Source organism: Nerophis ophidion, linkage group LG15 (assembly GCF_033978795.1).
Source record: "Nerophis ophidion isolate RoL-2023_Sa linkage group LG15, RoL_Noph_v1.0, whole genome shotgun sequence".
Classification (NCBI taxonomy): domain Eukaryota; kingdom Metazoa; phylum Chordata; class Actinopteri; order Syngnathiformes; family Syngnathidae; genus Nerophis; species Nerophis ophidion.
The window spans coordinates 55,167,114-55,239,202 of NC_084625.1; the positions used below are offsets into that span (position 1 = coordinate 55,167,114).

At 37.7% G+C, this 72,089-nt stretch overlaps 3 long non-coding RNA genes across 4 annotated transcripts; all 3 read left to right on the plus strand.

Annotated features, from left to right (window-relative positions):
* The first annotated feature begins 12,226 nt into the window (after positions 1-12,226).
* Positions 12,227-16,890, plus strand: LOC133569882 (uncharacterized). The gene is made up of 4 exons (XR_009809964.1): positions 12,227-12,546; positions 13,510-13,627; positions 13,715-13,804; positions 15,877-16,890. It is a non-coding gene; the product is annotated as an uncharacterized LOC133569882 (long non-coding RNA).
* Positions 16,891-27,135: 10,245 nt separating this feature from the next.
* Positions 27,136-37,304, plus strand: LOC133569884 (uncharacterized). The gene is made up of 3 exons (XR_009809967.1): positions 27,136-27,273; positions 36,742-36,980; positions 37,066-37,304. It is a non-coding gene; the product is annotated as an uncharacterized LOC133569884 (long non-coding RNA).
* A 15,182-nt stretch (positions 37,305-52,486) lies between these two features.
* On the plus strand, positions 52,487-57,959 carry LOC133569883 (uncharacterized). Of its 2 annotated transcripts, none has more exons than XR_009809966.1 (2): positions 52,487-52,523; positions 57,274-57,959. It is a non-coding gene; the product is annotated as an uncharacterized LOC133569883 (long non-coding RNA). The 2 variants fall into 2 exon arrangements; XR_009809965.1 differs by having other exon boundaries at positions 52,491-52,523; positions 57,104-57,959.
* Positions 57,960-72,089: the final 14,130 nt, after the last annotated feature.

A 72,089-nucleotide genomic window follows, 5' to 3' on the forward strand; every position in this document is an offset into this window, starting at 1 on the left:
CAACATAGTAGTACATCTAAGGTGAGCAACAACTAATAATATGGACTTCAGTGCAACATAGTAGTACATCTAAGGTGAACAACAACTAATAATATGGACTTCAGTGCAACATAGTAGTACATCTAAGGTGAGCAACAACTAATAATATGGACTTCAGTGCAACATAGTAGTACATCTAAGGTGAGCAACAACTAATAATATGGACTTCAGTGCAACATAGTAGTACATCTAAGGTGAGCAACAACTAATAATATGGACTTCAGTGCAACATAGTAGTACATCTAAGGTGAGCAACAACTAATAATATGGACTTCAGTGCAACATAGTAGTACATCTAAGGTGAGCAACAACTAATAATATGGACTTCAGTGCAACATAGTAGTACATCTAAGGTGAGCAACAACTAATAATATGGACTTCAGTGCAACATAGTAGTACATCTAAGGTGAGCAACAACTAATAATATGGACTTCAGTGCAACATAGTAGTACATCTAAGGTGAGCAACAACTAATAATATGGACTTCAGTGCAACATAGTAGTACATCTAAGGTGAGCAACAACTAATAATATTGACTTCAGTGCAACATAGTAGTACATCTAACGTGAGCAACAACCAATTAAAAATGAAAATTCCACAACATGGCATTTCAATTGCTGTTAAATAACTGTGTGTCTTACAATGAATATCACGTTAGCTTTAGTGTCATTTACAATATTTTAAGGAGCAATATCGGAATGGACTGAAAAGACAAGATACTTAAAATTCAAACTGGAACATTTTTATTTTTTGCAAATATTAGCTCATTTTGAGTGTGGTGCCTGCAACGTGTTTCAAAAAATCTGGCACAAGTGGCGAAAAAGACTGAGAAAGTCGAGGAATGCTCATCAAATACAGTACTTATTAGAAACATCCCACAGGTGAACAGGCTAATTGGGAACAGGTGGGTGCCATGATTGGGAATAAAAGCAACTTCCATGAAATGCTCACTCATCCACAAACAAGAATGGGGCGAAGGTCACCACTTTGTCAACAAATGCGTGAGCATATTGTTGAACAGTTTGAGAACAACATTTCTCAACGAGCTACTGCAAGGAATTTAAGGATTTCACCATGTACGGTCTGTAATATCAAAAGGTTCAGAGAATCTGGAGAAATCACTGCAGGTAACATTGAATGCCCGTGACCACAGGCAGCACAGCATCAAAAACCAACACTGTGTACAGGATATCGATATATCACCACATGGACTCAGGAAGACTTTAGAAAACCACTGTCAGTAACTAGAGTTTTTTGCTACATCTGTAAGTACAAGTTAAAACTCTACAATGTAAAAGCCAAATCCATTTATCAACAACACCCAGAAACGCCACCCGCTTCGCTGAGCCTGAGCTCATCTAAGATGGACTGATGCAAAGTGTAAAAGTATTCTGTGGTCTGACGAGTCTACATTTAAAATAGTTTTTGGAAACTGTGGACGTGTCTTCCGGAACAAAGAGGAAAATAATTTGCGTTATCAGTCCGTCCTGAAGTCTGGAAGTCAAACACTGTTTTGGACCACATTGATGGAATTGTAATATTGTAGTAATTGTGAGTGTGTTTTTGACCTTACCCCTTCAAAATAGTTGTGAAATAGTGGTCAACTCACGTCATTGCGTCTAGTCTACCGTGACGGGCAGCTTCAGTGAGCAGTAAGCAAGTAGTCGTGTGTGGGCACCCTGGGTCCTTGGTCGCCACCTTAAATAACTGTGGGAGGACAGAAACTTCTCGTAGAGCAGAAGGGCAAAAGCTCGTCTGATCTTGATTTTCGAATAATACGATAAATTTTGCGTTTGGAGGCCATTTGTAAAAAGTACAATAAAGATTCCTGGGTTGTGAGATCCTTGTGGCAGTAAAGTGTGCACTAAAATCAAGACACAATGGATGGGGGGGTTGGACAGGGAAAATGTGATGTAATGGTTACCATTTATTGATCAATTAAATGTGGTGTTGGCGATGATGCAATCCGCTTGTAGAGTCAAAAGGAAAAATAGAAAGTGATGAAAGAAAGAAATTTGTGCGCAAGGCGAGGAGCTTAATGGGTTAAAAAGGGGGCTTGCAGCACTTATGTGCTCGAGATTTACAGCTTTGATGAGACACAAAAGAAAGAATGAAAATAAGTGGAACAAAATGCAACGAAAGAACGTAGAAAAATAGGGAAGCGTCTAAAAAGGTGAACCGAATGGTCTTTTGCCGGCCAGGCATGCGCTAGTTTTTTCGGACGACCCGCCCAGACTTTGACTAAGCCACCGCCCAATGACATGAAACCGAAACCATCTTTGTACACACTTTGGATTGTTAGAGGAGGAGCTTGGGCGGTCGAAACAGAGAGAAAGCGCTCTGGCCCGCCCTCTCCTCCAGGGACAAGCGTGGGCGTTACCGCCACACCCCCTCCGAAACTGACACCGCTTCCTGTGATCACGTCCCAACTTTGCAGCCGCCCACTGGAAAACCCCCTGGGCATGCCGAATCCGACCAGACCACTGACTGTGCCTGTTGCGGCACTAATTCTTAACCTCTCACTTTACACGCTTGACCGTTTTATTGACGGAACTCAGTCTGCTCCTCCTGCAGCTTGCGACCTCCTGCATGCACATCAGACTTTCTTGAACCAAGTTCAACAAGGCCCAACTTCGTGGTCTCCAATAGCCGCCATCGGCTCACTGGAAGGCTACATTGACCAAAGCTCACATGATCTACACACGCTCTAGAACGCAAGAAGGCCACGCCTACCCACCATTTCCTGACAATAGGGGCTGACTTCAATATAGGCCTTTTGGCGTCGCAGGCATGCAAGCCATTGTTGACAAAGTCCCACCAATACCTTAAGGAGTGAGCCTTTGACTTAACACTTTAGACAAATTGACTGCAGCATACAATCTCTCCATACAGTAGCTGACTAGAGGGGCATTTTGTAGCATTGCGTTTCCACACAGGACGGCCGAAATATGGAACAGCAATCCAGCTTAATGGCTGTACCTCCAGCCTCACCTGTGACACCGAACATTTACAACATAGCAATACTTTCCTTTTTTTTACATCAAAATGCCACGCCCACCTTTTAGTGGAAAGACGGTGAGTCACCTTATGAATTCTTATCCAAAACTCAGGAACAGTGGCAACGGGCTATTGGTGTTCAGCCCAGTAAATCAGGGGAACAATTTTTCAGGCTGGCCACAACGAGGCCATGCCAATAGCAGTAAAACATAGGAAGAAAGCTAACCCTGATGTACTCTGTGAGACCGCAGTAAATGGGAGAGACATCTCATTCATCATACGAGGGTGACAAGGCAGGTGAGGGCTGCAAGGAAACAACTACTCCATTTGCAATTGGCTGAAGCAAAAAAACTGATGACAGAACTAAAAGCTTAAAAATCAGGCAAGGAGCACTCGGCAGCGGGCACACTCACTCTTGAGCTCCAGGATATGGAGGAGAGAATCCTCAATATATTCAACCTACGGAAGTGGGGCTCATGCGGTAGATGTGGTGCTCCATGATCAGTTCAGAGTGGAAACTGTTTTGCCTGTGACCAGCCGGGTCACTGAGCTTGCAACTGTCCTAACATATTTGGGCAGGAGAGGCTTCGCCATGCCCACGATCACCACGTGGATGTGGCAGAGAACGCCCACAGCAGGGCTCCTCCCAACAGCAGTTGCTTCAGTGCAGAATATTACAAGACTTTCTCCAGTGTTCTTGCTCCGGCTCTAAGAGGCATGTATAACGAAGCATTCCTGCACCATCGCCTCCCAGAAACCTTATTGAGGTCCACCATTTCTCTCATCCTTAAAGAGTGAAAGACCCCCTGCTTGGCAGCAGCTATAGACCAATTTCGTTCTTAAATTTAGATCTAAAAATTCTATCCAAGGTTCTCGCTCTCCGGCTCCAAAGGATGATGCCTTCCATCATCTCGTTGGATCAAACAGTTTTTATGCTAGGCCGGCAATACTCACACAACACTCAGCGCCTCCTAAACATTATCTATTCGCCAAATCCCTCGACCGTGGAGGTGGTGGTGTCCCTCGATGCGGAGAAAGCCTTTGACAGGGTTGAATGGGAATATCTATTTGAAGTGATGGGTTGGTTTGGTTTTAATGACTTTCATCCTCTGGGTTAAACTTTTATACTCGTCCCCAGTAGTTTCGGTACGTACAAATAATACACTATCCTCCTCAATATTTCTTAAAGGAGACACTAGGCAAGGTTGCCCATTGTCTTCATTACTGTTTGCTATTACGGTAGAACCACCTTGCTCTTTGGCTGCGCGCAGAAGGGGGCTTTAAAGTTATCACTCGGTCGGACACGTTGCACAAAGTGTCGCTTGATGTGGACGACTTGCTCTTTTACATCTCGGATCCTGCTAGCTCACTCCCAGTAATCTTTGACATTCTGGAGCGGTTTGGCACACACTCTGGTTACAAACTCAATTACCAAAAAAGTGAGATGTTTTCGATAAATTCCTTAGCTTAACAGTTACCATGATCTTTAGCAACATTCAGATGAGAACATGACGGCATTCATTACTTGGGAATCCTTATTACTCCAGCTATGTCTGATATGCTCCGGGCAAATTTTTACCTCTAATTGAAAAGATGGAGAAGGACTTTGCCTGCTGGTCTGTTTTACCATTATTTCTCTACGGCCGGATCATTCTGATCAAGATGATCTCTCTGCCTAAATTCCTTTACCTTTTTCAACATGTCCCCATATTTATTAGTAAATAATTTTTCGATAAATTAGACAAATCAATATCCTAATTTTTATGGTCGCCCTACAATCTCCCAAATCTGAAGGAGGGCTTGCACTCCCCAATTTTAGACAGTATTATTGGCCGTCTAATGTACAGAAACTCCTATACTGGATGGATGGAGGCTCTCAGACCCTCCTGGCCTGGGTATCCCTTGTAACGGCAATCCCACCCTTATTACGTTCTTGACTATGCTCCTCACTCCGTTTTTTATTTAAACTTGAAGGTGCAAACACCATTGCTTCGATGTCCATGAAAATATGGAAGCAGCTAAGGAAACACTTGGGTTTTCAGAGCCCATCTATATTGACCCCTTTACTAAAAAAAACAATTATTTAAACCTTCCCGTACTGTCCCCGCATTAATGACTTGGCACAATCATGGAAGACCTCTATGCAGACGGAGTGTTCTCATTATTTGCTGAACTCTCTTCCAAGTACAATTTGCCAACTCCCACCTTTTTTGTTTTTTTCAGGCGAGGGACTTCGTAAAGAAGCAGTTCCCACACTTTCCAAATTGTCCTCCATTGTTATCTTTATTATTAGTTTATTAAGGATCCCCATTAGTCTACACTGTAGCGGAGACTATTCTTCTTAGCATCTCCGTGCTATATACCTCCTTGAGTTCAATTACTCCAAATTCTCTATCAGTGATAAGAGCCTCGTGGGAGAGCGATCTTAATACCAACATATCCAATCAACACTGGAACACTGTCCTGAACCTGGTCGACTCCTCCTTGATATGTGCCCGTCATAGTCTCATCCAATGCAAAGTAATCCATAAAATTCACTACACTAATTCAACACAATCCAAAATCTACCCCACTGTTAGCAATACCTGCAATAGATGCAAACAATCTGAGGCTGAGCGTGTCCATATGTTCTGGTCCTGCCCTAAACTATGTTCCTTTTGGGAGGACATTTTTGACACAATCGTAAAGGCATACGGTCAAAACTTGTCCCCCAACCAATTATCAGCCATTTTTGGCATATGCCCTGATAACATGTGCCCGGTACCGCTAATATGCGCTGTTGCTTTTACGACCTTGCTGGGCAGGTGATTGATCTTGTTTAATTGGAAGTTTCCTCGCCCCCCATCACACGGCCGTTGGATTAGAGAGGTTCTCTACAATCTATAACTTGAAAGGCTCTACTCAAGTGTTTCAAAGCTCATGGAGTCCCCTTCTTGCCGTTTGTCAACTCTCTTGATTTATGCCCAGATGCAGATGAGGAATGATCTCCCATTTTATTTATAGATGTATTTATTTTTTTCTCCCTTTCTGTCTCCTTTCAGCCTGTGTCTGTCTCTGGCATTGTTTGGGTGTCTGCCATTGTTTGTGTGTGTGTGTGAATGTGTCTGTTTTTATCGTCTTACTTTATGTTTGTGCCCTATGTCCCTTGTTGGTTTGACCTGAGTAGGGTGGGTTGGTGGGTGGTTTGGGTTTTAAGGGAAAGGGTGGGAAGAATTTAGTGACTTCAAAATTGTGCTGTTTTCACTTGTACTTTTTCCTGTCTTTGAAAATATTAATGAAAAGTGTTGGATTAAAAGGCTTGTGAATGACCTCATACCTCGACATGGTTTCCTCAAAAAGATTTAATGTTAGCCATTTTAAGAATAGTCAATTAGCCTGTGTCGAACAAGCTCTCTGACTTGAACACAAATTCGGTTCGGTGTGCCATCCCCAATTGAGGGCAAAGTTGAAAGGTTGAACCAGAACATCAAAACGAAATTGGCAAAAATCTGTGCACAGATCAAAATGAATTGGATTTTCACCCTATGAATTGCATACATGTCAGCCATTCCCGGGACCAGCAGCTCCCCTGGAGGGAGGAATCAACATAAAACCAAAATGTTAATCTGACCAAATTCAAGAATTTGTCTGCCGTCCCAGTCCCCTCCCAGCTCAAATTGTCGTGCGAATCCTGTGCAGGTGCTGAGAACCTCACACTTTTAGATGCGATTTCCCTGTCACTCCACTAAGAATGTTGAGCATATTACTTACGTGTTCTAAGGACTGATAACAAAGGACTTTTGGTAATTATGGACCAACTTGATCAAATCCACCCTGATTTCTATTGGAGTATTCCTTACTATTATGTGGATGTTTTGCTGCCCTTTGTTGCTCAATCTCTCTGCACCCGCATCATTGTTAGGGTTGTCGAAGACCAACCCACCCAGTTTCTGGGCTTGCTATGTCACTGAAGGAGGCAAGGACAGAGTGACATTCAATGTATGTTAGTTTCCTTCCCTAAGAGAGATCTTCTGGGGAAGATCTGAAAGAGGAATGTGGAGAATGCATAGATTTTTAAGTGATATTTCTTAATCCATAGTCATGTTTGAAGCAGCTAATATTTTCACAAGTGAACTCTTTGGGTTTTTAACTATGTCCGCTATTAAACTCTTTGTCAACCTTGAAGGTGCCGAATGTGGCTAGGAGTATAACATACTCCCTTTCTGTGGAGAAGGCCTTATCTGTTTAGAACAACAGCTATATTTCCTCCTGGGCAGGAAGGCTGTTTTCGCTCTACATAAGCTGACTCTTTTTTTTTTTATTTAGACCTCTCTCTTGACGATGCTATGGTTGCATTGTAAGGGCTGGTCTCCTAAAGCTTTAGTAAAACTAGCCAAGTACTGTTCTGTCTCCGTGGTCCTTTTTACTCAACACATATGTCATCCAAAAAAACCTCGGAGTGACCAGTGTGTTTTATTCCCTCAAGACTGGTCGTGCGCAACAAGTATTAGATGGATACTGGTGGTGATATTAGTAATATTGATAGAGTATCAGATGATATTGATGATATCAGTAATATTAATATCTTATATGGCTGTGGTCAAATGTTACACATGTAAAAGAACATGATTTCATGACTATCTTGAGTTTCCAATCATTTCTACAACTCTTACTTGTTTGTGATGGCGTGATTGGAGCACATACTATTTTGTTACAAAAAACATTCATGAAGTTTGGTTCTTTAACGAATTTAATTATGGGTCTACTGAAAATGGGTCAAAAGGATACATACATCAATGTTAATATTGGTTACATGTCCCTTGGCAAGTTTCACTGCTATAAGGGGCTTTGGTAGCCATCCACAAGTTTAGGGTTAGAGGTTTAGGATTAGAAGTTAGAGATGGGGTTAGGGTGGAGGGGGTGCACGGTCCATCTGCAGCCTGTCAAGGTAACGTCAAGCCAGACGCAGTACCCTGAAGATCAGATCAGAAAATCTGCAGCTTATCCCAAAATGATTGTGTGTCTGTCTCCTATGTAATTGCACTCTGGAATAGTGCTGTGAATGACATCTGCTGGGTCAAAACATGCTCCTTCCTAACAGCTATTTACTTACCAACAAAGTCAAAGAGATATACTTTAAATCATTCATGGTTATTACCCTGTAAAGACTGTGATGGTTAGATACAAGAAGGACTTTGATGTTACCTGCACCTTATGTACCATGCATGTTGCACCTTATGTTACCTGCACCTTATGTACCACGCATCCAGAGACTGTTCACCACCTGTTTTGGACTTGTGAAAGCCCTCCATCACTATGGCAGGGCATCTGTCGCTTCATCCTGGACAATATTCATGACAAATTTGTGCTCTCATTTAAAGATGTGCTATTTGGATTTTCACTGTATGAAAAAAAAAGAATTGAATTTTACCGTTACAACCTCATTATACTATTGGTTCAGTTTTATATTCATAAATGTAAGTTTCTCAATACCCGACCTGTTTGTTGTGCCTTTTAAAATAGAATTGGAACTCTATGTTAAAACATTCTCTAACAAGCAAAAAAGCTGTGAAAACGATGATGCGGTGTTTCAAATTTAAATTGTTAACTGAAATTGTGAGCCTATGGCTTTGCACTTTGTTTACATATATCTTGTATTCTATTTTAGTTACTTTGAATTGACAACACCGTTGGCGCTGTTTTGTTCTGTTTTTGTACTTATATTATTATTTCTTCAACTGTTTGTAAATTTTGCAATTTATAAACAGGTTTAAATCATTTAAAAATAAATAAATACAAAGGTCAACTTAGACGCATAATTTAAACAGACAGTTGTCTTGCTATGCGATGATGGGGCGACAGCACCACCCTCAGGCCAAACACAAATACTACAAGGTGTACACATTTTCTCCATTGTCGAAGTTATGTAGAAAATATAAATCAAAATTGATTAAAGAAAACATTTTTTTTTTAGAATAAATAATATGAAATAACTTGAAAAATAACAAAAAACACCCTTAAATACACTGTTACATTTTGGAATCTAAAAGACGTATAACCAGGTAAAAAGACAACTGTGTCCCAAAAAGTGTTTTTGGTCAGTCAGTTTTTAAGACTAAAATTCAGTCTCTGCAACCCAAATAAGTAGAACAGTAGTAATAGTCAGCATTGCTGCTCTGCATCTCCAAATAGGTAGCATAGTAGTAACAGTATTCCTAATTGATGCTTAAGTAGCATAGTAGTTATAGTAATAGTCAGTATTGAAGCTCTGCATCTCCAAATAGGTAGCATAGTAGTAATAGTGGCAATCAACCTGATTTAAACATGTATGTTGGTTTAAAGAAATGGTCTCCCAGAGAACAGCGTTGGTCTCTGGCTAGTTAGGTTTAGAATAGAGAATGGGGGAGGGGTTAGGCTACTATCTTAACTAATGCAAGACAGGAGCCAGGAGAATATGAAGGAGTATTGAGGGGCCCAAAACAGGGAGGACGCCAATTGATGGGCAGAAGGCAGGTGCAGCTAATGCAAGACAGGAGAAAGCTGGACATGAAGGAGTGATGAGGGGCCTAACACAGGTGAGGACACAAGGCAGGTGCAGCTAATGCAAGACAGGAGCCAGCAGGATATGAAGGAGTGATGAGGGGCCCAACACAGGTGAGGACCCTAATTGATGGACAGAAGGCAGGTGCAGCTAATGCAAGACAGGAGCCAGCAGGATATGAAGGAGTGATGAGGGGCCCAACACAGGTGAGGACCCTAATTGATGGACAGAAGGCAGGTGCAGCTAATGCAAGACAGGAGAAAGCTGGACATGAAGGAGTGATGAGGGGCCTAACACAGGTGAGGACACAAGGCAGGTGCAGCTAATGCAAGACAGGGAGCCAGCAGGATATGAAGGAGTGATGAGGGGCCCAACACAGGTGAGGACCCTAATTGATGGACAGAAGGCAGGTGCGGCTAATGCAGTGTTTGCTGTTGAGTAAGCTAAGAAATTTTTTTCAATCACGTTTTTTCAAAGAATTTTTAGCTCATGTGTCCACAAGACAAAAGATACCTGTTGTTGAAATGGCTCTGAGAGTCCAAGGAAGCCTTTTCAAAATGTTTGAACACAACTAGGTGGGGATAGCTATTTGAAAACATGCTATTACAACTAATACCGAAACATTGGCACATGAATATTATTAAGTATTTTGATAGGTACAACATAGCTTTTTAATTGACAAAGTAGAACAACATAATTTGCTTTTATTTCTGCTGGGCCTTTATGCGAAAAGAAGGCTATCAATTTCCTAGGTGAACATGTTGTAATGTAACAGATTGACACTACATCATCTTTGCATGGAAAGTATAGGTTGACTTCATCAATATTCTCCTTTTTAACCATGTGACACTTTTTGTACAACACTGCAATCATCGGCTGCGATGAGGTGGCGACTTGTCCAGGGTGTACCCCGCCTTCCGCCCGATTGTAGCTGAGATAGGCGCCAGCGCCCCCCGCGACCCCAAAAGGGAATAAGCGGTAGAAATGGATGGATGGATGCAATCATCGGATGAGAAACGCTACATGAGCATATTGCATAATGTCACTATGAGGCAGAGTTTACGCTTGTGTTCAAATGTATTTTTCAGTTTGTCTCCTGAAAAAGGAAAATCTGAGTTTTCTGTCACGAAAGCTGCGATGAACAGACAGAGGCTGTGACTCTTCTCCAGGAAACGGCCCGGAGATATTTGGCTATTTCATAGACTCCAATAAGATCCAGTAGAACTGTTAGTCCTAGTAAATACTATCAAGCTAAACTTGTCTTCATTTGCAATCCATGACCTGACGGACAGATGTCACTTTTGTGGTCAGCATGACTCGTACAGTATGGGAATTGGCTAACTCAAGCAACTCAGTGTTTTTTCCCAGCTAAAATGGAACCCTGACATGAAGTGAAATATTACAACAAGCACAATGTAGGGTGTATGGAAACTCACATTCTTTGTCTTTCACAATCAGTGTGATGTTTGATGGCGCTGGCTGCACCAAGAATGCCTTCAAGGCCCACTATTAGCAGAGGAAAGTTTGATTTACATGTCAATGTTTTTAGTAGAGCTGTCAAATGATTACAAAAAAAAACATCTGATTAATCACAAGTGATTACTCTCTTGCAAAATGGAAGTTAGCTTACACAGATACAATTTTATTCTGAGAATGTCATCCAGGAATGTTTTTAAACATTTCTCTTAAATCCATGTCATTGACAGTATTTGCACAAAACTTACATAACAGTGTGATCTACAATTCTTCAAGGGTGTAATGTGTAAGTGGATTTGCCAGTGATCATTTTTGTTCTGACTAAGCATTCCTCTGATCACTGAGCGTATACCAGATGAGCTTAAAGAGCGTGTACGGCCAAAATAAATCATGCAAGTTAGGGTTAGGTTAGGGTTAGGGTTAGGTAAGGTTAAAAAATAAAAATATTCCTCTGAAACACAGAGGGTGTGCACGGGCTCAGGTGGTCTCCTCCTCCCAGATAAAAGAAAAGGGGATAAAAGAAGGGGGGGGGGGGGTGTTTGAAAAGTAGGGTTAGGGTTAAGGTTCGGGGGGGGGGGGTGTTTGTGAGGTATCTGTAGTTATTGTTTGAATGAAAAAGGAGTTGTGGTTATGTTTAGGCACATAGGGAGGTATAGTTGATTTGAGAGAAAAAGTTATGGTTATGATTGTAATAATGTAATATGGTGCAAAAATGAGAATATGGTAGTGTGGAGGAAGGGGGAAAAGGGGGGAGCAGGGGGTGAAGGGAGGGAAAAGATAAGTAAAATATGTATATGTACCCTTCCCTGGGATGTAAAATATCTCAAATCCGTAGATCATTAAAATAGGCGTTTCCAACTGGAGTGGTAGTTAAAATTCACTAAAAGACCTTGGAATTGATGAGTCTATGGATGAAGAAAAGGGAAAGTTAAAACAAGCATATATTACATCACACCATGAAATAGAAATACATATAAAGTGCTGTTTGTTGTCCACAGGAATTTGTACGTGGAGGACCTCTACTGGCCGAAAAAAGGAAGTGCTATCCCTCATAAAACTGCGGCTACGTTGGAAACATCATGCTGTAAAAAAATAAAAAGTCATGCCAAAATAACACTTTTTTGGGGGGGGGGGGTGCTTGAGTTGAAATAAATAACATATATAAAAGGGAAGAATACATAAAAAATAAAAATGTCTTCATCCATAGTCCTCCATCACAAGGGTTTAATAAAAAGATAAATAGACAATAAATAAAAAATAAAAGCAAGTAAAATCGAGATTATGTAATTCAAATTGAGTGGAATTGCCTTTAAGATTTGTGTTTAATGGTAAAAAAAAAGGAGAAGGTTAAACTGCAGTGTTTATTATGATGGGTTCTCCTATGGAACGGAGAATGACCCAGAAATGTCAGAGGACGTCACTTCCTGTTTATTCTACGACCGCTGGTGTGCTAGCCATGCGGTACATGAACCATCAAAACAATCGTGATTTAAAGATCTTCCCGGATTCTAGGGGTAAGTCCGCAGGGTGGGGGGATAAAATAACATGTAATAAGACCTTCGGAATTGGAATAGAAAGAAAGGACATAAAATACTCTATGAACTTTGGTAGTATCTAAAATATGGTAGCCGAGGCTAGGCTAATGCCCCTTGACCCAGGTGACGAGGGAACGACGCCGTTATGAATCCAGAAGTGCTAGAAAACTAAGTTAGAGGTAAGAAGTGCCATAATTGACCCAGGTGACGAGGGGAGGACGCCGTTATGAATCCAGAAGTGCTAGAAAACTAAGTTAGAGGTAAGAAGTGCCATAATTGACCCAGGTGACGAGGGAACGACGCCGTTATGAATCCAGAAGTGCTAGAAAACTAAGTTGGAGGTAAGAAGTGCCATAATTGACCCAGGTGACGAGGGGAGGACGCCGTTATGAATCCAGAAGTGCTAGAAAACTAAGTTAGAGGTAAGAAGTGCCATAATTGACCCAGGTGACGAGGGGAGGACGCCGTTATGAATCCAGAAGTGCTAGAAAACTAAGTTAGAGGTAAGAAGTGCCATAATTGACCCAGGTGACGAGGGGAGGACGCCGTTATGAATCCAGAAGTGCTAGAAAACTAAGTTAGAGGTAAGAAGTGCCATAATTGACCCAGGTGACGAGGGGAGGACGCCGTTATGAATCCAGAAGTGCTAGAAAACTAAGTTAGAGGTAAGAAGTGCCATAATTGACCCAGGTGACGAGGGGAGGACGCCGTTATGAATCCAGAAGTGCTAGAAAACTAAGTTAGAGGTAAGAAGTGCCATAATTGACCCAGGTGACGAGGGGAGGACGCCGTTATGAATCCAGAGTGCGTGTCTATCTGTGTCTTTGAACCACACTCTTGTCCCTAATGTTTTTGTCCCTGTGTTGTTAACAATGAAGAATACTTGTGTATCCAGGAATTCTAACTGTTGATTTTGTACATTGTGTGTGATCTTTATGGCAGGATGGTGATTACCGAGGACGTCCAGGAACTCTTTTAAGTCATCCCTAGTACCTCCCCAGATGCCAAAAATGTCATCAAGATACCGCAAGTACCTCAAGGGCAAAGTTTTACATTTTAAGTATGCAGTTTCTTCCCATACACACATATAAAGATTTGCAGATGCCGGAGCAAATTTTTTACCCGTAGCCGTACCATGTATTTGCAGATCAAATCTCCCATTAAATTCAAAATCATTCCTGGTAAGGCTCAGCTCCAACAACTGGAGGAGGGCCCCGTCTGGCCGAGTGGAATCTGGGTACGTGTCAAATGCCTTACGCACCCACCTGTAAACCCAATTCCGTGTCAATGTTAGTATACATTGAAGAGATGTCTATAGAGAATAAAAACGCCTCCGGTGGTGCTCTTACTGTAGGTAGTTGACCCACAAAATCATAAGTATCCTTAACGTAGCTGGCATGTTTCTGAGACAGAGAATTTATATAATGGAGTAGGTTAAATAAGTAAATACAACGACAAGAGTGGGTTATTTTCATTATTGTTTACGCCCAATTGTAGCTGAGATAGGCGCCAGTGTCCCCCGCAACCCCAAAAGGGAATGAGCGGTAGAAAATGGATGGATGGATGGATTTTACAGACAACATACAAGAGTGTGTTCTTTTTTACAGACGAAACGAATCAGCATTTTTGTGTGTGTTGGTCTTGGCTGCTGCTCAAAGTTAACAGAAGATGGCGCTGTTTGCTAATAACTATGACTTTGACTTTTTGTCTGCTAAAACCAAGATATTATTAGCGTCAGGTTATGATAACGTAATATTTGTAACGGCGGTAGAATGGTACGATATGTGTCATGGTCGGATATTGTGAAATGATTCATTACATGGTTGTGTGGATAAAAGTTCAACATGTGTCAGAGAGATTGATTGATTGATTGATTGATCATTTGACATAAAGTGTCATTTGAGGCCCGCAGCACATACATACTAGAAAAACACTACACAAACATACATACTAGAAAAACTCTACACAAACATACATACTATAAAAACACAATACAAACATACATACTAGAAAAACACTACACAAACATACATACTAGAAAAACACAACACAAACATACATACTAGAAAAACACTACACAAACATACATACTAGAAAAACACTACACAAACATACATACTAGAAAAACACAACACAAACATACATACTAGAAAAACACAACACAAACATACATACTAGAAAAACACTACACAAACATACATACTATAAAAACACAACACAAACATACATACTAGAAAAACACTACACAAACATACATACTATAAAAACACTACACAAACATACATACTATAAAAACACAACACAAACCAGCAAAATAAAATTGCAAAAAGTTCAATATAACAAGGTAAAAGTTGCAATGTTGACTCTAATAACACAAAGCTGCCATGCAGGCTGTTTTTCTCTGTCATTGCTCAAAAATAATAATGAATCAAACACACAGATATATATATATATATATATATATATATATATATATATATATATATATATATATATATATATATATATATATATATATATATATATATATATATATATATATATACGTATATACCTATTGACATCAAAGTCGCTGCCGTTGTGTCCTTGGGCAGGACACTTCACCCTTTGCCCCCGGTGCCGCTCACACTGGTGAATGAATGATGAATGAATGACAGGTGGTGGTCGGGGGGGAGGGGCCGTAGGTGCAAACTGGCAGCCACACTTCCGTCAGTCTACCCCAGGGCAGCTGTGGCTACAGATGTAGCTTACCACCACCATCGTGTGAATGAATGATGGCTTCCCACTTCTCTGTGAGCGCTTTGAGTATCTAATAATAGAAAATTGCGATATAAATCTAATACATTATTATTATTATTATTATATATATATATATATATATATATATATATAATGGGTGTAACGGTACACAAAAATTTCGCTTCGGTAGGTACCTCGGTTTAGAGGTCACAGTTGGGTTAATTTTCAGTACAGTGAGAAAACAACAAAATATACATTTTTTGGTTATTTATTTACCAAATGTGTAAAGAGTGGCATAAGCTACATATACACACAGGGTCCATTGCCAGGGTTAAGGTGGTCAACACGTATAAAATAAAAACTAAATAAGATAAGGCTCAGAATGGTTTCTTAACAAAACCTTTTCTCCATATAAAGTGCTTTTTTGGATTGATTGATTGGTAGATTGCACAGTACAGTACATTTTCCGTACAATCGACCACTGAATGCAAACACCCCAATAAGTATTTCAACTTGTTTGAATCGGGGTCCACGTAAATCAATTGATGGTAGTGTGTCTCTGTTCCGCAGCCTTGATGTCGTGCAGTCGCTAGTCCAAAGTCAACAACAACAGGTGTGTGTCCATGAGAGACAAGAAGGTAGTTTGTTGTGTCTTCGCTGCACTGTCCTTTGGGAGAGTCTCCAAGCCAGGGAAACAATCCAAGTTACAATGTTTTATATGCCAGTGAAAATAAAATTTGCTTTTCACTCTAAATTGTTTATGACTGGTCCTCAAAATCCTGCGGGGCCGACAGTCCGATGTGATCCAAATCGCAAAAGTGTCCACAGTTCTTCCCGCATCCTCCAATCATTTGTGGCAGCTTTGGGCTACTTTGTAGACTGCCAGCAACTTCCGATTTGTGGACAAACCAGTGAAACGCTTACTCCAATCAGCAGATGTCCTGTTGTCATCATTCCCAATAGGTGGATTATGAGCGAGAGACGGGCTTCACAGTGGCAGAGGGGTTAGTGCGTCTGCCTCACAGTACGAAGATGCTGCAGTCCTGGGTTCAATCCCAGGCTCGGGATCTTTCTGTGTGGAGTTTGCATGTTCTCCCCGTGACTGCGTGGGTTCCCTCCTGGTACTCCGGCTTCCTCCCACCTCCAAAGACATGCACCTGGGGATGGGCCCCTCCCACCTCCAAAGACATGCAGCTGGGGATAGGCCCCTCCCACCTCCAAAGACATGCACCTGGGGATAGGTTGATTGGCAACACTAGTGTGTGAATGTTGTCTGTCTGTGTTGGCCCTGCGTTAGGGTTAGGTTGCCCACATATGCGGTCCCCTCCAAGGTTTCTCATAGTCACTGTCACCGACGTCCCACTGGGGTGAGTCTTTCCTTGCTCTTATGTGGGTTCTGTATCGCGGATGTTGTTGTGGCTTGTGCAGCCCTTTGAGACACTTGTGATTTAGGGCTATATGAATAAACATTGATTGATGTTTAGTGTATGAATATTAAATACACGTTTAGTGTATGAATATTAAAGGATTTTTTTTGTTTATAAATATTAAATACATGTTTAATTAATGGATATTAAATACTCTGTTGGTGTATGAATATTAAATACATGTTTAGTGCATGAATATTAAATACATGTCTAGTGTATGAATATTTAATACATGTTTAGTGTATGAATATTAAATATATTTTAGTGTATGCATATTAAAACATGTTTAGTGTATGAATATTAAATATATTTTAGTGTATGAATATTAAAGGGTTTTTTAGTGTATAAATATTAAATACATGTTTAATTAATGGATATTAAATACATTGTTGGTGTATGAATATTAAATACATGTTTAGTGCATGAATATTAAATACATGTCTAGTGTATGAATAATACATGTATGGTGTATGAATATTAAATATATATTTTAGTGTATGCATATTAAATACATGTTTAGTGTATGAATATTAAATACATGTTTAGTGTATAAATATTAAATACATGTTTAGTGTATAAATATTAAATACAGGTTTAGTGTATGAATATAAGTGTATGAGAAACCTAACTTATGTAAAAAATAAAAAGGAGAAAGGCTGATAGGGCTGGGCTGTAAAACAATATAATATATACAATGATACATGTTAAAAAAAATAGGAAAATGGCCATTAGGGCTAGACAAGGACTGTTGGGGGGGAGGGGGGCGAGAGAGAGAGAGAGAGGACCAGACTTATGAAGAGGGAACGTGCGCCCTCCTGTGGACTTCTGCTGCAACTGCACACATAAAGAAACTCATTTACACGAGGGGGGGTTGCCCACATATGTGGTCCTCTCCAAGGTTTCTCATAGTCATCATTGTCACCGACGTCCCACTGGGTGTGAGTTTTCCTTGCCCTTATGTGGGCCTACCGAGGATGTCATAGTGGTTTGTGCAGCCCTTTGAGACACTTGTGATTTAGGGCTATATAAGTAAACATTGATTGATTGATTTCCAAGTGTGCCTTATTTAGTGTCCCAGACTTCCAATTCGTCGTTTACCTGTTTAGTGTACAAATATTAATTAAACAACTGTTTAATATATGAATATTAAATACTTATTTCGGGTATAAATATTAAATACCTGTTTAGTGTATAAATATTAAATACATGTTTAGTGTATAAATATTAAATACATGTTTAGTGTATTAATATTAAATACATGTTTAGTGTATGAATATTAAATACATGTTTAGTGTATTAATATTAAACACATGTTTAGTGTATAAATATTAAATACATGTTTAGTGTATAAATATTAAATACATGTTTAGTGTATAATTATTAAATACATGTTTAGTGTATGAATAATAAATACATGTTTAGTGTATAAATATTAAATACATGTTTAGTGTATTAATATTAAATACATGTTTAGTGTATAAATATTAAATACATGTTTAGTGTATACATATTAAATACATGTTTAGTGTATACATATTAAATACATGTTTAGTGTATTAATATTAAATACATGTTTAGAGTAAAATATTGAATACATGTTTAGTGTATAAATATTAAATACATGTTTAGTGTATAGATATTAAATACATGTTTAGTGTATAAATATTAAATACATGTTTAGTGTATAAATATTAAATACATGTTTAGTGTATGAATATTAAATACATGTTTAGTGTATAAATATTAAATACATGTTTAGTGTATAAATATTAAATACATGTTTAGTGTATGAATATGTGTTTGAGAAACCTAACTTATGTAAAAATAAATAAATAAATAAAAATGAAAAAGGCCGATAGGGCTGGGCAATAAAACAATATCAATCAAAACATCAATTAAAAAAAATTATTCTGAAAAAATCCCCAAAGGGCTGGGCCGTTAAACTATATCAATTTAATAGCATGACACATCGATAGAAAAAAATAGCAAAACAATGGGAAAAAAGCCGATAGGGCTGGGCATAAAATGATGTCACTATATATTGCAAAAGGCAACAAATTGAAATCTATTGAAAAAGAAACGGAATTTGAAAAAAAAAACAAAAAACATAGGGCTGGGCTGTAAAAGAATATAATATATATAATGATAGACACATAACTGAAGTTAAAAAAATAGGAAAATGGCCACTGGCCGATAAAACCAAACACATAACTTATGTGGGGGGGAGGGGAGGGAAGAGCTAGAGAGAGAGTGAGAGAGAGAGAGAGAGAGAGAGAGGACCAGACTTATGAAGAGGGAACGTGCGCCCTCCTGTGGACTTCTGCTGCAACTGCACACATAAAGAAATTCATTATTTCCAAGTGTGCCTTATTTAGAGAATAATAAATACATGTTTACTGTATGAATATTAAATATATGATTAATATATTATTAAATATACTTTTAGTATATGATTATTAAATACATGTTCAGTGTATTGATATTAAATACATGTTATAAATGATAAATGGGTTGTACTTGTCTAGCGCTTTTCTACCTTCAAGGTACTCAAAGCGCTTTTGACATTACTTCCACATTTACCCATTCACACACACATTCATACACTGACGGAGGGAGCTGCCATGCAAGGCGCCAACCAGCACCCATCAGGAGCAAGGGTGAAGTGTCTTGCTCAGAACACAACGGACGTGACGAGGTTGGTACTAGGTGGGATTTGAACCAGGGACCCTCGGGTTGCGCACGGCCACTCTACCACTGCGCCACGCCGTATTAATATTAAATACATGTTTAGTGTACAAATGTTAGATACATGTTTAATATTAAATACATGTATACTGTATGAATATTAAATATATAATTAGTTTATAATAAATATGTTTAGTGTATTAATATAAAATACATGTTTAGTGTATTAATATTAAATACACGTTGAGTGTATAAATATTAAACAGATGTTTAGTGTATTAATATTAAATACATGTTTGGTGTATTAATATTAAATACATGTTTAGTGTATAAATATTAAATACATGTTTAGTGTATAAATATTAAATACATGTTTGGCATATAAATGAAATATATGTTTAGTGTATAATTATTTAATACATGTTTGGTGGGTGAATATCAAATTCCTGTTTAGTGTATGAATGACCAGATTTATGAAGAGGGAATGTGCGCCCTCCTGTGGACTTCTGCCGCAATTGCACACAAATAAATTATTTCCGAGTGCGCCTTATTTAGAGAATAATAAATACATGTTTACTGTATGAATGTTAAAAAATATGATTAGTATATGAATATTAAATATGTGTTTAGTATATGATTGTTAAATACATGTTCAGTGTACGAATATTAAATACATGTTTAGTATACAAATATTAAATACATGTTTAGTGTATGAATAATAAATTTTTAGCGTATGGATATTAAATATATAATTAGTATAATATTAAATATATGTTTAGTATATGATTATTAAATACATGTTTAGTGTATGAATAATACATGTTTATTGTATGCATAATAAATACATGTTTTGTACTACTAGTGGCACATACACTGTGGTTTGTGTACTACTAGTGGTACATACACTGTGGTTTGTGTACATACACTGTGGTTTGTGTACTACTAGTAGTACATACACTGTGGTTTGTGTACATACACTGTGGTTTGTGTACTACTAGTGGCACATACACTGTGGTTTGTGTACTACTAGTGGCACATACACTGTGGTTTGTGTACTACTAGTGGTACATACACTGTGGTTTGTGTACATACACTGTGGTTTGTGTACTACTAGTGGCACATACACTGTGGTTTGTGTACATACACTGTGGTTTGTGTACTACTAGTGGCACATACACTGTGGTTTGTGTACATACACTGTGGTTTGTGTACTACTAGTGGCACATACACTGTGGTTTGTGTACATACACTGTGGCGTGTGTACTACTAGTGGCACATACACTGTGGTTTGTGTACTACTAGTGGTACATACACTGTGGTTTGTGTACATACACTGTGGTTTGTGTACTACTAGTGGCACATACACTGTGGTTTGTGTACATACACTGTGGTTTGTGTACTACTAGTGGCACATACACTGTGGTTTGTGTACATACACTGTGGCTTGTGTACTACTAGTGGCACATACACTGTGGTTTGTGTACATACACTGTGGTTTGTGTACTACTAGTGGTACATACACTGTGGTTTGTGTACATACACTGTGGTTTGTGTACATACACTGTGGTTTGTGTACATACACTGTGGTTTGTGTACTACTAGTGGCACATACACTGTGGTTTGTGTACTACTAGTGGTACATACACTGTGGTTTGTGTACATACACTGTGGTACATCAATCAATCAATCAATGTTTTTTTATATAGCCCTAAACCACAAGTGCCTCAAAGGGCTGCACAAACCACAACGACATTCTCGTTAGGGCCCATATAAGGGCAAGGAAAAACTCACCCCAGTGGGACGTCGACCATGACGACTATGAGAAACCTTGGAGAGGACCACTTATGTGGGCATAAAGTCATCTGCCGAGTGGGTGGAGCTACTGGAAGGGGTCCCTTGTTGGGTTAGCGATGCTACTGTACTAAACAAAAATTATGGATCGTTTTTATTAACGCGGATGAGATTTGAGTAATATTTAGTTTTAGCTAAGGTAAGCATGCGTTTATAAGTTATTAAACTATCACTCCATGCTTGTTGGTGAACGTCAAGTTTAGTCGTGTGCCATTTGCGTTCCAGCTTCTACATAATAATTTCTGAGCTCTAGTTTCTTCTGTAAACCACGGGGTATGCTTTTTTGGAGCCTTTTTTAACTTTAGCAGTGCTATACTATCAATGGTTTCGTGCAGGGCATCGTTAAAGTTGTTAGTGAGGTTAGTTGATGAAAGTTGATGAAAGACTGGCTTGTAGTTTGATTCTATTTTTAAAAAACATCTCTACATACCATAAACCCTCATATCTGTATTCTCAGCTCTTGCTTGCCAGTGACAGTCACAACTACGGTACCAGGCTAGCCCAAAGAGGTGCGCTCACCCGTCTTAAACCCAAAAGTGATGTTTTGAAAAAGACTGTAATGTATCGGGCAATCACTTACTGGAACAGACTTCCACAATATCTGCTATCAATCACCAGCATAGTGGGCTTTAAGAATAAACTAAAAGGAGAAGTATTGCGTAAAGAGATTATTTTAGATTGTACCTAATGTCATGACTGTTTTTATTGACTATTGAGTATTTTATTGATTATGGGATAAGCAGCAGAAAATGGATGGATGATACTTTTTCGTCACTTATTGTTTGTCTTTGGTACACTATTTAGGCCATTGGTTCTTTGTTTTATTTTTGCAAAAATGTATACAGTATATCTATTTTTATATTGCTCTTTTTATCTTTAGTATGAAAATTATTATGTAACAACATCTATTAGTATTTTTTGGTTCTTTGTTGTTGCTATTTTTGTATTATGACAATTTATTATTGGATCATGTTGTACTGCATTTTAATCATTTGTTCTGTGGTTGTGTGATGTTTTTTGCCTGGACCCCAGGAAGAATAGTCTCCACTGCGGTGTAGACTAATGGGGATCCTTAATAAACTAAACTAAACTAAATCAATAGAACAAATCCTTTTCAACCCATATTCAGTTGAATATGCTACAAAGACAACATATTTGATGTTCAAACTCATAAACTTTTTTTTTTGCAAATAATAATTAACTTAGAACTTCATGGCTGCAACACGTGCCAAAGTAGTTGGGAAAGGGCATGTTCACCACTGTGTTACATCACCTTTTCTTTTAACAACACTCAATAAACGTTTGGGAACTGAGGAAACTAATTGTGGAAGCTTTGAAAGTGGAATTCTTTCCCATTCTTGTTTTATGTAGAGCTTCAGTCCTTCAACAGTCCGGGGTCTTGTCGTATTTTCCATGGGAGACAGGTCTGGACTTCAGGGGGCCAGGAAAGTACCCGCACTCTTTTACTACGAAGGCACGCTGTTGTAACACATGCTGAATGTGGCTTGGCATTGTTTTGCTGAAATAAGCAGGGGCGTCCATGAAAAAGACGGCGCTTAGATGGCAGCATATGTTGTTCCAAAAGCTGTATGTACCTTTCAGCATTAATGGTGCCTTCACAGATGTGTAAGTTACCCATGCCTTGGCCACTAATGCACCCCCATACCATCACACATGCTGGCTTTTCAACTTTGCGTGGATAACAGTCTGGATGGTTCGCTTCCCCTTTGGTCCGGATGACACGATGTAGAATATTTCCCAAAACAATTTGCAATGTGGACTCGTCAGACCACAGAACACTTTTCCACTTTGCATCAGTCCATCTTAGATGATCTCGGGCCCAGAGAAGCCGGCAGCGTTTCTGGATGTTGTTGATAAATGTAGCGACCAACTGTATTTAGTGACAGTGGTTTTTTGAAGTGTTCCTGAGCCCATGTGGTGATATCCTTTAGAGATTGATGTCAGTTTTTGATACAGTGCCGTCTGAGGGATGGAAGGTCACGGTCATTCAATGTTGGTTTCCGGCCATGCCGCTTACGTGGAGTGATTTCTCCAGATTCTCTGAACCTTTTGATGATATTATGGAGCGTAGATGTTGAAATCCCTAAATTTCTTGCAATTGCACTTTGAGAAATGTTGTTCTTCAATCAATCAATCAATGTTTACTTATATAGCCCTAAATCACTAATGTCTCAAAGGGCTGCACAAACCACAACACAAACTACTACGACATCCTCGGTAGGCCCACATAAGGGCAAGGAAAACTCACACCCAGTGGGACGTCGGTGACAATGATGTCTAAGAAACTTGGAGAGGACGAAAGCAATGGATGTGGAGCGGGTCTAACATGATACTGTGAAAGTTCAATCTATAGTGGATCCAACCCAGTCGCGAGAGTCCAGTCCAAAGCGGATCCAACACAGGAGCGAGAGTCCCGTCCAAAGTGGATCCAACACAGCAGCGAGAGTCCCGTTCACAGCAGAGCCAGCAGGAAAACATCCCCAGCGGAGGCAGATCAGCAGCGCAGAGATGTCCCCAGCCGATACACAGGCAAACAGTACATGGCCACCGGATCGGACCGGACCCCCTCCACAAGGGAGAGTGGGACATAGTAGAAAAAGAAAAGAAACGGCAGATCAACTGGTCTAAAAAGGGCGTCTATTTAAAGGCTAGAGTATACAAATGAGTTTTAAGATGAGACTTAAATGCATGTATGTATATATATATGTATATGTGTATATATATATGTATGTGTATATATGTATATATATGTATGTATGTATGTATGTATATATACATATGTATATATATATATATATATATATATATATATATATATATGTATGTGTATATATATATGTATATATATATGGATGTATATATATATATGTATGTGTATATATATAGGAATTCACTTGTCTCTCTTTAGTAGTACTACTGTACTTTGGTAGTACTCCAGTCCACGTTGTTACATGGTTTACTGTCACACCACAGTACAAAAAGAAAAACTGTAAAGAATGTTAGTCTTCTATTTGTATATGGTAGTTCTAAAAGTCCAACCAAAGTCGTCCAGTCACCACTTTTGTCTCCGAAATAAAAAACGTTTCTGACTGTTTTTAATAAAAAAAATATTTGAAAAATAGTCTTCTTTTTATTATTACACCAACAAAAATAACTTTTTTTCTTTGCTTTGGTTGACAAATAACAAACAAGGTGGATTTTTTTGTTCCTTTTTCTTTGTATTTTCACTGCCGGACAAGAACTCCCAAGATGAAGATTGAAGAAAAAACACATTTGAATAGTAATACTAGTAATAATAATAGTAACACTACGCTAATGGGGAAAGTTATAGCGTGGCTCAGGTGGTGGAGCAACTCGAAAGGTTCCAGGTTCGATCCCCGCTTCTGCCATCCGAGTCAGTGCCGATGTGTCCTTGGGCAAGGCACCTGCTTTCCCTTCACTTATTAACAGTAATCATAGTAATAAGTACTTGAAGGTAGAAAATGACTACTGTGTACAATAAAAACAAAGTAATACTTATATATGCATGTTGAGAATAATACATGAATGAATGCTTCATTTCAAAGAATAAATAATAAAAGTAATAAGTAACAGAATGTGTGACCATTAAATATCTAAATGTAAATAAATGTTGATATTATGAAATGATAACTAAATGTATGTTTAATTTACATGTTGTACGTTAGGGTTAGGTAACAAATAGGTGAATGTAGTGCAATTTAATAATGAGTGTTATATTCAGCAAGGTACTTGTGTTGTACTTTGATGTACTCCTACTTCCAAGTGACTTTGTCAAGTACTAGTAAAGGAAGAGATGATGCAGTACTTGAAGTCTTTACTTTTGTCCTGAGATGAAGATCAACTTCATGAAGACACCTTATCAATGTCAACATGACCAAAGTGGGCGTGGCCACAAACAAAGAAGGAAGGGGGCGGAGCCTCTTTCATTTTCTGATGTTAAGTTGGCCCTGTGATGAGGTGGCCACTTGTCCAGGGTATACACCACCTTCCGCCTGATTGTAGCTGAGATAGTCACTAGCGCCCCCCGCGACCCCAAAGGGAATAAGCGGTAGGAAATGGATGGATGAATGAAGTTCCTGGTAAAAGCTGTTATACATTCTATGCCTTGAGCTCTTACTTTGAAGGCCCTAAGAGCGGAAGTGGTGACATGTTGAGTGGAGCGAAGATGTTTATATATGTCGCCTATACTGTATAAAAGTACAAAATAACAAACACCGAGGGAGGCTCCAGTTTTACACGAGGACCACTTTATTTACTTTCTTTCAAAAACCTCCGCTCCACTCAAACTCTCACCACTTCCGCTCTTAGCGCCTTCAAAGTAAGAGCTCGAGGCAAATACTGTATAACAGCTTATAACAGGTACTTAACATCACAAAGAGGCAAGCCCATAAAACAGGTTGCACCTATTTTTTATACAGTATAGGCGACATATATAAACCATCAGTTACATTTTGTTGTTGTTGTTGTTGTGTGTTGTGAGGCTCTGTATATTTTGGGGGACATGTTAATATATTTGTTTGTTTTTGTTTTAACTGCTTGTGTTGTTTTTGCACTTATCCTGTTATTGTGTTGAAACGAGGACGTTTCTTTTTGTAGGAGGGGAGGTATGTAACCTATTTTTATGGGCTTGCCTCTTTGTGATGTTACGTTCCTGTTAGAAGCTCTTCTACAGTATATGCCTTGGAGTCTTATTTTGAAGGCCCGAGGAGCGGAAGTGGTGACAGGTTGAGTGGAGCGGAGGTTTTTGAAAGAAAGTAAATAAAGTGGTCCTAAATAAAGTGTAAAACTGCAGCCTCCCTCTTTGTTATTTTGTACTTTTATGCAGTATAGGCGACATATATAAACTCTCGCTTTCAATAACAAAAACGGAGGCTCTAGTTTTACACGAGGACCACTTTATTTCAAAACGTTTTTCTTTTTTTAAATGTTTCAACAATTTCCACAATAACAAACAGATGAGAAACAATAATCAAAATAGTTCAAAAACAGTACAAAACATTACAAAACATAAACACAGTACAAAACAGCGTCAGGGGGTTGTAAATTCAAAGTAAAAAAATATATATATAATAAAGCAGGTGCAAAGTGGCTCATTCAGATTCATTAAATAACTTAAATTTGGAACACAGCATCATCGTTTTCAACTTTATTTCAAACCTTTTTTTCTTTTAAATTTTTATTTATATATTTCAACAATTACAAACAGTAAGTCCAACAACAATATAAAACATTACAAAACATTATGAAAACAGTACAAGACAGCGTCAGGGGGTTGAAAATTCAAAATAACAAAAATAGAATACAAAAAAATAAATTTAAAAAAATAAATATATATATATATATATTTATATGTGTATATATATATATATATATATATATATATATATATATATATATATATATATATATATAAACGAGGTGCAGAGCCATAGGCTCAATTAGATTCATTAAATAACTTAAATTTGGAACACAGCACCATCGTTTTCAACTTTTATTTCAAACCTTTCTCTGCCTGCGTCACACAAGTGACGTCACTGTTGGAGAGCCATATAGCACACCGTGATTGGTGGATTCCTTCAGCTCCGCCCACAACGCTGTCAAGCACCATTCATATCAAACTCTCACTAACATTCAACTTTCATATTAGCGTGGGAGCCGCAAAATAAGATCTCACGTGTCTGAGACCCTGGTCTAATATATATATAGATGTGTCAGAAGTGCTACTGACACTTTGATCATGTTTGCTTTTCCTGTCTTTGAAATCACTTCCTGTGCTGCTGCTCTTATTTTCTCACTGTTTCCTGTTTGCTCTCTGTCTTTTGTGGCACCTTTACTATCTGCTCCGTGTCTGCACACCTGTTCCTCGTTTAATTAGTTGTATTTAGTTCCACCTGAGTCCCTCCTTCACTGCTTCATCATTATTCTTTTTTGACGGATGTGGATCGGACGGGTTTTATTCGCAGTGAGTAATACTTTGCTCTTTTACACTGGCGTTCTATTGTTTGTCTTCATGCTTCTACCGTGTGCTTTATTGCTGATTTAAAGTTGTCTTTGTGTTGCTGTGACAGTTTGCTCTTTTACACTGGCGTTCTATTGTTTGTCTTGATGCTTCTACTGTGTGCTTTATTGCTGCTTTTAAATTGTTTGAATCGCACTGCACGTGCACATGTGTTAGGAACACAACATGTAGAAACACACATTTAGTGACAAACATGCACATGTTAGGAACACAACATGTAGAAACACACATTTAGTGACAAACATGCACATGTGTTAGGAACACAACATGTAGAAACACACATTTAGTGACAAACATGCACATGTTAGGAACACAACATGTAGAAACACACATTTAGTGACAAACATGCACATGTTAGGAACACAACATGTAGAAACACACATTTATTAGTCAGTGACAAACATGCACATGTTAGGAACACAACATGTAGAAACACACATTTAGTGACAAACATGCACATGTTAGGAACACAACATGTAGAAACAAGACACATTTAGTTGCTGACAAGCTGTCAGTCACCATGGCTCTCAACTGCTGGCAAAGAGAGTCAAGGTGTGGCTGAGTTTGCTACAGGTGAACACACCTGCCCTCACTTATTAGTGTTTGCTACAGGTGAACACACCTGCCCTCACTGATTAGTGTTTGCTACAGGTGAACACACCTGCCCTCACTGATTAGTGTTTGCTACAGGTGAACACACCTGCCCTCACTGATTTGGTCCAACTATGGTTGTCAAAAGCTGGGTGTTTAGAAGGACATTTCAAAGTTGGGATCTCCAAGCTCAAAAGTCCGCTGTGAATACTTTTACACTTGTGATGCTTTGTTTTAGGTGTATTTACATAAAGTTGTCAGCTCTCCATGCATCACCAAACATCTGCAGAGATGTTGGTGCTGGCTTTCTTCTTCTTGTTGTTGTTGTTGTTGTTGTTCACCTTTGACATTTTGGGGTTTAAATAAATGTTAAAGTGTTAAACTGCATGTTTTGCCGTCGTTGGTTTGAAAGTCCAGTTTACAATGCTTACATGACCTTTACCCAGGGCGGGGTGTGATAGTTGCTGCTTTTTGGTGTGTGTGTGCGCTTTTTAGATTTTAATATTTATTATTAGGGGTGTGGGGAAAAAATCAATTCGAATTAGAATCACGATTCTCATATTGTGCGATTTAGAATAAATTCTAATTTTTAGAAAAATCGACTAAAAAAAGAAAAATATATATTTTAAATTAATCAACCCAACAAACCACTACACAGCAACACCATAACAATGCAATCTAATTCCAAAGCTGAGCCAGCAACACTCAGAACTGCAATAAACAGAACAATTGAGAGGAGACACAAACACCACACAGAACAAACCAAAAGTAGTGAAACAAAAATGATTAACAGTATCAATATTATGATTTCAGCATAGTGATTAAAAATCCCTCATTGACATTATCATTAGACATTCATAAAAATAATCAAAAAGAACAATAGTGTCACAGTGGCTTACACTTGCATGGCATCTCATAAGCTGGACAACACACTGTGTCCAATGTTTTCACAAAGATAAAATAAGTCATATTTTTGGTACGTTAAACAGTTCAAACAAATTTACATTATTGCAATCAGTTGATAAAACATTGTCCTTTACAATTATAAAAGCTTTTTTTTTTTTTTTTTTTTTTTTTTTTTTTGAATCTACTACTCTGCTAGCATGTCAGCAGACTGGGGTAGATCCTGCTGAAATCTATGCATTGAATGAATACACAATCCTTCTGAATTGGAAAAATATTGTTGTGAATTCAGAATCGCGTTGAATAGAAAAATTTGAATTATAATCGAATTGCGACCCTAAATCGATATTGAATCGTGGGACACCCAAAGTCAATGTTCTTTTGGTTTATTTTGTGGACTGCGTGGTTGGTAGAGTGACCGTGCCAGCAACCTGTGGATACCTCCAATCCACTTTATTTACCGTATATAGCACATTTAAACAAAATGTTTCCAAAGTGCGGCACAACAATATTACAAACAACATTCAAATAGTATCTTAAGCTCCACCAATGACTGAATAAAAATAAAAATTAATAATAAATACATACATAGAATAGAATGTACTTTATTGATCCTTGGGGGAAATTCAACACCGCAGTTCGCTCACAATTATTTATATATATATATATATATCTATCTATCTATCTATCTATCTATCTATCTATCTATAATCATCATAGTTTGTGAGCGAACTGTGGTGTTGAATATCCCCCAAGGATCAATAAAGTACATTCTATTCTATGTATATATTTTCCCACTAAAGGAATAAATGTTTTGCTATGTCATTTTCAATACAATGCAACTGTAAAAAATGTTCATAACATCGGAGGCGAGCAATTTGTGTTTTGTGGTAGTGTGCTTACAATTATGCTTCATAAAACTTTCTGAATTGTAAACTTAAAGGGTTATATTTTTTGACCACACAACTCACGTAGTGTTAAAAGCCAAAGAATAAAAATGGGTCTTAAGACGAGACTTAAAACACTCCACATCGGGAGCAGTTTGAGTATGGAGGGGCACAGTGTTCCACAGCCTAGGGCCGACCACAGAGAAGGTCCTGTCTCCCCTAGTTTTAATTCCTGGTTCAATTCCCACCTATTGACCTCGTCATGTACGTTGTGTCCTTGAGCAAGACGCTTCACTCTTGTTCCTGACGGTCGTCGACAAGGCTAATGTTGGTTTGGCGTTGGTAGTCTGAGGCCAATGTTCAAGTACCAATAATTGTCACACACTAGGTGTGGCAAAATTATCTCCATTTGACTCCTCACCCTGGATCACTTCCTGTGAGGGGAGCAGTGAGCAGCAGTGGTGGCTGAGCTCGGGAATAAATTTGGGTGATTAAACCCCCAATTACAAGCCTTGATTCTGAGTGCCAAGCAGGGAGGTAATGGCTCCTATTTTTATAGTCTTTGGTATGACTCAGGCGGGGTTTGAACTCAAAACCTACCCATCTCAGGGCGGACTAATTGGTTTGGCGTTGGTCGTGTGCGACGCCAATGTTTATGTATGTTGCGTTTTATGCTCTTTTACAGGCCTGACATGTATGTATTTATGCTCGTATACAGGCCCGGCATGTATGTATTATTCATGTTCATTTACATGCCTGACATGTATGTATTATTCATGGTCATTTACATGCCCGACATGTATGTATTGTTATGGTCATTTACAGGCCCCGGCATGAATGAATGTTTGTATTTATGCTCATTTACATGCTTGACATGTATTGTTGATGCTCATTGACAGGCTTGACATGTTTGTATGTCTTGTCAAGCATGTCAATAAGCATTAACAACACATACATGCATGTGGAGTCTGTCAATGAGCATTAACAATACATACATTCATATGTGTGGAGCTTGTCAATGAGCATTTATAATACATACGTGTGGAGCATGTCAATCAGCATTTATAATACATACGTGTGGTGCATGTCAATGAGCATTTATAATACATGTGTGGAGCATGTCAATGAGCATTTATAATACATACGTGTGGAGCATGTCAATGAGCATTTATAATACATACGTGTGGAGCATGTCAATGAGCATTTATAATACATACGTGTGGAGCATGTCAATGAGCATTAACAATACATACGTGTGGAGCATGTCAATGAGCATTAACAATACATAGGCTCCATATGTATATGTTTTGGAGTGTTTATTTTTGTCCTGAGATAAAGATAAATTTCATTAAGGCATCTTGTGAATGTCAACATAGATAGATAGTACTTTATTGATTCCTTCAGGAAAATTAAAATTCCAGCAGCAGTGTACAGAGTTGAGATCAATTTAAATAAAAGTAAATAATGGGGGTTTAAATGGAAACACAATAGAGAATTACAATAAGAATAAAAAATAAAAAGCTACAATGGGGAAAAAAAAATATATATATATATATATATATAACAAACAGTAAAATAAGAATATAACAAGACAAAGTAGGCAGTAGTGACCATGTTATGAAAACGTAATGCACATGACCAAAGTAGGGTTAGAGAAAGAAAGAAGGGTGGGCGTAGCATTTTCATTTTGTGATGTTAAGTTGGTCCTGTGATGAGGTGGTGACTTGTCCAGAGTGTACTCCGCCTTCCGGCCTGATTGTAGCTGAGATAGGTATCCGTGACCCAAAAGGAAATAAGTGGTAGGAAATGGATGGATGAATGAAGGTGGGGCTGAGTGTTTGCTACAGGTGAACACACCTGCCCTCACTGATTTGGCCCTACTATGGTTGTCAAAAGCTGGGTGTTGGGACATTTCAAAGTTGTGATCTCCAAGCTGAAAAGTACGCTGTGAATATTTTTGTACTTGTGATGCTTTATGTAAGATGTATTTACAAAAGGTTCTTAGCTCTCCATGCATCACCAAACATCTGCAGAGATGTTGGTGCTGGCTTTCTTCTTGTTGTTGTTCACCTTTTGACATTTTGGGGTTTAAATAAATGTTGTGCCATCCTTGGTTTGAAAGTCTGGTTTACAATAGTTACATTACCTTCACCTGAGGCGGGGGGGTGATAGTTGCTGCCTTTGTGTGTGTGTGGCCGGCCAATGTTGGATGTATTGTGTATCTGGGGAAATAAGTGGTTGGCATCACTAACATAGCCCTGTGCTGGTTTACGTCCTCCATCAACAACGGAACCTTCTCTGTGAACAGAGCCAAACATTCCTCCCGCTGTGCCAACCTCACCTGTGGGGTCCCTAGGGCTCAATACTGGGTTCCATCCTGTTCTCCATCTACATGCTCTCCCTCAGCCAAGTCATTCATCGCCATAAAATTTCCTTTCATTTCTACACTGATGATATTAAATCTATCTTCCACTCAAGACAGACGATCCCTCTGGACTGGACCATTTTTGAAGGACTGCTTGCAGGACATAAAAAAGTGGATGTCAAAATTTCCTGCAGCTCAATGACAGAGTGAAATTCTTCTGTTCGGGAACTCCAACCCCCCAACTGTGCACAATAGCCAAGATCAAGTATGTCCTCTCCCCCAGTGACTTAGAGGGTCGTGTTCATGCTCATCTTCTGCAGACTGGACTAATGGAATACCCTCTATGCTTGGGTCACTGACAAGACCATATATAGCATGCAGTTGGTACAAAATGCTGGTGACAGGCACAAAAATGAGGGAACACATTTCTCCCATCCTCTCCTCCCTTCACTGGCTCCTGGTGAAGCACAGAGTGAAATTTAAGATCCTTACGTATGTCTTCAAAGCGCTCCGTGGTCTTACCCCAGCTTACATCAAACATCTCCTGGACCAACCTATCAGCTCCAGGCTTGGTCGTTGCCTCAGATCTGACAACCAGATGACCTTGAAGGTCCCACAGTCAAACCTAGTGACAAAGAGAGACTGTGCATTGTCAATGATGGTACCTGGCCTATGGAATAAGCTCCCCCTGAAAGTCAAGTCCGCCACCACTCTGGACACTTTTAGAGAACAGCTTAAAACTCACCTCTTTGCCGCAAATGACTTGATTTGTGTTCATGTGTCTTAAATGTTTGTTCTAAATTCCTTTTGTGTCCCTGTTTTTTTTTTTTGTTTCTCCACTCAGGCTGCACCCCAGGCTGATGTAATGGTTCCTTGTGTGGGTGCAATAATTGAAAATAACTAAACTTTTTTTTGTTTCTTCAAGGTCAATTGTGTGGAGTATGGTCTACAATACAAAGTCTATGTATATTTTCTTTTTTTTTAATCTTTTTTTTTTATCTTCAAGGTCAATTTTGGGGGTCTAGTCATCTACAATACAACGTCAAAATGTATTTCATTTGTCATGGTTTTTGTTATCTACAAGGTCAATTTTAAGGAGTCTGTTCATCTACAGTGCAAGGTCAATTTGTATTTTATTTGTCATGGTTTTTAACTACAAGGTCAGTATGTATTCAACTTGTGTCCTCATGGTTTTTGTTAACTACAAGGTCAATTTTGGGGGGGAAGGGGAGTCTGACGAATAAAATACATATTGACCTTGTATTGTAGATGACCAGACTCCCCTTCCCCCCCACAAATTCACCTTGTAGTTAACAAAAACCATGAGGACACAAATAAAATACACATTTACCTTGTATTGTAGATGACCAAAGTTTGTTAACTACAAGGTCAATTTGTGGGGTTTTTTTTTGTCATTGTTTTTGTTTCCTCATGGTTTTTGATATCTACAATACAAGGTAAATGTTTTTTTTTTCTAATGTTTTTTATCTTCAAGGTCAATTTTGTGGGGTCTAGTCATCTATAATACAGGGTCAGTATGTATTTGTCATGGTTTTTAACTACAAGGTCAGTATGTATTTAACCTGTGTCACTGTTTTTGTTTCCTCATGGTTTGTGATATCTACAATACAAGGTCAATATGTATTTCATTTGTCAAGGTTTTTGTTATCTACAAGGTAAATTTTAAGGAGTGTGGGCATCAAAAATACAAGGTAAATTTGTATTTTAACTACAAGGTCAGTCTGTATATTGTGTCATTGTTTTTGTTTCCTCATGTTTTTTTATATCTACAATACAAGGTCAATGTATATTTTATTTGTGTCATGGTTTCTATTAACAACAAGGTCTATTTTGGGGGGTGTCTCATCTCTAATACAAGGTCAATATGTCTTTTTTTTGTCATGGTTTTTAACTACAAAGTCAATATTTAATTTGCCATGTTTTTTGTTATCTACAAGGTCAATTTTAAAGAATCTGGTCATCTACAATACCAGGTAAATTTGTATTTTATTTGTCATGGTTTTTGTTACAAGGTTGGTATGTATTTTGGGCTTTTTTTGTTTTGTTTCCTCGTGGTTTTTGATATCTACAATCCAAGGTTAATATCTATTAGGTCAAGTTTAAGATGTCAGGTCATCTATAATACAAGGTACATTTTGTATTTAATTAGTGTCCATGGATTTTGTTGTCTACAAGGTCAATTTTAAGGAGTCTTGTCTTCTACAATACAAGGTAAATTTGTATTTTATTTGTCCTCATGGTTTTTGTTACTACAAGGTCGGTATGTATTTTGGGCCTTTTTTTGTTTCCTCATGGTTTTTGATATCTACAATACAAGGTTAATATGTATTTCATTTGTCATGGTTTTTGTTATCAGGTCAATTTTATTTGTCATGGTTTTTGTTAACTACAAGGTCAATTTGCGGGGTTTTGGTCATATACAATAAAAGGTCGGTATGTATTTAGTTTGTGTTTTTTGTTTCCTCATGTTTTTGATATCTACAATTCGTCTATTTTGTGTCATCATGGTTTCTATTAACTACAAGGTCAATTTTGGGTTCTGGTCATTTTCAATCCAAGTTCGATTTGTATTTAATTTGTCCTTTTCGTCCTCAAGGTCACTTTTGCGGGTCTGGTCATCTACAATACAAGGTCAATATGTATTTCATTTGTCATGGTTTCTATTAATTACATGTTTGGGGTGCTCTGGTCATGTACAATGCAAGGTAAATTTGTATTTAATTAGTGTCCATGGATTTAGTTGTCTACAAGGTCAATTTTAAGGAGTCTTGTCTTCTACAATACAAGTTAAATTTGTATTTTATTTGTCATGGTTTTTGTTATTACAAGGTCGGTATGTATTTGGGCCTTTTTTTTTTTTTCCTCATGGTTTTTGATATCTACAATACAAGGTTAATATGTATTTCATTTGTCATGGTTTTTCTTATCTACAAGGTCAATTTGAAGGAGTCTGTTCATCTACAATACAAGGTAAATTTGTATTTTATTTGTGTCATGGTTTTTAACTACAAGGTCAGTATGTATTTAACTTGTGTCACTGTTTTTGTTTCCTCGTGGTTTTTGATATCTACAATCCAAGGTTAATATGTATTTCATTTGTCATGGTTTTTATTAACAAGGTCAATTTTGGGGGGTGGGGGATCATCTATAATACAAGGTCAATATGTATTTTTTTTTGTCATGGTTTTTAACTACAAAGTCAATATGTAATTTGTCATGTTTTTTGTTATCTACAAGGTCAATTTTAAAGAATCTGGTCACCTACAATACAAGGTAAATTTATTTTACTTGTGTCATGGTTTTTAACTACATGGTCAGTATGTATTTAACCTGTGTCACTGTGTTTCCTCATGGTTTGTGATATCTACAATACAAGGTCAATATGTATTTAATTTGTCATGATTTTTGTTATCTACAAGGTAAATTTTAAGGAGTGTGGGCATCAAAAATACAAGGTAAATTTGTATTTTAACTACACGGTCAGTACGTATATTGTCATTGTTTTTGTTTCCTCATGGTTTTTGATATCCTCTAATACAAGGTCAATGTATATTTTATTTGTGTCATGGTTTCTATTAACAACAAGGTCAATTTTGGGGGGTGTCTGATCATCTATAATACAAGGTCAATATGTATTTTTTTTTGTCATGGTTTTTAACTACAAAGTCAATATGTAATTTGTCATGTTTTTTGTTATCTACAAGGTCAATTTTAAAGAGTCTGGTAATCTACAATACAAGGTAAATTTGTATTTTATTTGTCATGGTTTTTGTTACTACAAGGTTGGTATGTATTTCGGGACTTTTTTTTTTTTAGGGTTAGGGTTTGGCCTTTGTTAATGTTTTTGATATCTACAATAAGTTTATGTATTTTGTCGTCATGGTTTCTATTAACTACAAGGTCAATTTTGGGGTTCTGGTCATCTACAATCCAAGTTCGATTTGTATTTAATTTGTGTCCTTTTTATCTTCAAGGTCACTTTTGCACGTATGGTCATCTACAATACAAGGTCACTATGTATTTCATTTGTCATGGTTTCTATTAATTACAAGGTCAATTTTGGGGGGCTCTGGTTGTCTACAATACAAAGTAAATATGTATTTTTTGCCATGGTATTTATCCACAAGGTCAATTTTGGGGGTCTGGTTATCTAATACAAGGTCAATATGAATTTTATTTGTGTCTCGTGGTTTTTATCTACAAGGTCAATTTTGGGGGTCTGGTCATCTACAATACAAGGTCAATATGTATTTCCTTTGTCATGGTTTTTGTTATCTACAAGGTCAATTTTAAGGAGTCTGGTCTTCTACAATACAAGGTCAGTATGTATTTAATTTGTGTCCTCATGGTTTTTGTTTTCTACAAGGTCAATTTTAGGGGTCTTATCGACAATACATGTTAAATATGTATTTTAATTTGTGTCATCATGGTTTTTGATATCTACAAGGTCAATTTTGGAGTCTGGTTATCTACAATACAAACTCAATATGTATATAATTTGTGTCCTCATGGTGTTTTGTTTCCTCAGTTTTTGATATCTACAAGGTCAAAATTGGTTTATTCCACTATGCAATGCAACACTCTTACCTAATGTTATCCATTTATTCATTCATGTGACTAATTTCTCATTCTTACACCCTGCAGCGCTACAACAGTACACAAGTCTTACACAATGTGTTATGGAATATGCTCCTGCTTCTCCTCCTGCTGTGCGCACTGTTGAGTGCATGGCGGAGCACATCAACAGGTATTCTCTCTCCGCTGCGGGTGTGCCTCTGCAAGAGATCTGCAATCAACACACCTGCCCGTGATGAGCAACCAGCCTTCATAATCCAGCGCGTCTTGAGATCCGGTGCCAGAACGTAGTTTCTCCTACCAGTACAGTAAGCCAACATATCTCCAGCCTTCCTGCTCCCTTTGTTCCCTTCCTGTCGCGTTTACGGTCTTTTGTGTTGTGTCGTCCTCCAGCTTCCTCTTCGTCTACCTGGACCCCCTTTGGATTCCTTCTTGCCTTCCTGGACCAAGACCTCGCTCCTGCCCTCTGACGTCCAAGCCTTTTTCTCCTTTTGGACTTCCACCTCTATCTCAACACACACACTCAACACCCTCTGGTGACCACGCTCAGATAATACTTACACATAGTCACACTCCATCTCTTTAAGGTAATCACACACTGCACTCACATACTGAGTTGTCAATAAACACGCTGGCAGCTAACATCATCGTCTCTCTGCAGTCTTCTTTTCCCGCTGTTCTGTCACACAATCTTACTTATTTTGTCATTCATTTGTTCATCCACGTTATCATTCTTACACCATGCACCGCAACAACACTATAGTATAGGTGTAATATGATCAAACTTTCTTGTTAAAAGTATAGCAGCTGCATTTTGTACCAACTAATAATTTAATGCTAGACAAAAGGAGGCCTGAAAAAAATAGATAACAGTAATGTAGAGAGATGTAAATAACGCATGAATAATGATCTCAGCGTCTTCTAGTGGACAAAATAGGACATATTTCAGCGAGATTACAGAGATGAAAGAAGGCTGTTTTACACTCCTAATGTGACTGAAAAAAAAGTTGTGTTGGTTACACTCTTAATTTGTGACTCAAACGAGAGAGTTGGGTTGAAGATAATATCCAGATTCTTTATCGAGTAGCTTTGTGTAATTGTTTGGTTGTCAAAATGTTACGGTGGTGTTATTAAATGGGTGTGGAATTGTTTGTCAAAAGTTACAGTGGTGTTAAGTGGGTATGGAATTGTTTGGTTCTCAAATTTTACGGTGGTATTAAATATATGGATAATTGTTTGGTTGTCAAATGTCGCGGTGGTCTTATCAAATAGGTGTGGAATTATTTGGTTGTCACTAGGGGTGTAACGGTACGTCTATTTGTATTGAACCGTTTCGGTACGGGATTTCGGTTTGGTTCGGAGGTGAACTGAACGACACGGACATATAAGTAGCGCATCGCACGTTGTGTAAACAATGCACACCGAGGCACCATGAATTCATTTACGTGGACCCCGACTTAAACAAGTTGAAAAACGTATTCGGGTGATGAATGGAATATGTACTGTATTGTGCAATCTACTAATAAAAGTTTCAATCGATCAAAAAAAAACAACACACAGCATGCTAGCAACGACTGGTAGATAGACTGACCACACCTCCTCTTTTCACGGGATAAGTCCTCTTTGCGGAGCTGTCCAGGTGGAGTTTCTTAAATGCCTCAAATGTCCGGCATTTTAAGTTATGGTTGCGTGTATTTTCAATGTACGTTCAGGGTTAAAGGGGCTAAAAACAAAAAAGTGGTGCATGCAGCGTTAACATTGGTGAGGGCGGGCCAGAGACAGAGAGTGAGAGATTTATGATAAACGCGCATGCGTCGCCAGACTCTGCTTTTTACACATACATTTATCACTTTTTGTTATCTATAGCAGGGGTGTCAAAAGTGTGCCCCGGAGGCCATTTGCGGAACACAGCTAATGTTTTAAAGGCCCATGGCACATTCTAAAAATACTATTAAAATAAACATAAACAAAAGTGAAATAAAAAAGCTTAAAGGCTAAATGTAATTTAGAAAAAGTTGCAATGTTGACTATTAAAACAAAGCTGTTTTTTCTTTCTTTCAAACTGTCATTGCTCAAAACATAATATTGAATAAAAATTAATATTATGAATTATTGACCTATCCAAGTTTCCGATTTACTTCACATCAAATATTCCACAAAGAAAAATATTTTTGGTGGAAGATTTATCAAATGTGTTAAATCAAAAAATTTATATTTTGTTGTTTTCTTACTGTACCGAAAATGAACCGAACTCTGACCTCTGAACCGAGGTATGTACCGAACCAACATTTTTGTGTAGCGTTACACCCCTAGTTGTCACATGTTATGGTTGTATTAAATGGGTGTGTAATTGTTTGGTTGTCACATGTTACGGTGGTTTATTAAATGGGTGTGTAATTGATTGGTTGTCAAATGTTACGGTGGTTTATTAAATACGTGGATAAATGTTTGGTTGTCACAAGTGGTATTATTAAATGAGTGTCTTTGTTCAGCAGGACCGATAATCAGCATTTTCGTTTCCTTAGCGATGAGTTGCAAAACGTTAGCTGACATCCATTGTTTAATTTCATTAAAACACACCTCCAGCTGACTACAATCCGGCGTGTGGGTCAGCTTTGGGGGCATGTAGAGTTGGGTGTCATGATCATAACAGTGAAAGCTAACACGTATGACGTCACCTAGCGGCAGCATGTAGATGCTGAAGAGTGCAGGGCCAAGGACCGAACCCTGGGGAACTCCACACGTTACCTTAACATAGTCCGAGGTCACACTGTTGTGGGAGACGCATTGCACCCTGTCAGTAAGATAAGAGTTAAACCAAGACAGGGCTAAGTCTGACATACCAATTCGTGTTTTGATACGCTCTAATAAAATATTGTGATCGACTATCGAAAGCAGCGCTAAGATCGAGGAGCAGCAACATAGATGACGCATCAGAATCTATCGTTAGCAATAAATCATTAGTCATTTTTGCGAGGGCTGTCTTAGTAGAGTGATTTGCCCTGAAACTGGATTGAAAGGTTTCACATAGATTTTTAGACGCTAAGTGTTCATTTAACTGCTTTGCAACAATTTTTTCGAGGATTTTCGAAATAAAGGGAAGGTGAGACACCGGTCGGTAGTTTACCATGAGGTCAGGATCGAGGTTAGGTCTTTTAAGGAGAGGATGAATAACCGCTTTTTTGAATGCTAGGGGAACAGTGCCCGAGGAAAGTGATAAGTTTATAATATTTAGCACTGATGGACCTAATAATACAAATAAGTCCTTAAAAAGTTTCCCAGGAAGTGGGTCAAATAAACATGTTTGTTTTATTCCATTTACACGTAACAATTCTTCTGTTATTTCATCAAAACGAGAGAAACTATTTTGGATATTTGCAGTATCCGCCGTATATAGTCGTATCTGTGTTAATAGAACCTAGTTGTAGCTGGGACGCATTGTCTTTAATCTCCTTTCTAATAAGTTCAATTTTCTTATTAAAGAACTTCATAAAGTCATCTGCCGAATGGGTGGAGCTACTGGAAGGAGTCCCTTGTTGGGTTAGCGATGCTACTGTACTAAACAAAAATTTGGGATCGTTTTTATTAAGGCGGATGAGATTGGAGTAATTAGTTTTAGCTAAGGTAAGCATGCGTTTATAAGTTATTAAACTATCACTCCATGCTTGATGGTGCACCTCAAGTTTAGTCGTGCGCCATTTGCGTTCCAGCTTTCTACATAAGAATTTCTGAGCTCTAATTTCTTCTGTAAACCATGGCGTACGCCTTTTTGGAGCCTTTTTTTAACGTCAGCGGTGCTATACTATCAATGGTTTCGCGCAGGGCGTGGTTAAAGTTGTTAGTGAGGTTATCAATAGAGCCCACATACTTTGGGAATGGTGCCATTACCGAGGGCAGTGGGCCAGCAAGAGTTGTCGTGGCAGCATTAATGTTGCGGCTGCTATAGCAGTTATTATTATTATTAGCTTGCCGAACATGAGTCTGAACCTCGAATTTTATAAGGTAATGATCGGACATTACTTTAGTGGAGTATCATAACTTTGGAAACGGTGATACCTCTGACAAGCACTAGGTATATCGTATTACCGCTGTGATGCGTCGGTCCATTTATTATTTGTGTAAGTCCACAGCTATCGATTATAGTCTGGAGCGCCACGCACGCTGGGTCCGATGGGGTATTCATATGGGTATTAAAGTCCCCCATTATGATTATATTATCGGCGTGCGTCACTAGATCAGCAACAACTCTGAGAACTCACTGATAAAGTCCAAATAGGGCCCTCGGGGGCGGTAGATAACAGCCAGGCACAGAGGCAGTGGTGTGACAGACCTCATAGAAAGCACCTCAAACGATTTATATTTATTATTTAAGTTAGGACTAAAATTAAAGTTTTCGTTGTATATTAGTGCGCCCCCCTCCTTTTAAGGGGACGGGCAATATGCGCATTCGTATAGTTAGGAGGAGATGCCTCATTTATTGCAAAAACGTTGTCTGGTTTAAGCCAGGTTTCGCTAAGACCGATGACGTTAAGATTGTTGTCTCTAATGACCTCATTAACTAATAACGTTTTGGGAAACAATGATCTGATGTCTAGAAAGCCCATATTATAGGTAGTGGGCTGTTTTAAGGAGTTGTTGATAAAATGATCCGTAGTAGCAATATTAATAATGTTGCGTTTATTATGCGCAGTGTACTTAAAATAGCTACGACCATATCTAGGAATTGATATGACGGGAATTTTCAGATTGTCTACTTGGTGCCGCGTTAAACTGAACTCATCATAATTTGCCACCTCAGTAGAACGCATTTCTAACTCTGACGTAGTCATAGCAGAAAAACCATTATGTGAGTTGTTTATTATTCTAAGAAAATTGCTATGTGCACAGGGTTTATCCAGCCTGGCGCTGGCTAATTCTAATTTAACTGACTCCATACCCAGGCTAGCAGGCTCTGCAATTGCTTGTGACCGGGCTTGCACTAGTGCAGTTAGTCAAATGTGGCTCAATGCGAAATCTATGTTCCAAGACAAGAGGATAGCGCCTTCCTCAGCAAGCCAGGTTTGCCCCAGAAAGAGGGCCAATTATCAATAAACGTAAGTCCCTGTTGTCTACAGAAGCTATCCAGCCACTTGTTAAGAGAGACTAATCTGCTATATCTCTCATCATTGCCTCTCCCAGGCAGGGGGCCAGAAACAATTACTCGATGCCTGGACATCTTTCTAGCGAGATTATGTTTCTCTTTGTAATCTCTGATTGTCTCATCCTAACGTCATTGGAGCAAACGTGTATATCTATGTTCGCATAACTAGTGGTGCGGTTAGCCTGTCGTACGTGTTTACTAGGCCTGTTGCGAGTCAGCTCCTTAAGATTAGCTTCAATGTCAGGTGCTCTGACCCCGGGAATACACTTAATTGTGGCTGGTTTGCTAAGCTTTATGTTTCGGGTGATGTAGTCCCCTATGACTAAAGTGTGGTGCCCGGTAGACTGGGGTGTAGGACTAACTAAAGGGCTAAATCTATTATGCGTCTCAACCGGTACACCGTAGCTTGTAGGCCGCTTAGGGCTGCTACAAGCTGGGCTAGTTAGCTCGCTACAGCTAACGCTAGCAGATGTGTCCGCAACATCTAAAGTTACGAAATTACACTGCTCTAACTGGCGGACACGGCTCTCTAGCATAGCCAACCTATCCATGAGTAAAGTGCACGAAGTGCAGGAAGCCATACTCACAGAACTTTCTGTCGCCGAGTGGAGTGCCAGCTGTCTTCGGGAAGTGGTGGTCACGGTGGCGGGGGAGTAGCTTCCTTCAGACCGGTGCTGCATTTCTCCGCTAGCTTCGTTAGCTTAGTCGCTAGCTAGCTGAGGGCGGAGTGGTGAGACAGAGATCGGGTGATTTGCAAGTTAAATTGAACTATTAAATATGTTTGAGAAGTTGTAAATAAATCTGCAAAACAGTTAGAAGCACACAGAACGATACTTAGCTTTTTTGCAACAAAAGCAGTCAGCAGTCAGTCATTCACGTTGATAAAACATTGTCCTTTACAATTATAAAAGCTTTTTTTTTCAAATCTACTACTTTGCTTGCATATCAGCAGACTGTGGTGCATCCTGCTAAAATCCTTTGTATTGAATGAATACAGAATTGCGTTGAATCGAAAAAAATCGATATATTATCGAATCGTGACTCCAAGAATCGATATTGAATCGAATTGTGGGACACCCAAAGACTCTCAGCCCTAATATATATACATATAAATATATAAATACATACATCCTCTCTTCTCTTAGGCGGTCCATCGTATCGAAGATGACGTAGCTTCCATTTTGTTGCTCTGGTGGGTGGCTATCGTTGCTGGCGACGATGCCACTCCATATGACTATGAAGTCCAATCCTGGAAAAACACGTCCTGACACAATGGGGACATGTCAGGCCTGGATCAGGGGGCTGGGATGATTTTGGAATTGCAGGGTGGTGTCTTCGCCTCCGCTGATCCCTCCGTTGTTGGTTCCGACACTCCTCCAGGAACATGACCTCGTCATGCAACAGCGAACGCCAGAGCGATCAATTAGCTGCAGCTGTCTGAAGTTGTAGGGGTTTGATGTTGCAGCTCTTCAATATCCCTTTCAGTTGGTCTTTGTACCGCAGCTTTTGTCCTCCGGGCTTTCTGCTGGCTGAAAGGAGCTGACCATAAAGCAACTGACGAGGCAATCGGTGTCCTGGCATCCGGATGGTGTGACCAACCCACCGGAGTTGTCGCTGTGCCAGGGTAGCCTCTATGCTTATGGACTCAGTGTGCTGTAAGATGTCCGTATGAGGAACTTGGTCCTGCCATGTGATGCCAAGAATGCGTTGGAGACATCTGATGTTAAATGCATCAAGGCAGCGGATGTGTCTGCGGTATATCGTCCAGGCTTCTGACCCATACAGCAGAGTTGAAACACACACCGCCCTGTAGACTGACACTTTCGTTGAGTTCGAAGGTGGTTGTTTTCAAACACCCGAGAGCGCAGTCTTCCAAAGGCAGAGGAGGCTGAGTTGATATGAGCCTGGATGTCATCATCGATCTGGTATGTTGGTGTCAGAGTACTGCCGAGGTAGCAAAACTATTCAACGAGCTTGAGGAGTGTGCCGCTGATGGTAAAGACAGTGTGTAGGGATGGGGTCCTCTCCTGGATGAGAACCTCTGTTTTCTGGGTGTTGATCACCAGACCTAGTGAGCGTTAGACTGATGACATGGTGTCTAGTGCATGCTGCATGACATCAGGAGTGTGGGCGAGGAGTGCGTAGCTGTCTGCATATTGCAGCTTCTGGATGTTGGTGCCTGCCATCTTCGTCTTTGCCTGTAGGCGCCGGATGTTGAATAGGCTCCAAACCAGGCGAAACTCGATGGCGACACCACTATCCTTTGTGATGGACTGGCAGAGCAGGAGTGTGGCTGCCGCCAGGAAAAGATTAAAGATTGCTGGGGCCAGTACACACCCCTGCTTCTGTGTCTCTTGGAGGATGCCTTCTGTTGGAAATGTAAGGCGAAAAAGCATAATTTTCGCAAGTACCTTGCCGGACACTGAGAGAAGGGAGATGCCACGAATATATCCACAAGATGATATATATATATATATATATATATATATATATATATATATATATATATATATATATATATATACACACACACACACACACGGTGGCAGAGGGGTTAGTGCGTCTGCCTCACAATACGAAGGTCCTGCAGTCCTGGGTTCAAATCCAGGCTTGGGATCTTTCTGTGTGGAGTTTGCATGTTCTCCCCGTGAATGCGTGGGTTCCCTCCGGGTACTCCGGCTTCCTCCCACTTCCAAAGACATGCACCTGGGGATAGGTTGATTGGCAACACTAAATTGGCCCTAGTGTGTGAATGTGAGAGTGAATGTTGTCTGTCTGTCTGTGTTGGCCCTGCGATGAGGTGGCGACTTGTCCAGGGTGTACCCCGCTTTCCGCCCGATTGTAGCTGAGATAGGCCCCAGCGCCCCCCGCGACCCCGAAAGGGAATAAGCGGTAGAAAATGGATGGATGGATGGATGGATATATATATATATATATATATACATACATATATACATATATATATACATATATACATATATATATATATATATATACATATATACAAACCCATTTCCATATGAGTTGTGAAATTGTGTTAGATGTAAATATAAACAGAATACAATGATTTGCAAATCCTTTTCAAGCCATATTCAGTTGAATATGCTACAAAGACAACATATTTCATGTTCAAACTCATAAAAAAATTTTTTTTTTGCAAATAATCATTAACTTTAGAATTTGATGCCAGCAACACGTTACAAAGAAGTTGGGAAAGGTGGCAATAAATAATGATAAAGTTGAGGAATGCTCATCAAACACTTATTTGGAACATCCCACAGGTGTGCAGGCTAATTGGGAACAGGTGGGTGCCATGATTGGGTATAAAGGCAGCTTCCATGGAATGCTAAGCAATTCACAAACAAGGACGGGGTGAGGGTCACCACTTTGTAAGCAAATTGTCGAAAAGTTTTAGAACAACAATTCTCAACGAGCTATTTCAAGGAATTTAGGGATTTTACCATCTACGGTCCGTAAAATCATCAAAAAGTTCAGAGAATCTGGAAAAATCACTGCATGTAAGTGATGATATTATGGACTTTCGATTCCCTCAGGCGGTATGCACCAAAAATCGACTTCAGTGTGTAAAGGATATCACCACATGGGCTCAGGAACACTTCATAAAACCACTGTCAGTAACTACAGTTGGTCGCTACATCTGTAAGTGCAAGTTAAAACTCTACTATGCAACGCAAAACCCATTTATCAACAATATCCTGAAACGCCGCCGGCTTGGCTGGGCCCGAGCTCATCTAAGATGGACTAATGTAAGGTGGAAAAGTGTTCTGTGGTCTGACGAGTCTTCAATATCGATTCTTGGGGTCACAATTTGATAATAAATCGATTTTTTTCGATTCAATGCGATTCTCGATTCAAAAACGATATTTTTCCAATTGAAAAGGATTGTGTATTCATTCAATACATAGATTTCAGCAGGATCTACCCCAGTCTGCTCACATGCTGGCAGAGTAGTAGATTTTTTTTAAAGCTTTTATAATTGTAAAGGACAATGTTTTATCAACTGATTGCAATAATGTAAATTTGTTTGAGCTAGTAAAAGAACCAAAAATATGACTTATTTTATCTTTGTGAAAACATTGGACACAGTGTGTTGTCCAGCTTATGAGATGCCATGCAAGTGTAAGCCACTGTGACACTATTGTTCTTTTTGATTATTTTTATAAATGTCTAATGATAATGTCAATGTCAATGTATATGTATATGTATATATATGTATATATATATATGTATGTATATATATATATGTATGTATAAATGGGGGGTGGGAGGACGTTGTTTACATATTTGGTGTATAAATATTAAATGCATGTTTGGTGTATAAATATTAAATACATGTTTGGTGTATAAATATTAAATACATGTTTAGTGTATAAATATTAAATAAATGTTTAGTGTATAAATATTAAATACATGCTTGGTGTATAAATATTAAATACATGTTTAGTGTATGAATATTAAATACATGTTTAGTGTATAAATATTAAATACATGTTTAGTGTATGAATATTAAATACATGTTTACAGTGGACTTCTGCTGCAACTGCATACATAAAGAAATTCATTATTTCCAAGTGTGCCTTATTTAGAGAATAATAAATATATCAACGATAAATAGGTTGTACTTGTATAGCACTTTTCTACCTTCAAGGTACTCAAAGCGCTTTGACACTACTTCCACATTCACACACTGATGGAGGGAGCTGCCATGCAAGGCGCCAACCAGCACCCATCAGGAGCAAGGGTGAAGTGTCTTGCTCAGGACACAACGGACGTGACGAGGTTGGTATTAGGTGGGATTTGAACCAGTGACATCGGGTTGCGCACGGCCACTCTTCCACTGCGCCACGCCATTCTTAATTAAAATATTATTTAGTGTCCCAGACTTCCAATTGGTCCTTTACATGTTTAGTGTATAAATATTTATTAAACAACTGTTTAATATAATAATAATAAATACTTGCTTAGTTTATAAATATTAAATACCTGTTTAGTCTATAAATATTAAATACATGTTTAGTGTATAAATATTAAATATATGTTTAGTATATTATTAAATATATTTTTGGTATATTATTATTAAATATATGTTCAGTGTATGAATATTAAATACATGTTTAGTGCATAAATATTAAATACCAGTTTACTGCATGTATATTAAATACATGTTTGGCATATAAATTAAGTGTATGTTTAATGTATAATTATTTGTAACATTTTTGGTTTATGAATATCAAATTCATGTTTAGTGTATGAATGACCAGATTTATGAAGAGGGAATGTGCGCCCTCCTGTGGACTTCTGCAGCAATTGAACACATAAACAAATGTATTATTTCCAAGTGTGCCTTATTTAGAGAATAATAAATACATGTTTACTGTATGAATGTTAAAAAATATGATTAGTAAATGAATATTAAATGTGTTTAGTATATGATTATTAAATACATGTTCAGTGTATGAATATTAAATACATGTTTAGTGTATTAATATTAAATACATGTTTAGTGTATAAATATTAAACACATGTTTAGTGTATAAATATTAAACACGTTTAGTGTATGAATATGAAATACATGTTTAGTGTATGAATATGAAATACATGTTTAGTGTATGAATATGAAATACATGTTTAGTGTATAAATATGAAATACATGTTTAGTGTATGAATATTAAATACATGTTTAGTGTATAAATATTAAATACATGTTAATGTATAAATATTTATTAAATACGTTTTTGGTGTATAAATATTAAATATGTGTTTGGCATATAAATTAAATATATGTTTAGTGTATAATTATTTAATACATGTTTGGTGGATGAATATCAAATTCATGTTTAGTGTATGAATGACCAGACTTATTAAGCGGGAATGTGCGCCCTCCAGTGGACTTCTGCCCCAACTGCACACAAATAAATTATTTCCGAGTGTGCCTTATTTAGAGAATAATAAATACATGATTACTGTATGAATGTTAAACAATATGATTAGTATATGAATATTTAATATGTGTTTAGTATATGATTATTAAATACATGTTCAGTGTACGAATATTTCAGTGTATTAATATTAAATACATGTTTAGTGTATGAATAATACATGTATAGTGTACAAATAGTAGAATAATGTTTAGTGTATAAATATTTAATACATGTTTGGTGGATGAATATCAAATTCCTGTTTAGTGTATGAATGACCAGATTTATGAAGAGGGAATGTTCACCTTCCAGTGGACTTCTGCCGCAATTGCACACAAATAAATTGATTATTTCCTAATGCGCTTTATTTAAAGAATAATAAATACATATTTACTGTATGAATGTTAAAATATATGATTAGTATATGAATATTAAATGTGTTTAGTATATGATTATTAAATAGATGTTCAGTGTATGAATATTAAATATATGTTTAGTGTACGAATATTTCAGTGTATAAATATTAAATATGTTTAGTGTATTAATATTAAATACATGTTTAGTGTATGAATATTAAATACATGTTTAGTGTATAAATATTAAATACATGTTTAGTGTATAATATTAAACACATGTTTAGTGTATGAATATGAAATACATGTTTAGTGTATAAATATGAAATACATGTTTAGTGTATAAATATTAAATACATGTTCAGTGTATAAATGTTAAATACATGTTTAGTGTATAAATATTAAATACATGTTTAGTGTATAAATAACAAATACATGTTTAGTGTATTAAAATGAAAGACATGTTTAGTGTATAAATATTAAATATTTGTTTAGTGTAGGAATTTTAAATACATGTTTAGTGTATGATTACTAAATACATGTTAAGTGTATTAATATTAAATACATGTTTACTGTTTGAATATTAAATACATGTTTAGTGTATTATTATTTAATACATGTTTAGAGTAGGAATATTAAATAAACGTTTAGTGTATTATTATTAAATATATGTTTGGTGTACAAATAGTAAAAATATGTTTAGTGTATAAATATTAAAGACTATGTTTAGTGTATGAATATCAAATACATGTTTAAATATTAAATACATGTTTGGCATATAAATTAAATATATGTTTAGTGTATAATTATTTAATACATGTTTAGTGTGATAATATTAAATACGTTTTGGGTGTATGAATATTATATATATGTTTGGCGTATAAATTAAATATATGTTTAGTGTATAATTTAATACATGTTTGGTGGATGAATATCAAATTCCTGTTTAGTGTATGAATGACCAGATTTATGAAGAGGGAATGTGCGCCCTCCAGTGGACTTCTGCCAAAACTGCACACAATAACATTATTTCCGAGAGCGCCTTATTTAGAAAATAATAAATACATGTTTACTGTATGAATATTAAAAAATATGATTAGTATATGAATATTAAATATGTTTTAGTATATGATTAAATACATGTGCAGTGTATGAATTCTAAATATATGTTTAGTGTATAAATATTAAATGCATGTTTAGTGTATGAATATTAAATATAAGATTAGTATATAATTAAATATATGTTTAGTACATCCATCCATTTTCTACCGCTTATTCCCTTTTGGGGTTGTGGGGGGCGCTGGCGCCTATCTCAGCTACAATCGGGCGGAAGGTGGGGTACACCCTGGACAAGTCTCCATCTCATCGCAGGGCCAACACAGATAGACGGACAACATTCACACACTAGGGACCATTTAGTGTTGCCAATCAACCTATCCCCAGGTGCATGTCTTTGGAGGTGGGAGGGGCCTATCCCCAGGTGCATGTCTTTGGAGGTGGGAGGGGCCTATCCCCAGGTGCTTGTCTTTGGAGGTGGGAGGGGCCTATCCCCAGGTGCATGTCTTTGGAGGTGGGAGGGGCTTATCCCCAGGTGCATGTCTTTGGAGGTGGGAGGGGCCTATCCCCAGGTGCATGTCTTTGGAGGTGGGAGGGGCCTATCCCCAGGTGCATGTCTTTGGAGGTGGGAGGAAGCCGGAGTACCAGGAGGGAACCCACACATTCACGGGGAGAACATGCAAACTCCACACAGAAATATCCCGTGCCTGGGATTGAACCCAGGACTACTCAGAACCTTTGTATTGTGAGGCAGACGCACTAACCCCTCTTCCACCGTGAAGCCCATGTCTAGTATAGGATTATTAAATTTAATAATGTCTAGTATAGTATTATTAAATACATGTTCAGTGTATGAATATTAAATATATGTTTAGTGTATGAATATTAAAAACATGTTCAGTGTATGAATATTAAATACATGTTCAGTGTATGAATATTAAATACATGTTTGTGTACAATAAAAACAAAGGAATACTTATATATGCATGTTGAGAATAATACATGAGAGAGAATAAATAATAAAAGTAATAAGTAACAGAATGTGTGACCATTAAATATCTGAATGTGAATAAATGTTGATATTATGCAGTAAAAAGAGAATGTTATTACTAAATGTATGTTTAATTTACATGTTGTACTTTAAAGTTACGTAACAAATAGGTGAATGTAGTGCAATTTAATAATGAGTGTTATTTTCAGCAAGGTACTTGTGTTGTACTTTGATGTACTCCTACTTCCAAGTGACTTTGTCAAGTACTAGTAAAGGAAGAGATGATGCAGTACTTGAAGTCTTTACTTTTGTCCTGAGATGAAGATCAACTTCATGAAGACACCTTATCAATGTCAACATGACCAAAGTAGGAAGAAAGAAGGAAGGGGGCGGAGCCTCTTTCATTTTCTGATGTTAAGTTGGCCCTGTGATGAGATGGCCACTTGTCCAGGGTGTATCCCGCCTTCCGCCCGATTGTAGCTGAGATAGGCACCAGCGCCCCCCGCGACCCCAAAGGGAATAAGCGGTAGGAAATGGATGGATGAATGAAGTTCCTGGTCAAAGCTGTTATACATTATATGCCTTGAGCTCTTACTTTGAAGGCCCTAAGAGCGGAAGTGGTGACACGATGAGTGGAGCGGAGATGTTTATATATGTCGCCTATACTGTATAAAAGTACAAAATAACAAACACCGAGGGAGGCTCCAGTTTTACACGAGGACCACTTTATTTACTTTCTTTCAAAAACCACCGCTCCACTCAACCTCTCACCACTTCCGCTCTCAGTGACTTCAAAATAAGAGCGCGAGGCAAATACTGTATTACAGCTTACAACAGGAACTTAACATCACAAAGGGGCAAGCCCATAAAATAGGTTGCATTATTTTGTGGTTTTATACAGTATAGGCGACATATATAAACCATCGGTTACATTTTTTTGTTGTTGTTTTGTGTGTTGTGAGGCTCTGTATTTTGGGGGGGACAGGTTAATATGTTTTTGTTTTAACTGCCTGTGTTGTTTTTGCACTTATCCTGTTATTTGTGTTGAAACGAGGACGTTTCTTTTTGTAGGAGGGGAGGTATGTAACCTATTTTTATGGGCTTGCCTCTTTGTGATGTTAAGTTCCTGTTAGAAGCTCTTCTACAGTGTATGCCTTGGAGTCTTATTTTGAAGGCCCGAGGAGCGGAAGTGGTGACAGGTTGAGTGGAGTGGAGGTTTTTGAAAGAAAGTAAATAAAGTGGTCCTAAATAAAGTGTAAAACTGCAGCCTCCCTCTTTCTTATTTTGTACTTTTATACAGTATAGGCGACATATATAAACTCTCGCTTACAATAACAAAGACGCGGGCTCTAGTTTTACACGAGGACCACTTTATTTCAAACTTTTTTTTTAAATGTTTATTTACAAATTTCCACAATAACAAACAGATGAGAAACAATAATCAAAATAGTTCAAAGACAGTATAAAACATTACAAAAAATTATAAAAACAGCCCAAACAGCGCCAGGAGATTGTAAATTCAAAGTAACAAAATTAGAATACAAAAAAATATATATATATATAATAACCAAGTGCAAATTAATTAAGCCATAGGCTCATTCAGATTCATTAAATAACTTAAATTTGGAACACAGTGTCATCGTTTTCAACTTTATTTCAAACCTTTTTTTTTTATGTTTATTTATAAATTTCCACAATTACAAACAGTAAGTCCAACAACAATATAAAACATTACAAAACATTATAAAAACAGTCCAAACAGCGCCAGGGCGTTGTAAATTCAAAATAACAAAAATAGAATACAAAGAAATGAATACATAATAAACAAAGTACAAAGCCATAGGCTCATTCAGATTCATCAAATAACTTACATTTGGAACACAGCATCATCGTTTTTAACTTTATTTCAAACCTGTCTCTGCCTGCGTCACACAAGTGACGTCACTGTTGGAGAGCCATATAGCACACCGTGATTGGTGGATTCCTTCAGCTCCGCCCACAACGCTGTCAAGCACCATTCATATCAACCTCTCACTAACATTCAACTTTCATATTAGCGTGGGAGCCGCAAAATAAGATCTCACGTGTCTGAGACCCTGGTCTAATATATATATAGATGTGTCAGAAGTGCTACTGACACTTTGATCATGTTTGCTTTTCCTGTCTTTGAAATCACTTCCTGTCCTGCTGCTCTTATTTTCTTACTGTTTCCTGTTTGCTCTCTGTCTTTTGTAGCACCTTTACTCTCTGCTCCGTGTCTGCACACCTGTTCCTCGTTTAATTAGTTGTATTTAGTTCCACCTGAGTCCCTCCTTCACTGCTTCATCATTATTCCTTTTTGACGGATGTGGATCGGACGGGTTTTATTCGCAGTGAGTAATACTTTGCTCTTTTACACTGGCGTTCTATTGTTTGTCTTCATGCTTCTACCGTGTGCTTTATTGCTGATTTAAAGTTGTGTTTGTGTTGCTGTGACAGTTTGCTCTTTTACACTGGCGTTCTATTGTTTGTCTTGATGCTTCTACCGTGTGCTTTATTGCTGATTTAAAGTTGTCTTTGTGTTGCTGTGACAGTTTGCTCTTTTACACTGGCGTTCTATTGTTTGTCTTGATGCTTCTACTGTGTGCTTTATTGCTGCTTGAAAATTGTTTGATTCGCACTGCACGTGCACATGTGTTAGGAACACAACATGTAGAAACACACATTTAGTGACAAACATGCACATGTGTTAGGAACACAACATGTAGAAACACACATTTAGTGACAAACATGCACATGTTAGGAACACAACATGTAGAAACACACATTTAGTGACAAACATGCACATGTGTTAGGAACACAACATGTAGAAACACACATTTAGTGACAAACATGCACATGTTAGGAACACAACATGTAGAAACAAGACACATTTAGTTGCTGACAAGCTGTCAGTCACCATGGCTCTCAACTGCTGGCTAAGAGAGTCAAGGTGTGGCTGAGTGTTTGCTACAGGTGAACACACCTGCCCTCACTGATTAGTGTTTGCTACAGGTGAACACACCTGCCCTCACTGATTAGTGTTTGCTACAGGTGAACACACCTGCCCTCACTGATTAGTGTTTGCTACAGGTGAACACACCTGCCTTCACGGATTTGGTCCAACTATGGTTGTCAAAAGCTGGGTGTTTAGAAGGACATTTCAAAGTTGTGATCTCCAAGCTCAAAAGTACGCTGTGAATACTTTTACACTTGTGATGCTTTGTTTAAGGTGTATTTACATAAAGTTGTCAGCTCTCCATGCATCACCAAACATCTGCAGAGATGTTGGTGCTGGCTTTCTTCTTGTTGTTGTTGTTGTTGTTGTTGTTCACCTTTGACATTTTGGGGTTTAAATAAATGTTAAAGTTTTAAACTGCATGTTTTGCCGTCGTTGGTTTGAAAGTCCAGTTTACAATGCTTACATGACCTTCACCCAGGGCGGGGTGTGATAGTTGCTGCTTTTTGGTGTGTGTGTGTGTGTGTGGGCTTTATAGATTTCGATATTTATTAGTAGGGGTGTGGAAAAAAAATCAATTCGAATTAGAATCACGATTTTCATATTGTGCAATTCAGAATCAATTCTCATTTTAAGAAAAATCTACTAAAAAAAGAAAAAAATATATTTTTTAAATTAATCAACCCAACAAACCACTACACAGCAATACCATAACAATGCAATCCAATTCCAAAAGCAAAGCTGAGCCAGCAACACTCAGAACTGCAATAAACAGAACAATTGAGAGGAGACACAAACACCACACAGAACAAAACAAAAGTAGTGAAACAAAAATGATTAACAGTATCAATATTATGATTTCAGCATAGCAGTGATTAAAAATCCCTCATTGACATTATCATTAGACATTTATAAAAATAATAAAAAAGAACAATAGTGTCACAGTGGCTTACACTTGCATGGCATCTCATAAGCTGGACAACACACTGTGTCCAATGTTTGCACAAAGATGAAATAAGTCATATTTTTGGTACGTTAAACAGTTCAAACAAATTTACATTATTGCAATCAGTTGATAAAACATTGTCCTTTACAATTATAAAAGCTTTTTTTAAAAATCTACTACTCTGCTAGCATGTCAGCAGACTGGGGTAGATCCTGCTGAAATCTATGCATTGAATGAATACACAATCCTTCTGAATTGGAAAAATATTGTTGTGAATTCAGAATCGCGTTGAATAGAAAAATTTGAATTATAATCGAATTGCGACCCTAAATCGATATTGAATCGTGGGACACCCAAAGTCAATGTTCTTTTGGTTTATTTTGTGGACTGCGTGGTTGGTAGAGTGACCGTGCCAGCAACCTGTGGATACCTCCAATCCACTTTATTTACCGTATATAGCACATTTAAACAAATTGTTTCCAAAGTGCGGCACAACAATATTACAAACATTCGAATACTATCTTAAGCTCCACCAATGACTAAATAAAAATGAATAATAATAAATATATACATAGAATAGAATGTACTTTATTGATCCTTGGGGGAAATTCAACACCACAGTTCGCTCACAATGAGATATATATATATATATATATATAATCTATCTCATCATAGTTTGTGAGCGAACTGTGGTGTTGAATATCCCCCAAGGATCAATAAAGTACATTCTATTCTATGTATATATTTTCCCACTAAAGGAATAAATGTTTTGCTATGTCCTCATTTTCAATACAATGCAACTGTAAAAAATGTTCATAACATCGGAGGCTAGCAATTTGTGTTTTGTGGTAGTGTGCTTACAATTATGCTTCATAAAACTTTCTGAATTGTAAACTTAAAGGATTATATTTTTTGACCACACAACTCACGTAGTGTTAAAAGCCAAAGAATAAAAATGGGTCTTAAGACGAGACTTAAAACACTCCACATCGGGAGCAGTTTGAGTATGGAGGGCCACAGTGTTCCACAGCTTAGGGCCGACCACAGAGAAGGTCCTGTCTCCCCTAGTTTTAATTCCTGGTTCAATTCCCACCTTCTATTGACCTCGTCATGTACGTTGTGTCCTTGAGCAAGACGCTTCACTCTTGTTCCTGACGGTCGTCGACAAGGCTAATGTTGGTTTGGCGTTGGTAGTCTGAGGCCAATGTTCAAGTACCAATAATTGTCACACACTAGGTGTGGCAAAATTATCTGCATTTGACTCCTCACCCTGGATCACTTCCTGGGAGGTGAGGGGAGCAGTGAGCAGCAGTGGTGGCTGAGCTCGGGAATAAATTTGGGTGATTAAACCCCCAATTACAAGCCTTGATTCTGAGTGCCAAGCAGGGAGGTAATGGCTCCTATTTTTATAGTCTTTGGTATGACTCAGGCGGGGTTTGAACTCCAAACCTACCCATCTCAGGGCGGACTAATCTGTTTGCCGTTGGTCGTGTGCGACGCCAATGTTTATGTATGTTGCGTTTTATGCTCTTTTACAGGCCTGACATGTATGTATTTATGCTCGTATACAGGCCCGGCATGTATGTATTGTTTATGCTCGTATGCAGGCGCGGCCTGTATGTATTATTCATGGTCATTTACAGGCGCGGCATGTATGTATTATTCATGGTCATTTACAGGCCCGACATGTATTTATTGTTTATGGTCATTTACAGGCCCCGGCATGTATGAATGTGTGTATTGTTTATGCTCATTTACATGCTTGACATGTATTGTTGATGCTCATTGACAGGCTTGACATGTTTGTATGTCATGTCAAGCATGTCAATAAGCATTAACAACACATACATGCATGTGGAGTCTGTCAATGAGCATTAACAATACATACATGCATACGTGTGGAGCATGTCAATGAGCATTTATAATACATATGTGTGGTGCATGTCAATGAGCATTTATAATACATACGTGTGGAGCCTGTCAATGAGCATTAACAATACATACATGTGGAGCATGTCAATGAGTATTAACAATACATAGGCTGAGATAAAGATACATTTCATGAAGGCATCTTGTGAATGTCAACATAGATAGATAGTACTTTATTGATTCCTTCAGGAAAATTAAAATTCCAGCAGCAGTGTACAGAGTTGAGATCAATTTAAATAAAAGTAAATAAGGGGGGTTTAAATGGAAACACAATAGAGAAATATTAAAATAAGAATAGAAAATAAAAAGCAACAATGGGGGGGGAAAAAAAAAATATATAGATAACAGTAAAATAAGAATATAACAAGACAAAGTAGGCAGTAGTGACCATGTTATGAAAATGTAATGCACATGACCAAAGTAGGGTTAGAGAAAGAAGGGTGGGCGTAGCATTTTCATTTTGTGATGTTAAGTTGGCCCTGTGATGAGGTGGTGACTTGTCCAGGGTGTACACCGCCTTCCGGCCCGATTGTAGCTGAGATAGGTATCCGTGACCCAAAAGGAAATAAGTGGTAGGAAATGGATGGATGAATGAAGGTGGGGCTGAGTGTTTGCTACAGGTGAACACACCTGCCCTCACTGATTTGGCCCTACTATGGTTGTCAAAAGCTGGGTGTTGGGACATTTCAAAGTTGTGATCTCCAAGCTGAAAAGTACGCTGTGATTATTTTTGCACTTGTGATGCTTTATGTAAGATGTATTTACAAAAGGTTCTTTGCTCTCCATGCATCACCAAACATCTGCAGAGATGTTGGTGCTGGCTTTCTTCTTGTTCATCTTTTGACATTTTGGGGTTTAAATAAATGTTGTGCCATCCTTGGTTTGAAAGTCTGGTTTACAATAGTTACATTACCTTCACCCGAGGCGGGGGGGGGGGGGGGGGGGGGGGGTGATAGTTGCTGCTTGTGTGTGTGTGTGTGTGTGTGGCCGGCCAATGTTAGATGTATTGGGTATCTGGGGAAATAAGAGGTTGGCATCACTAACATAGCCCTGTGCTGGTTTACGTCCTCCATCAACAACGGAACCTTCTCTGTGAACAGAGCCAAACATTCCTCCCGCTGTGCCAACCTCACCTGTGGGGTCCCTAGGGCTCAATACTGGGTTCCATCCTGTTCTCCATCTACATGCTCTCCCTCAGCCAAGTCATTCATCGCCTTAAAATTTCCTTTCATTTCTACACTGATGATACTAAATCTATCTTCCACTCAAGACAGACGATCCCTCTGGACTGGACCATTTGAAGGACTGCTTGCAGGACATAAAAGAGTGGATGTCAAAATTTCCTGCAGCTCAATGACAGAGTGAAATTCTTCTGTTCGGGAACTCCAACCCCCCAACTGTGCACAATAGCCAAGATCAAGTCTGTCCTCTCCCCCAGTGACTTAGAGGGTCGTGTTCATGCTCATCTTCTGCAGACTGGACTAATGGAATGCCCTCTATGCTGGGGTCACTAACAAGACCATATATAGCATGCAGTTGGTACAAAATGCTGGTGACAGGCACAAAAATGAGGGAACACATTTCTCCCATCCTCTCCTCCCTTCACTGGCTCCTGGTGAAGCACAGAGTGAAATTTAAGATCCTTACGTATGTCTTCAAAGCGCTCCGTGGTCTTGCCCCAGCTTACATCAAACATCTCCTGGACCAACCTATCAGCTCCAGGCTTGGTCGTTGCCTCAGATCTGACAACCAGATGACCTTGAAGGTCCCACAGTCAAACCTAGTGACAAAGAGAGACTGTGCATTGTCAATGATGGTACCTGGCCTATGGAATAAGCTCCCCCTGAAAGTCAAGTCCGCCACCACTCTGGACACTTTTAGAGCACAGCTTAAAACTCACCTCTTTGCCGCAAATGACTTGATTTGTGTTCATGTGTCTTAAATGTTTGTTCTAAATTCCTTTTGTGTCCCTGTTTTTTTTTTTTTTGTTTCTCCACTCAGGCTGCACCCCAGGCTGATGTAATGGTTCCTTGTGTGGGTGCAATAATTGAAAATAACTAAACTTTTTTTTGTTTCTTCAAGGTCAATTTTGTGGAGTCTGGTCTACAATACAAAGTCTATGTATATTTTCTTTTTTTTAAATCTTTTTTTTTTTATCTTCAAGGTCAATTTTGGGGGTCTAGTCATCTACAATACAACGTCAAAATGTATTTCATTTGTCATGGTTTTTGTTATCTACAAGGTCAATTTTAAGGAGTCTGTTCATCTACAGTGCAAGGTAAATTTGTATTTTGTCATGGTTTTTAACTACAAGGTCAGTATGTAATTAACTTGTGTCACTGTTTTTGTTTCCTCATGGTTTTTGATATCTACAATACAAGGTAAATGTATTTTTTTGTAATGGTTTTTATCTTAGAAGTCAATTTTGTGGGGTCTAGTCATCTACAATACAGGGTCAGTATGTATTTAACCTGTGTTATGGTTTTTAACTACAAGGTCAGTATGTATTTAACCTGTGTCACTGTGTTTCCTCATGGTTTGTGATATCTACAATACAAGGTCAATATGTATTTCATTTGTCATGGTTTTTGTTATCTACAAGGTCAATTTTAAGGAGTCTGTTCATCTACAATACAAGGTAAATTTGTATTTTATTTGTCATGGTTTTTAACTACAAGGTCAGTATGTATTTAACTTGTGTCACTGTTTTTGTTTCCTCATGGTTTTTGATATCTACAATACAAGGTCGATATGTTATTTGTGTCCATGGTTTTTGTCAACTACAAGGTCAATTTTGGGGGGGAAGGGGAGTCTGACGAATAAAATACATATTTACCTTGTATTGTAGATGACCAGACTCCCCTTCCCCCCCAAAATTGACCTTGTAGTTAACAAAAACCATGAGGACACAAATAAAATACATATTGACCTTGTATTGTAGATATCAAAAACAATGACACAAAACCCCCCACAAATTAACCTTGTCAACAAAAACTTTGACGAATAAAATACATATTTACCTCGTATTGTAGATGACCAAAGTTTTTAACTACAAGGTCAATTTGTGGGGGTTTTATGTCATTGTTTTTGTTTCCTCATGGTTTTTGATATCTACAATACAAGGTAAATATATTTTTTTTGTAATGGTTTTTATCTTCAAAGTGAATTTGTGGGGTCTAGTCATCTACAATACAGGGTCGGTATGTATTTAACCTGTGTCACTGTTTTTGTTTCCTCATGGTTTGTGATATCTACAATACAAGGTCAATATGTATTTCATTTGTCAAGGTTATTGTTATCTACAAGGTCAATTTTAAGGAGTCTCATCAACAATACAAGGTAAATTTGTATTTTAACTACACGGTCTGTATATTGTGTCATTGTTTTTGTTTCCTCATGGTTTTTGATATCTACAATACAAGGTCAATGTATATTTTATTTGTGCCATGGTTTCTATTAACAACGTCAATTTTGGGGGGTGTCTGGTCATCTATAATACAAGGTCAATATGTATTTTTTTTTTTTTTGTCATGGTTTTTAACTTCAAGGTCAATTATGTGGGGTTTGGTCATCTGCAATACAAGGTCAATATGTAATTTGTCATGTTTTTTGTTATCTACAAGGTCAATTTTAAAGAGTCTGATCATCTACAATACAAGGTAAATTTGTATTTTTTGTTCTCATGGTTTTTGTTACTACAAAGTTGGTATGTATTTTGGGCCTTTTTTTTGTTTCCTCATGGTTTTTGATATCTACAATCCAAGGTTAATATGTATTTCATTTGTCATGGTTTTTATCTATTAGATCAAGTTTAAAAAGTCAGGTCATCTACAATACAAGGTAAAAATGTGTATTTTATTTGTCCTCATGGTTTTTGTTACTACAAGGTCGGTATGTATTTTGGGCCTTTTTTTTTGTTTTGTTTCCTCATGGTTTTTGATATCTACAATACAAGGTTAATATGTATTTTATTTGTCATGGTTTTTGTTATTTATTAGGTCAATTTTAAGAAGTCAGGTCGTCTACAATACAAGGTAAATTTGTATTAGTGTCCATTGATTTTGTCTACAAGGTCAATTTGGGGGGTTTTGGTTATATACAATAAAAGGTCAGTATGTATTTAATTTGTTTTTGTTTCCTCATGTTTTTGATATCTACGTCTATGTATTTTGTGTCATGGTTTCTATTAACTACAAGGTCAATTTTGGGGGTCTGATCATCTACAATCAAAGTTCGATTTGTATTTAAATAGTGTCCTTTTTTTATCTTAAAGGTCACTTTTGCGGGTCTGGTCATCTACAATACAAGGTCAATATGTATTTTAATTTGTTTTTAATCTTCAAGGTCAATTTAATTTTGGGGGTTTGATCATCTACAATACAAGGTCAATATGTATTTCCTTTTTGTCATGGTTTTTGTTATCTACAAGGTCAATTTGAAGGACTCTGGTCTTCTACAATACAAGGTAAATATGTATATTTGTGTCCTGGTTTTTAATAACTACAGGGGAAATTTTGGGGGGTTTGGTTATCTACAATACAGGTTAGTATGTAATTTGTGTCTTCATTGTTTTTGTTAATGGTTTTTGTTATCTACAATACAAGGTCAGTATGTATTTTGTGTCATGGTTTTTGTTATCTACAAGGTCAATTTTAGGAGTCTCGTCATCGACAATACATGGTAAATATGTATTTTGTGCCATCATGGTTTTTGATATCTACAAGGTCAATTTAAAGGGTCTTGTCATCAACAATGTATGGTAAATATGTATTTAATTTGTGTCATGGTTTTTGATATCTACAAGGTCAATTATAAGGGTTTCGTCATCAACAATACATGGTAAATATGTATTTTGTGCCATCATGGTTTTTGATATCTACAAGGTCAATTATAAGGGTTTCGTCATCAACAATACATGGTAAATATGTATTTTGTGTCCTCATGGTTTTTTGATACCAACAAGGTCAATTTTAGGGGTCTTGTCATTGACAATACATGGTAAATATATATTTAATTTGTGTCCTCATGGTTTTTAATATCTACAAGGTCAATTTTAGGGGTCTTGTCAGACAATACATGGTAAATATGTATTTAATTTGTGTCATTATGGTTTTTGATATCTACAAGGTCAATTTTATGGGTCTCGTCATCGACAATACATTGTAAATATGTATTTAATTTGTGCCATCATGGTTTTTGATATCTACAAGGTCAATTTTAAGGGTCTTGTCATCAACAATGCATGGTAAATATGTATTTAATTTGTTTTATGGTTTTTGATATCTACAAGGTCAATTTTAAGGGTTTCGTCATCGACAATACCTGGTAAATATGTATTTGTGTCCTCGTGGTTTTTGATACCTACAAGGTCAATTTTAGGGGTCTTGTCATTGACAATACATGGTAAATATGTATTTAATTTGTGTCCTCGTGGTTTTTGATATCTACAAGATCAATTTTGGGGGTCTTGTCATCGACAATACATGGTAAATATGTATTTAATTTGTGTCATGGTTTTTATCTACAAGATCAATTTTAGGGGTCTTATCGACAATACATGGTAAATATGTATTTAATTTGTCATGGTTTTTGATATCTACAAGGTCAATTTTAGGGGTCTTGTCATTGACAATACGTGGTAAATATGTATTTAATTTGTGTCCTCGTGGTTTTTGATATCTACAAGGTCAATTTTGGGGGTCTTGTCATCGACTATACATGGTAAATATGTATTTAATTTGTGTCATGGTTTTTATCTACAAGGTCAATTTTAGGGGTCTTGTCATCGAAAATACATGGTAAATATGTATTTGTGTCATGGTTTTTGATATCTACAAGATCAATTTTAGGGGTCTTATCGACAATACATGGTAAATATGTATTTAATTTGTCATGGTTTTTGATATCTACAAGGTCAATTTTAGGGGTCTTGTCATTGACAATACGTGGTAAATATGTATTTAATTTGTGTCACCATGGTTTTTGATATCTACAAGGTCAATTTTAAGGAGTCTGTTCATCGACAATACATGGTAAATATGTATTTAATTTGTGTCACCATGGTTTTTGATATCTACAAGGTCAATTTTAGGGTTCTTGTCATTGACAATACATGGGAAATATGTATTTTGTGTCATGGTTTTTGATATCTACAAGGTCAATTTTAGGGGTCTTGTCATTGACAATACATGGTAAATATGTATTTAATTTGTGTCCTCATGGTGTTTGTTTCCTCAGTTTCTGATATCGATAAGGTCAAAATTGGTTTATTCCGCTATGCAATGCAAAACTCTTACCTAATGTTGTCCATGTATTCATTCATGTGACTCATTTCTCATTCTTACACCCTGCAGCGCTACAACAGTACACAAGTCTTACACAATGTGTTATGGGTCACGTTCCTGCTTCTCCTCCTGCTGTGCGGACTGAGTGCATGGCGGAGCACATCAATAGGTGTTCTCTCTCCGCTGCGGGTGTGCCTCTGCAAGATATCTGCAATCAACACACCTGCCGGTGATGAGCAACCAGGCTTCATAAGCCAGCGCGTCTTAAGATCCGGTGCCAGAACGTAGTTTCTCCTACCAGTAAAGTAAGCCAACACATCTCCAGCCTTCTTGCTCCCTGTGTTCCCTTCCTGTCGAGTTGACGGTCTTTCGTGTTGTGTCGTCCTCCAGCTTCCTCTTCGTCTACCTGGACCCACTTTGGATTCCCTCTTGCCTCCCTGGACCAAGACCTCGCTCCTGCCTTCTGACGTCCAAGCCTTTTTCTTCTTTTGGACTTCCACCTCTATCTCAACACACACACTCAACACCCTCTGGTGACCACGCTCAGATAATACTTACACATAGTCACACTCCATCTCTTTAAGGTAATCACACACTGCACTCACATACTGAGTTGTCAATAAACACGCTGGCAGCTAACATCATCGTCTCTCTGCAGTCTTCTTTTCCCGCTGTTCTGTCACACAATCTTACTTATTTTGTCATTCATTTGTTCATCCACGTTATCATTCTTACACCATGCACCGCAACAACACTATAGTATAGGTGTAATATGATCAAACTTTCTTGTTAAAAGTATAGCAGCTGCATTTTGTACCAACTAATATTTTAATGCTAGACAAAAGGAGGCCTGAAAAAAATAGATAACAGTAATGTAGAGAGATGTAAATAACGCATGAATAATGATCTCAGCGTCTCTAGTGGACAAAATAGGGACATATTTCAGCGAGATTACGGAGATGAAAGAAGGCTGTTTTACACTCCTAATGTGACTGAAACGAAAGAGTTGTGCTGAAGATAATATCCAGATTCTTTTATCTAGTAGCTTTGTGTAATTGGTTGTCAATCTGTTATGGTGGTGTTATTAAATGGGTGTGGAATTGTTTGTCAAAAGTTACAGTGGTGTTAAGTGGGTGTGGAATTGTATGGTTGTCAAATGTTATGGTGGTATTAGATGTTTGGTTGTCAAATGTTATAGTGGTATCAGATGTTTGGTTGTCAAATGTTATGGTGGTATTAGATGTTTGGTTGTCAAATGTTATGGTGGTATTAGATGTTTGGTTGTCAAATGTTATGGTGGTATTAGATGTTTGGTTGTCAAATGTTATGGTGGTATTAGATGTTTGGTTGTCAAATGTTATAGTGGTATCAGATGTTTGGTTGTCAAATGTTATGGTGGTATCAGATGTTTGGTTGTCAAATGTTATGGTGGTATCAGATGTTTGGTTGTCAAATGTTATGGTGGTATTAGATGTTTGGTTGTCAAATGTTATGGTGGTATTAGATGTTTGGTTGTCAAATGTTATGGTGGTATTAGATGTTTGGTTGTCAAATGTTATAGTGGTATCAGATGTTTGGTTGTCAAATGTTATGGTGGTATTAGATGTTTGGTTGTCAAATGTTATGGTGGTATCAGATGTTTGGTTGTCAAATGTTATGGTGGTATCAGATATTTGGTTGTCAAATGTTATGGTGGTATCAGATGTTTGGCTGTCAAATGTTATGGTGGTATTAGATGTTTGGTTGTCAAATGTTATGGTGGTATTAGATGTTTGGTTGTCAAATGTTATAGTGGTATCAGATGTTTGGTTGTCAAATGTTATGGTGGTATTAGATGTTTGGTTGTCAAATGTTATGGTGGTATTAGATGTTTGGTTGTCAAATGTTATGGTGGTATTAGATGTTTGGTTGTCAAATGTTATGGTGGTATTAGATGTTTGGTTGTCAAATGTTATAGTGGTATCAGATGTTTGGTTGTCAAATGTTATGGTGGTATTAGATGTTTGGTTGTCAAATGTTATGGTGGTATTAGATGTTTGGTTGTCAAATGTTATGGTGGTATTAGATGTTTGGTTGTCAAATGTTATGGTGGTATTAGATGTTTGGTTGTCAAATGTTATGGTGGTATTAGATGTTTGGTTGTCAAATGTTATAGTGGTATCAGATGTTTGGTTGTCAAATGTTATGGTGGTATTAGATGTTTGGTTGTCAAATGTTATGGTGGTATCAGATGTTTGGTTGTCAAATGTTATGGTGGTATCAGATATTTGGTTGTCAAATGTTATGGTGGTATCAGATATTTGGTTGTCAAATGTTATGGTGGTATCAGATGTTTGGTTGTCAAATGTTATGGTGGTATTAGATGTTTGGTTGTCAAATGTTATAGTGGTATCAGATGTTTGGTTGTCAAATGTTATGGTGGTATTAGATGTTTGGTTGTCAAATGTTATGGTGGTATTAGATGTTTGGTTGTCAAATGTTATGGTGGTATTAGATGTTTGGTTGTCAAATGTTATGGTGGTATTAGATGTTTGGTTGTCAAATGTTATGGTGGTATTAGATGTTTGGTTGTCAAATGTTATAGTGGTATCAGATGTTTGGTTGTCAAATGTTATGGTGGTATTAGATGTTTGGTTGTCAAATGTTATGGTGGTATCAGATGTTTGGTTGTCAAATGTTATGGTGGTATCAGATATTTGGTTGTCAAATGTTATGGTGGTATCAGATATTTGGTTGTCAAATGTTATGGTGGTATCAGATGTTTGGTTGTCAAATGTTATGGTGGTATTAGATGTTTGGTTGTCAGATGTTATGGTGGTATCAGATGTTTGGTTGTCAAATGTTATGGTGGCATTAGATGTTTGGTTGTCAAATGTTATGGTGGTATCAGATGTTTGGTTGTCAAATGTTATGGTGGTATTAGATGTTTGGTTGTCAAATGTTATGGTGGTATTAGATGTTTGGTTGTCAAATGTTATGGTGGTATCAGTTGTTTGGTTGTCAAATGTTATGGTGGTATTAGATGTTTGGTTGTCAAATGTTATGGTGGTATTAGATGTTTGGTTGTCAAATGTTATGGTGGTATCAGATGTTTGGTTGTCAAATGTTATGGTGGTATTAGATGTTTGGTTGTCAAATGTTATGGTGGTATCAGATGTTTGGTTGTCAAATGTTATGGTGGTATCAGATGTTTGGTTGTCAAATGTTATGGTGGTATTAGATGTTTGGTTGTCAAATGTTATGGTGGTATTAGATGTTTGGTTGTCAAATTTCACAGTGGTCTTTTTAAATGGGTGTGGAATTGTATGTCTAAAGTTACGGTGGTGTTATCAAATGGGTGTGTAATTCATCAAAAGTTACGGTGGTAAGTGGGTGTGGAATTGTTTGGTTGTTAGATGATATGGTGGTATTAGATGTTTGGTTGTCAAATGTTATGGTGGTATTAGATGTTTGGTTGTCAAATGTTATGGTGGTATTCAATCAATCAATCAATGTATTTTATTTCGGCAATCTTCACATAAAACAAAGAACAACAACAAGAAAAGAAAAACAAAAAACAAAAAAAAAACACTCATTTGAGCAATGATTGAGCCGAAAGGGTGTAGGTTGAAGCAACGCTTATATAAACCTACCCCATCACAACAAGAACAAGCTTCAAAATATATAAAATCTAAAACATGCTTCACTTATATTACTTTTTTTTTTTTTTAAAACAATATATAAGCAACATATATGTAGCACACGTCTCATATACATAGTTTAACATTTAAATCAAACATATACATTTGTACACTTATATATATATATATATATATATATATATATATATATATATATATATATATATATATATATATATATATATATATATATATATATATACATACACACATATATATATATATACATATATATATATATATATATATATATATATATATATATATATACATATACACATACATACATACATACATTATACATACACAATTCATTTAAATTCCATACAAAGTAGTAATATATACATTTTAATATAACCTATATGTATAATTATGAAATCATACATTGTATTTATATACATATATATTATTGTCTTTCTAAAACAATGTTTGCTCTTCTTTCTTATATTTACTAGTGATAAATGATTTAAAAAGCTTTTTAAACTGGTTTATGTTGGTGCTGTGTTTTATTTCATCCTTTAAACAGTTCCATATTTTAACCCCTGCTATTGTTATACTCATTCGTTTCTGCGTTGTTCTACAATATTGGATCTTAAAAAGTAGTTCTCCTCTTAAATTATAATTCCCTTCTCTTTGTAAAAATCTTCTCTGTAACCCTGTTGGAAGTAAATCTTTACTTGCTTTATAAATCATTTGGGCAGTCTTGAGTTGGATGAGATCTGGTAGTTTTAAATCAAATGTTTTTATAAATAATCCATTAGTGTGGTCTCGGGGTCCTGTGTTATGTATCAGTCAGATGGCCCTTTTTTGCATTATGAATAGTGGTTGGATGTTCGTCCTATATGTATTTCCTCAAACTTCTGGACAGTAACTCAAATATGGTAAAACAAGTGTTAGATGTTTGGTTGTCAAATGTTATGGTGGTATCAGATGTTTGGTTGTCAAATGTTATGGTGGTATCAGATGTTTGGTTGTCAAATGTTATGGTGGTATTAGATGTTTGGTTGTCAAATGTTATGGTGGTATCAGATGTTTGGTTGTCAAATGTTATGGTGGTATCAGATGTTTGGTTGTCAAATGTTATGGTGGTATTAGATGTTTGGTTGTCAAATGTTATGGTGGTATTAGATGTTTGGTTGTCAAATGTTATGGTGGTATTAGATGTTTGGTTGTCAAATGTTATGGTGGTATCAGATGTTTGGTTGTCAAATTTCACAGTGGTCTTATTAAATGGGTGTGGAATTATTTGGTTGTCACATGTTACGGTGGTGGTATTAAATGGGTGTGGAATTGTATGTCAAGTTACAGTGGTGTTATCAAATGGGTGTGGAATTTGTCAAAAGTTACGGTGGTGTTAAGGGGGTGTGGAATTGTTTGGTTGTCAAATGTTATGGTGGTATTAGATGTTTGGTTGTCAAATTTCACAGTGGTCTTTTTAAATGGGTGTTGAATTATTTGGTTGTCACATGTTACGGTGGTGGTATTAAATGGGTGTGGAATTGTATGTCAAGTTACGGTGGTGTTATCAAGTGGGTGTGTACTTTGTCAAAAGTTACGGTGGTGTTAAGTGGGTGTGGAATTGTTTGGTTGTCAAATGTTATGGTGGTATCAGATGTTTGGTTGTCAAATGTTATGGTGGTATTAGATGTTTGGTTGTCAAATGTTATGGTAGTATTAGATGTTTGGTTGTCAAATGTTATGGTGGTATTAGATGTTTGGTTGTCAAATGTTATGGTGGTATCAGATGTTTGGTTGTCAAATGTTATGGTAGTATTAGATGTTTGGTTGTCAAATGTTATGGTGGTATCAGATGTTTTGGTTGTCAAATGTTATGGTGGTATGGTGGTATTAGATGTTTGGTTGTCAAATGTTATGGTGGTATTAGATGTTTGGTTGTCAAATGTTATGGTGGTATGAGATGTTTGGTTGTCAAATGTTATGGTGGTATGAGATGTTTGGTTGTCAAATGTTATGGTGGTATGAGATGTTTGGTTGTCAAATGTTATGGTGGTATTAGATGTTTGGTTGTCAAATGTTATGGTGGTATCAGATGTTTGGTTGTCAAATGTTATGGTAGTATTAGATGTTTGGTTGTCAAATGTTATGGTGGTATCAGATGTTTTAGTTGTCAAATGTTATGGTGGTATGGTGGTATTAGATGTTTGGTTGTCAAATGTTATGGTGGTATTAGATGTTTGGTTGTCAAATGTTATGGTGGTATCAGATGTTTGGTTGTCAAATGTTATGGTGGTATTAGATGTTTGGTTGTCAAATGTTATGGGGGCATCAGATGTTTGGTTGTCAAATGTTATGGTGGTATTGGATGTTTGGTTGTCAAATGTTATGGTGGTATCAAATGTTTGGTTGTCAAATGTTATGGTGGTATTAGATGTTTGGTTGTCAAATGTTATGGTGGTATTAGATGTTTGGTTGTCAAATGTTATGGTGGTATTAGATGTTTGGTTGTCAAATGTTATGGTGGTATCAGATGTTTGGTTGTCAAATGTTATGGTGGTATCAGATGTTTGGTTGTCAAATGTTATGGTGGTATCAGATGTTTGGTTGTCAAATGTTATGGTGGTATCAGATGTTTGGTTGTCAAATGTTATGGTGGTATCAGATGTTTGGTTGTCAAATGTTATGGTGGTATCAGATGTTTGGTTGTCAAATGTTATGGTGGTATCAGATGTTTGGTTGTCAAATTTCACAGTGGTCTTATTAAATGGGTGTGGAATTATTTGGTTGTCACATGTTACGGTGGTGGTATTAAATGGGTGTGGAATTGTATGTCAAGTTACAGTGGTGTTATCAAATGGGTGTGGAATTTGTCAAAAGTTACGGTGGTGTTAAGTGGGTGTGGAATTGTTTGGTTGTCAAATGTTATGGTGGTATTAGATGTTTGGTTGTCAAATTTCACAGTGGTCTTTTTAAATGGGTGTTGAATTATTTGGTTGTCACATGTTACGGTGGTGGTATTAAATGGGTGTGGAATTGTATGTCAAGTTACGGTGGTGTTATCAAGTGGGTGTGTACTTTGTCAAAAGTTATGGTGGTGTTAAGTGGGTGTGGAATTGTTTGGTTGTCAAATGTTATGGTGGTATCAGATGTTTGGTTGTCAAATGTTATGGTGGTATCAGATGTTTGGTTGTCAAATGTTATGGTAGTATTAGATGTTTGGTTGTCAAATGTTATGGTGGTATCAGATGTTTTGGTTGTCAAATGTTATGGTGGTATTAGATGTTTGGTTGTCAAATGTTATGGTGGTATTAGATGTTTGGTTGTCAAATGTTATGGTGGTATCAGATGTTTGGTTGTCAAATGTTATGGTAGTATTAGATGTTTGGTTGTCAAATGTTATGGTGGTATCAGATGTTTTGGTTGTCAAATGTTATGGTGGTATCAGATGTTTGGTTGTCAAATGTTATGGTGGTATTAGATGTTTGGTTGTCAAATGTTATGGTGGTATCAGATGTTTGGTTGTCAAATGTTATGGTGGTATCAGATGTTTGGTTGTCAAATGTTATGGTAGTATTAGATGTTTGGTTGTCAAATGTTATGGTGGTATCAGATGTTTTGGTTGTCAAATGTTATGGTGGTATTAGATGTTTGGTTGTCAAATGTTATGGTGGTATTAGATGTTTGGTTGTCAAATGTTATGGTGGTATCAGATGTTTGGTTGTCAAATGTTATGGTGGTATCAGATGTTTGGTTGTCAAATGTTATGGTGGTATCAGATGTTTTGGTTGTCAAATGTTATGGTGGTATTAGATGTTTGGTTGTCAAATGTTATGGTGGTATTAGATGTTTGGTTGTCAAATGTTATGGTGGTATCAGATGTTTGGTTGTCAAATGTTATGGTAGTATTAGATGTTTGGTTGTCAAATGTTATGGTGGTATCAGATGTTTTGGTTGTCAAATGTTATGGTGGTATCAGATGTTTGGTTGTCAAATGTTATGGTGGTATTAGATGTTTGGTTGTCAAATGTTATGGTGGTATCAGATGTTTGGTTGTCAAATGTTATGGTGGTATCAGATGTTTGGTTGTCAAATGTTATGGTAGTATTAGATGTTTGGTTGTCAAATGTTATGGTGGTATCAGATGTTTTGGTTGTCAAATGTTATGGTGGTATTAGATGTTTGGTTGTCAAATGTTATGGTGGTATTAGATGTTTGGTTGTCAAATGTTATGGTGGTATCAGATGTTTGGTTGTCAAATGTTATGGTGGTATCAGATGTTTGGTTGTCAAATGTTATGGTAGTATTAGATGTTTGGTTGTCAAATGTTATGGTGGTATCAGATGTTTTGGTTGTCAAATGTTATGGTGGTATTAGATGTTTGGTTGTCAAATGTTATGGTGGTATTAGATGTTTGGTTGTCAAATGTTATGGTGGTATTAGATGTTTAGTTGTCAAATGTCACAGTGGTCTTATTAAATGGGTGTGGAATTATTTGGTTGTCACATGTTACGTTGGTGTTTATTAAATGGGTGTGGAATTGTTTGTCAAAAGTTATGGTGGTGGTATTAAATGAGTGTTTAATTGTTTGGTTGTTCAATGTTACGGTGGTATTAAATAGATAAATGTTCGGTTGTAAAATGTCCCGGTGGTCTTATTAAATGGGTGTGTAATTATTTGGTTGTCACATGTTATGGTGGTATTAAATGGGTGTTTAATTGATTGGTTGTTAAATGTTACGGTGGTGTTATTAAATAGGTGTGTAATTGATTGGTTGTCAAATGTTAGGGTGGTGTTATTAAATACGTGTATAAATGTTTGGTTGTCACAAGTGTAAAGTTGTGCTGTTTTTTTTTTCTCAGTGGGGCCTTGGCTCTACTGTAAGTATGAATAAATAAAGTCAAGTGGTGTTTGTGTCCAGCAGGACAGATAATCAGCATTTTGTTTTCTTAGTGTTGAGTTGCAAAACATTAGCGGACATCCAATGTTTGAATTCATTAAGGCACACCTCCAGCTGACTACAATCAGGCGTGTTGATCAGCTTTGGGGGCTTGTAGAGTTTGGCTGTCGTGATCATAACAGTGAAAGCTAACACGTATGACGTCACCTAGCGGTAGCATGTAGATGCTGAAGAGTGCAGGACAATATATATATATATATATGTGTGTGTTTGTATATGAATATATGTATATTTACGTATATAAGACACCCTAGGCCGCAGTTCCATGATCGACTTTGTAGTTGTGTCATCGGATTTGCGGCCTCATGTTTTGGACACTCGGGTGAAGAGAGGGGCGGAGCTTTCTACCGATCACCACCTGGTGGTGAGTTGGCTGCGATGGTGGGGGAGGATGCCGGACAGACCTGGCAGGCCCAAGCGCATTGTGAGGGTCTGCTGGGAACGTCTGGCAGAGTCTCCTGTCAGAGAGAGTTTCAATTCACACCTCCGGGAGAACTTTGAACATGTCACGAGGGAGGTGCGGGACATTGAGTCCGAGTGGACCATGTTCCGAACCTCTATTGTCGAGGCGGCTGATTGGAGCTGTGGCCGCAAGGTTGTTGGTGCCTGTCGTGGCGGTAATCCCAGAACCCGTTGGTGGACACCAGCAGTGAGGGATGCCGTCAAGCTGAAGAAGGAGTCCTATCGGGTTCTTTTGGCTCATAGGACTCCGGAGGCAGTGGACGGGTACCGACGGGCCAAGCGGTGTGCAGCTTTAGCGGTCGCGGAGGCAAAAACTCGGACATGGGAAGAGTTCGGGGAAGCCATGGAAAACGACTTCCGGACGGCTTCGAAGCGATTCTGGACCACCATACGGCGCCTCAGGAAGGGGAAGCAGTGCACTATCAACACCGTGTATGGTGCGGATGGTGTTCTGCTGACTTCGACTGCGGATGTTGTGGATCGGTGGAGGGAATACTTCGAAGACCTCCTCAATCCCACCAACACGTCTTTCTTTGAGGAAGCGGTGCCTGGGGAATCTGTAGTGGACTCTCCTATTTCTGGGGCTGAGGTCGCTGAGGTAGTTAAAAAGCTCCTCGGCGGCAAGGCCCCGGGGGTGGATGAGATCCGCCCGGAGTTCCTTAAGGCTCTGGATGCTGTGGGGCTGTCTTGGTTGACAAGACTCTGCAGCATCGCGTGGACATCGGGGGCGGTACCTCTGGATTGG